Here is a 72,089-nt window from a genome sequence, read left to right as displayed (position 1 = left end):
TTAATAGGTGCTTGTCCTGATTAGAGCTGACAGCTTTGGCGCTGCCCTAATGGAGTCGGTGGGTGAGATGTGAGAATATGGAAAAGCGACCAGCCGTGTCCACTTTCAGTGTGTGGAGACATTATCTAGAAAGTTCTTGTTGAAGAGCCATGCAAGAGGTTTTTGCAAAAAGAAAGGAAGGGAGGGAGGGAGAGTGAAAGGCAGGGAAGAAGGAAAGAAGAGAGGGAGGGAGGGAGGGAGGGAGGGAGGGAGGGAGGAAGGAAGGAAGGAAGGAAGGAAGGAAGGAAGGAAGGAAGGAAGGAAGGAAGGAAGGAGAAATATCTCATAATGTTTAGAGTTTCTTGTTTTGTGTGGAGCCACAGGTTGCATGCATCTGGTAGGACATTATTGAGCAGACTCCTGTAGACTTCATGAGCCCTGTACTCTGGAACTACACTAAACTTAAAATGTATCCCTCTTTCTTCAACGATAAACATTTACTATAACTTCTTTTATTTTACATATGCTAAAATCTTAAAACATTTGTTCTATTCTGTGCTGCCATAGTCCCAAAGCAGCTTCTTTATTAACCAATGGCAATAAAGCATATTCACAGTATACAGAGGGGAATCCCACATCATGGTTCTTGGAATACTAACAGTTAAAACAGACACATTGTACAGGTGCATAAAACGCCTTCATGACATCTATATTCTGTAAACTTTTCTGTTTTCAAATATTATGTATATATTTTTAGTCTTAACCCCCTCCCCAAGTAAAAATGAAGACACAGGTGCTCACACTGTGCCTCGGCCTCACTGGGGTCAGGCTCCCCAGGATCATAGCCTCCCTACTTCCACATCTCATTCTGATGTATGGTCTCAGTGGGGCAGTCCTCTCCCATGAAAATGACCTGGTTTCTGGGTGCCCCTTTTTTGGGGCAGGTGTCCTTCTGTGAGGAAGTGTGTTCCTGATGCTTTGTTGGGACGACTTCCCTTCTGCTCCACAGACTTGTGTTAAGCAATAATGTACCTTGGTCATCCTGTCTCTGAGTGAAGGGGCTTCCAGTGCTGGAGGCCATGTCCTTAGACTTTCGAAGGCACTTGTTGAGGTCTGAGCAGTCCCTGCTAAGTCCCTCCCTGCAGAGTTCCTTGAGGGCTCCTCATCTTTTGTTTCCACTGACTGCTCACTCGGTTATGCATTCACCTGGTGATGAGATTTTTCCCTCTACATCAAAACGGAAATGAGTCCTACAAAGTCTGGGTCCTAGAACTCCTGAAAGCTACCCAATCTGGAGTTCAGAAAGGGATGGGGCTGTGCCCAAGGTAATAGACTATTGATCAGAGCCCAGGGTCCAGGATCCCAAGCCAGTATTTTGACTCGACCAAATAGCAATCTTCCAGCTCTAAACAGGTCCAAGCTGAGAGATGGTAGCACTCTGTTCAAAAGAGAGAGATGGATGGGAGGGACACCCTGGAGAGGTGCAGGGCTAATCGGAGTGGCCGAAACCACCAGAAGGGAGAACAGTGGACTCAGACGCTTTCTCTCATGCCCCAAGTTATCTGCAATCCAGGATCAAGCATTGTGAGAGACCCTTCTCCATCCTACAGATCTCCAGGTGTCATTTCCATACAAAGCCATAGTCCCTGGAAGCCTGGAAGAGATGGGGCCTCTCTGTCCTGAATTTCTAGGTGTTCTTGGAGTGACGCATCCTTCAATCCCACTGTTTGCCTCTCTGCCTGGTGTCATCAAGAACCTCAGACCACTAGGGGAAGAAGCCAAGGATATGAAGTAACGTAAGGTAAAGGGGACAAACAGTGGCTGTCTCTCCATCTCAGGCACACACCGGACCTGTGGAAGCCTGGACATGCGCTTCAGCAGGTGCACCAATTCCGTCTACCAGTTGAGGGCGCCAGTGATCAAGTGGCGCTCAGGGAGAGGAGGAGGATGCTGAGTCAGGCAGGAGGACTCTGGTCCTTGGGAACCACCCTCCAATTCTTTTCCTCCCACTGTCTCTCTGCCCTTCCCATCTTCCCCTTATGTCTCTTCCTCTCTGTTCCCTTCCACATTTTCCCTTCCCTCCCCTTTTCACTCTGCCCCTCCTTTATCATCACACAGCCTGCAGATAGTGGGGGAGGAGGCTTCTCTAGGGTTGTAGGGATGAGCAGCAGGCCCTGCCTCGTGAGGCTTATGTTGCAGAACAGACAACAGATAAAGCCAAATATGAGTGATCTATGATTGCCAGCTATGATAAAGTCAGGGGATGAAAACAATAATTCCATAGAAAGGGATTTCAATAAAAGTCTGGTTTGGAATTGGGGGTGCAGGAGGATCTGGGGGGAGGACATTTAACCTGATGCTTGAAGGATGAATAGTCAAGGAAGAACCAAAGGGGAAGGAGTTAGGGTGAAGAAAATGACAGGTGGAAGGGCTGGCAGTGTGAAGACTATTGTCCCTGGAGAGTTTAAGGATGGAGGGAGGCCAGAGTGACTGTGGTGACTCAGAGGACAGGGGACAGCAGGGGAGCTCAGGAGATTAGAGGGGCAACAGGAGTCAGAATAGCAGGGATTTGGGTTTATCCCAAGTGTGTGCTGGGAAGCCAGGAAGCTGTGGGATGCCTCTTAAGCTGAGGATTGACATGATCCAGTTTTACCTTGTAAAAAGATAAATTTGGCAGCTGTGAGTAAAATGGATTGGAGGGAAGCAGGAGGGGAAGCTTTAGGTATCCCACGGTGGTCGTTCAGCAGGAAAGTGATGGTGGGCGAGCTGAAGGGGTATCCAAGGAGATGGAGAGAGAGCTGGTCCCTTCTCTGTGGTGTGATGAAATCCAGGAAGGTTCCTCCCAATAGACCCCACTGACTGTACCTCTTTACCCCATCCCATGACCTTCTCATTATGGCAGCTGAATTGAGACACCTGCTGCTTTCACAGGCTTGCTGGGGTGGACTACAGGAAATGATATATTCCTGGCCTTTGAGTTGTTCCCAATAATCAATAGACACGGAAGGAGCTGGAATTAGGTGGAAGCAACTGGGTCTCTGGGTGAGCGCACATGAACAGTTGTGTCACACAGGCAGTGATAAGTTTGCAACGCCAGTGAGGGTCTCTGAGCGCTGTGTTTACTCACCCAGCTCCAAGGAGGCAAGAACACAAAGACTCCCTTTCAGGCTAGGGGATCTTAGAACAAAAATATATCTGTTGGTTCCCAGAGCAGATCCAAGAACATAGGCAGAGTCCTAGGACCCCCAGCATTGGGTCTGCATCGGTACCGGATCTCAGGGTCCCACCTCCCCCGTGCCAGACACCACCAATCCTTACAGAAAGATAGTTATGTCCACTAACTACACATGGAGGCTCAGAGATGTCAAATAACTGAGCCGAGTTCATCCCACTATAATCCACAGATCTTGACCTGGGCATGTCTAGGTTTTGTGGGTGCAAATGATCAAAACACAAGAGTGTTCTCCAATATTCCCAAGATTTCTAGTTGAATTCAGACCTTAGTGCTCCCTGGGGGAGCACTGCACCAGGAAGGAGACTCAATTTCAAATCCAGATTCACCCTCCGAGCAAATCTGGGCAAGAAGGCGATTCCACTTCAAATTCAGATTTATACCATGGGCAGCTGAGTCGAGGGAGGGACCCCACCTGACCTCTCTGAACAATGATATGAGCCCTGCCCTGCTTAGGAGGGCAAGGCAGAAAGTCAAAAGTAATAAACAAATGGAAAAACAAGCCTGTAAGTGGCTCTCATCAGGGGTACCCTGGTTCCTCTGTGGAGCACTTTCTCAGGATTGTGTTGTGAAGAGACCTGGAGGACGGCCCTGGGCTGGTGGCAGGATAAGAAGCCAGCCCTGAGTGCATTCCAGTGATGGCTCCTATTATTCCTTTCCTCTCTACCTTGTGCCCATAAGGGTCCCTGCCTCTTCCTGATGTACTCAGCCTCCCAGGGTGCACTTGGGCAGAAAGCAGCCAAACAATGTTACAAATTCTTCTTCCCACCCTGCATCTTTGTTTCCACCTTGTCACCAGGTTCCATGGGTCTGCTGCCTAAAACATGCTTGGGCTGTTCTGTGGTCTTGGCTCCTGTGATCTTAATTAACACTCCCCCTGCTAGGAGAATCTGGCTTTCCTGCAGGATGCTGAACCCTCTCTCACTGGGCCAAAGCACAACTAAGGACCTGCAGGATTCAGAGCACACCTCCTGGCTCACCCATGAAAGAACTCTGCTGCTCTCCTAAGATGTCATGGCTGCTCTGTGCTATCCAGGATTCTGTGGTGTGGGGACGGACATCAAGACTCTCAAGACAAGTGTTAGAGGCACTGTGAAGGTGGAGCAGGGGGGGTCTGGACAGGAGTGATAGATAGGGAGACCCACAGATCCTCCAGCCACTCCTTGGAGTGCTTTCTCCACTCAGTGACACACGCTCATCCCGGGTGTAGCTCACTCACCTTCTGTCTCAGCATATGGGCTAGAATTTGTTAATTTAGTACAGTGAAAATATGTATTTGCTCATGCAATTGCTCACTCATTCATTCGTTGATCATACATATTCCATGTGCCTAACCTATGCCTGGCATCATGTTGTCTACTGGGGACAACAGGAACCTCAGACACCACCCTCGCCTGAAACCTTCCTGGCCAAGCGAGAGAAGCAGTGAGGATGGTTTCATACCTGTATGAAGCATAAACACAGAAGCTGTTTCAAGTTAGGGGCTGGGGAACATCTTTAAAGGAGAGGAGATTTGCCTGTCTGTTGCTGGGCAAATTTCCCTCTGTATTGCAGTCACCTGGTTGGAAGGACCTGTATAAAACTATAGAGTGTTTGCGTGCTCTCTCAATGCCCCCAGCCCTGGCTTTAAGCCTCGACAATTCGAAGAGAAGGATGGAACCAACTTGCCAGATGTGGGAGCTGGATTCTAAAGCGTTCAATAGAAGAAATAAATTGGAAACTACTTTTCCCATTGTCCTCCCGGAGCGACTCGGGAGCAGGCTTTTATTCTTCCTTCTGCTGGCCAAATCAGCTCCTGCTCCCAGTCTGGGCCCTTGGGTACACTGCCTGATGGCAAATATTTCTGCCCTGGAACAGCTCATTGGTGGAAGTCAAGAAGACTAATAACAGTGCCTGACAGCCTTTCATGGTTTTCCCTAAATGTTCCTTCTTGTACACACATACACAAAAGGTTTAATAAAAATATGGATTACGGTGGAGCCCAGGAGCCGGAAATCAATGACAGTTTCACGGCTGTTAGTGTAATACCTTCCTGCCGACCATTTACTTACATGCCAGTAGACACTTGAGTCCTGGAGCCTATGGAGGGAGTAGAGCATCCTGGGAAAGGACAGAGAGGTGAATGTAGACACATCTCAAGGCTGCTGGGGAAGCAGTATGAGCAGGATGAAGGACCTGGGACAGGTCACACTAGGTCCTAGGCCTGTTGGGGAATGGAAGATTTTCATGATTAGTGTTGGTGTTGGCCGGGTCTTTGTTACTTCATTGTCATTAAGTGTAAGTCCAGAGTCCCTTATGGAAAACAGTAATAAACACTGTGGTCATCTATCTCTGAATTATTATAGTCGGTTATCAACATTGGTTTCCAGTGCGTGGAATCATACCAGCGTGGCTGCACAAAGCATGTTGATTATGTGGGATCCCCTCCTCCGCTCATTAAAGCAGTCCCCGATGTTCTTCTCATTAAGTTTATATTACTGCCTTGCTGTCCACTGGTTGCTGAACACCCCTGAAAGCAATACAAGTTGCTGTCTTTAAAAGTTCTCTGTAATTCCCACTTTCTAGATGTCAGACCAGGAACCTTTGCTTCTGCCCTTTCTTTAGTCCAGAGGTAGACCTCCGGAAGGGTTCCTCAACGAGCATGGGCATCTCAGAGATAAAGAGAAGTTTCTCCGGTCTCTCTCCTTGTTGGAAATGCACTTCTTCACATGCAGACTGTAACTAGGGCTCACACAGTCATACCAACAGACACAGAAGGTAGCTGTTGCCTGGGGTGAGATGATAAATATGAATTAAATCTGTATAAACCGCAAGATCAATTATGGGAACATGCTGCCAAATCCGTCTCCAGATGTCGGTGTTGTGTTTCTTCTGCTGGAGTTTCTGAATCCATTTGGATTTTCAGGGCTCGTGTGTGTGTGTGTGTGTGTGTGTGTGTGTGTGTGTGTGGTGGAGTCAAGAACAATTACTACCCCAAAATTAAGAGATGGGAGTTCTAGGCTGGGCTCTACTTTCATCTAGTTTCCTGGTTTTGGAAAAATCATTATTCTCCCTTCAAGCTTCCTTATCTCACCTATGGTGTGAACAGGGTTTGGGGGGAGATTTTTCCCACTGAAGCTCCCTCTGAAAAGCCTGATTCCAAGGCTTTGTGTGGGACTTTGATAAAGGTGCCAGGCAGGCTGCATGGGGACCTCATCCCATCCTGAAGCACTTTCAGCTTCTCACTCCAGCAGGCTGTTTGGTACCCACCTTCCTGAATCTCTCAGACTACTTGGCCTGCATCTCCCCTCCCTCTGCATCTGTTTACCTGGGGACCCTAAATCACTCCATCTTTCAGGAAGATGGCTTAGTTTCCGGTCTGAAGGCTCCCAGATTTTGGTGTGGCATCATATATATGTATGTATTACATCCCAACTCTTTACCACATGGTTGTTTCACACACTGACCCGGCTTCTCTTATGAGACCCAAAGAGGACAATAATATAATATGCTTTGAAAATCTAAAGAGCAGCAAGAAGAAGGCAATGCTATCATGACTCCTAAAAAGCTGGGCAAGGATCCCACCACCAGGCTGAAGACGGGCACGATTGTGCCCTGCTTTCCACACCTGCCTCTCCTCTTCCCTCCCCAATTCTACTGCTCTTCCTCGCTAGTCAGGGTAGTCAGCACTGTGGTAAACACCCAGAGAAACCGAGTAAAGTATCACAGGTTTGGGAAGCTTCTGATTTTGGAGGCGCCGTCCATAGTCAGTTGGTTCTGTTGTCTCTTGGCCTGTAAGGAGGCAGGAGTACACAACAGTGTGATGGGGAAGGCCTGATTATCTCAAGGCAGCAAGGAAGAGGTGGAAAGAGAGAGGAAGGAGGGGGAAGAGAAGGAGAAGATAGTTGGGAGGGGAAGAGGGAGAGGAGAATGCAAGAAGTGGAGAGGAGGAGAGAGGGAGAGGCAGAGGTGGAAGGGAGGGGAGAGAAGAGCAGAGAAGAAAAGAGACAACAGGTGAGGAAGGGCAAGGCATGTATTTTCAGGCACAGCCCCAGTGACTCACTAAACTAGGTAGGCACCATCTCTACTTTCCACAGCCTCTCAAAGGAGTGCTACCAGATGGGGACCAAGCCTGAGTGGGGACAAGTCCTAGCCCCTCTTCTTTACAGAAAGCTCCAGTGGGAGAAAACTTCACAATACAAACAACTGGAGGTTTAGGTATCCGCTCATCATAGGTCTCGCTCTGTCTGATTCACCACTGGGTTCCCCGAGCAGCTGTGGTCGTGTCTATCTTTGGTCCACTTCCTCAGACACTGCCTGCAGCCTCAGGACCTGGCTCCCCTCCTGGAGGCTCATCATCCAACTGGCTTCCTCTTCCTGGCTATCCTACTACATTTCCTAGAAACTCCTGCAACCAGGTAGGGTCATGTGACCGAATTCTGGCAGAGAGCTTTAAGTCACTTTCAGATCTGGCTACAAAACTGCCCCTTATGGCCCTCACTTTTTCTTGCAGTCTGCTGCTGCTGACAGATCCGTTACCATCCTGGATTAATGCCAGATGGAGTTGAGGTACTATGGGGTAATAGCTTCCACTGGATCAAATGGCTGAGGTTTGGGAGTTCATCTTTTAGAGCAGTTGCCTTTGTACTTCAATGTGTAACCCATGTGGAAAGGGCAAGGGGAGAATCTAGAATCCAATTCCAGATTCTTCCTATGGGACACAACCCCAGCAGAGAACTAGGGTCCATATCTGGGTTAGAATATGCCTGGCCCTTCATCTGCTCGCCTTTCCCTCTATCGCTTTCTTCCTTTTCTCTTGCTGTTTTTCCTCATTTGACCCATCATCTGATCAAATAGGTCAAATCTTAGGCAGAGGAGAGGAGCTAGTGCCTATGGTGACACCCCAGAGATCGCCTCTCCGGCCACTGCCAGACCACTGCCCGGCCACTGTGTAGACTCCCCTGCACCTGATTCCACCCTTATGTTAGGATCAGACACCTTCTATGCATGGCCCAAACAGATGCGCCCTGGAAGCAGGGTCAAGCTCATCAGCCTGGGAAGGGAGGAGAAGAGACTGACTGACAGCTCTCCTCCCGCTCTTCTATTCCTGGGGAACCTGAAACAAACAGCCCATCTCCACCGCTACCCACTGTTCAAGCTGCCACCTCCCTGACTCCAGGTGCATACTCGCTGGGCCCCCTGTGGCTATATGGTGTCCCCGTTGTCATGACAACCAGCCAGAGAGATTGATGGCAAGTACAAGTTCACTCCTGCTGTGAGGGCACATAGGGGAGGGGGACATTTAGAAGTGGGGAAATGCAGAGGCAGGAGGAAGGCTGGCATGGGATTTCTGCACCCTGTGCTCATACTCTATGTTCTTTGTATCCCCCTCTGCAAAACTAAGACTCTGGCCTTCCTCTATGAATACTTCAAGGATTTAAGGGTGGGCTCTGGTGGGGGCGGGGAACAGCGCTGAGGGGGAACATAAGGCAGTAGGTGAGCAGTATTCAACAGGTGTTTCCTGAACCCTGGTTTAGCCCTTACTGCTAGGGTGATGGCAGAAGGTCAAAGGGATCCCATGCCCAGGTAGAGGGACCAGAACTTGCAAAGGCACTGACACAGAAGACCCCACGTGATAAGCAATGACAAGTGGGAAGGGGTGAGACAGAGAGAAATCTCTGGGCAGGACGTGTAGTGGCGTAAATGAACAGCAGACGAAAATTATAATAAAATATTCAGCTTTAATTAGGGAAAGACTCACAGAACCGAAGTTCCAGCGGAGAAAAGGAAAGCAGAAGGGAAGGTGGGAGCAATCTTTATAAGTAAAAAATATCCTCGGGAGACCCTGCCCTACAAGCGAGGTGATTGGCTGGGTCTCCCCTACAAGGACGTGAAGATTACAGGGTCTCAGGTTGTCAGTGCCTTTGGGACAACTCCCTCAGAAGGCTATGAATTGTATGTCTGAGATCTCCACGTGGAACTCTGATGGCAGCAAGGTGGGGAAAGGAGGATACAGAAGTGCAAGGGATGGGGTGCTAAGACTGGCACAAGGTGGGGATGCTGAGTCCTGCTCGGAGCTCCAAAGGGGACCCTGCCAGGAGAGAAGAAGGAGAGAAGAGAACTACAGGGAGATGTGGGCTTTATCAACTGGATAAAAGCAGAAAATGGGGAAGGACGGAAGTCTGAGCTGACTTTTCTAGAAGAGAGATGGAAAAGAAAGAGGAAGCCCTTAAAGAAACACTTTCACCAAGCGCATAGGCAAGCTTTCCGCTTGGGCTGTGAGCCTCCCAGGGACAGGACGCTGATTTCTTCTTGCTGTGACTTATTTGTGACTCTGGAAGAGTGCTTGACTTGGCAGCCACACTGGCCCAGGCTCCTCCCTATGCTACCCAGCCTCCTGCGTGGCCTCGGGCAAACGTCTTTGGTTCTTTGGGCCACGTGCTGTTCTCCACCTCCTGGCTGTCATCCAGAGATGTCGGTGCTTGTGTTCAGAGCTCCAGACTCTAGACTTTGTGCCCGGCAGAACCACCGTGACCCTGCCAGTCTGGAGAATTCCAGAATAAGGCAGCCTCACCCTACACTGAGATCACTCTGCCTCTCATCAGTGTCCCTGCTTAGTCTCTTCTGTGTTCTTCCCAGCTAGCTGTGGACCACGTATCCTGGGGGCGGGTGATGATGATTCCAGGGGAGCCTGGAAAAGGGGCCCTCCTTTCATGCCTTGTTGCCATTTTGTTCCCTATACCCTAAGCAGACCTGACCCTTCCAAGCATAGCTTTCCCTGGTGAGGGACTTAATTCCACTCACACAGAGTTTTCACTCCTGTTTTCAAGTATTTTAAATGTCTCAATGGTGAGTTAATTCATTGTCATACTTCCCTCCTTCCTCAGCAAACAGGACAGATACCAAGGTTCCCATTATAAAGATAAGGATGTTCTTTTGGCTTGTTTCTAGTTCTGTGAAGCAAAACAAGGAACCTGAGTGACCACTGTGGGTCTCTCAGCTCTAACGTTCTGTGTCTGTAAGGAACACGCATGCGCACGCACTCACCCACATGGGTACACAGGCACAGCTCATTTTTAAAATCACAGTGGATTTTAAGTAAAATGCAAATGGTTTCCCTAGAAACATCCCTTCATGCCCTACTAGGTATGTTTTAGCCTTCCAGACAAAGTGCAAGGGAGGGGATAATTCTCAAAATCACTGACATTAAGTTCTCTCAATTCTGACATTTTCTCCTTCCTTATCCTGGAGGCCCTGAGATCTTCCATAGCCCAGCATTGGTGCTCATCCAATGCGGAGATTTCAGGATCCACAGCAGTCCAGGTATGCAGGGAGAGATAAGAGGTGTGACGTCTGGGAGCCAGCTGCACAGGAGAAAAGAAAACAGGTAGACATCACACAGGAAACCATGTTTGCTTCATGTTCCTGGATTACCTCTGAAATCCTCTTTGGTCACTAGCCCATTGCATATTCATCCATTGTCCTTGCCTGAGAGACACATCTTAAAGAAACGTTACTCTTCTGTTGAGGACCTTCAAGGTCTGACTGATGAAGACGCGGACAGAATGAATCTGGAGCTGGAACCTCAACCCAGAGAACTGGAGGTAACATGTAAGTCCTCCTGTAGGTCATGGCCACAGAACTCAGGAGGTGAGAGCAGAACAGGGGCTTACAGGGGCTGGATCTTGAGGTACGACTGTAAAAGTGTCTATCAAAATATGACACACACCCCAACTAGCAACAACTCAGATCAATATGCAGTCAGGATAAAATCCCATATGACTAACACCGAAGGCGAAATTCCACTCATAGTCGTTTGTCTTTTCTTGTAGCTTGGAACGGCATCTGTTGAAATACAAGTGGTTCTGGTGGACAACAGGCCGTGGGTCACCACGGTTTCTCCACCTTAACCCCTTAGGGCAACTTCACTAAGTGAGACAACACAGCAGCATCTTCTGATTCTGATTCCAGCCAGGAGCAGGACCAGACTTAGCCTCATGGTCACTAGAACCATAGCAACAAAGATGTTTTTTGTATTTACATAGGACTTTCTAGTGAGTTAAACTGGCGTATACTCAGAATCCCACCTGGTTCTTATAGAAAAGACAAAGTCATGTCTACAGAAGGGCGGGACCTATTCACAGAGCAGGGACATGTGCTCTGTCCAAGGGACTATGGTTAGTTCCAAACACCTGTTGACAGGTTGAACCATAGGAGCCAGTGTGCCTTGGGGCTTTAGGAGAAAGAGTCTGAGAACTTGCGGTAAAGGACAGAACTCTCTAGCTACTTATAAAGGTCTTTCTTTAAACCACCATGACTCTCTCCCTAATTGACCGACCCCATGAGCATCCTTCAAAGACTCGAGGTGTCTCTGGGGACAATGCTGACTACAGAGCGGCATGTCTGCAGTGGCTTGTTTCCTGGGGACCATGTGTGTTTGCTGGGTGGATGGGAATGAGTAGAGTCTATGTTGGCCAGTCTTGTCATTGAACCCCTGGCTGTGTCTATCTGTTCCCCCAAGTTCCAGTGCACCCAGAACTACCTCATCCGCAGGTGAGCTTGGAATTTCAGCTGTGTCCAAGACTAGGGCTGGAAGTTCATCTCTGAGCTTATGCAGACTTTGCTTATGCTCTCTTGAACTCTGTTTCCTTGTCCAGCAAATGAATTGGCCCTAGAGGGAATTGTCTGTTCCACCAGGATGATCTATAGTTATGATGACTCCTAAGAGCATGAACCCCTCTGTTCACACGAAAGGTGGCTCACAACCGCGCCTTCCACATGGATATGGGAGAGGAGGAAGAGAAAAGGAAGGAAACGGGATGAAATGGAGGAGGCAGAAAGAAAAGGAAACAGGAAGGAACTTCCCTGGGGTCTAGCAATTTAGACTAATTGTCTGATGAAGACACTGTGTGTGGGGAGGGGCTTTGAAGTGTGTATGTTACAAACAACAATGGTGGGGGTTCATGGCTGAATGAATACAGATTAGGAAGGAAGTGGGGATCATAAAACAGAAAGCAAATCTCTAGACTCACATCCCCACCTGCTTACCTCCCTCCTACGTTATTCGGGAATTGCTGCTTTCTCTGTTTGGTTTCCAGAAACTGAAGGCGTCTGTGTCTGTAAACGACCTCCCCCTTTAATCCTCTCCCAACGAGTCCCTGAAAATTTAAGTCAGAAAAAAACTGTCTCCTAACTGAATCTGGACCCACACTCTACAAACAAAATAAATCATGTCACTGAGTCATTTCATGCCCCCGTGTTGATGATGAGGGGGAGAAAGGAGAGGAGTATGGGAGAGAGATGAGGAGGTACCCACCCCCTAAATTAAAAACACAACCATCTAAACAGACTCACGGCTGGCTAGAGTGGGGGGGAACACTCAGAGCTCCAAGATCTGGTGCTTGGATCTAAATTTAGAGCCTATTTGTAGACAAGTTGGAGGGAGTTCAGAGAAGAGCCACCAAAACAATTAGAGAAATGCAGCTTAATTGGCCCAGCTTGGCTAGGCAACAGCTGAGCAGGGAGCCTTACAGCCGCTGCAGCCAGTGGGAAGGCAGAAGCCTCAGGGCGAGGTGAAGCAGCTCAGTTTGCAGCAGAAGGGGACAAATCGAGGGTAGAGAAGACAGGACACAACTCAGGCCAAACCTGAGCCCCCACAGCTGTCCCTTGGACTTGTAGGGCTGCATAGTTAGCCGTCTTCATGGGCCATTACTCGTCCAGCTTTACTGATAACAACAGGGCCTTATTTAATGTAATCTTTACAGCTACCCTGCGAGGTGGGTGTGCTCATTCTGGTTTGTTCTGCAGGTAAAGAAATGGTGGCTTGAGGAACCTGTCCACCGTCTCTCTTAGAAAATAAAGATGTTTTTTTAAACCTCAATTGGGTTGGTTGGTTTCAGAGTTTAGTCTCCTCTCTGAGACAGGACAGAGAGAGAGAGAGAGAGAGAGAGAGAGAGAGAGAGAGAGAGAGAGAGAGAAGAGATCTAAGTCTCCTGGGTAATTGCATGAGACTGAAAAGATGTAGAAAGTCAGACCCTCCCTGTGACCTCTGACCCTGTACTATGATGTCTGGAAAAAGCCTGGGCTCCCATCCTCAGCCCTCATCCCCTGGATCCTAAGTCTGGCTGACATCTGCATTTTTTTGCTGGACCCCATGACTTCTAATATCCTACCTGTGGTATAGCTAGAAAAGAATTGACTGCAGGTCAGAAAGAGTTCTGGTTTTTAGTTACCATTTAATTTTCTTATTTATTTATTTATTTATTTATTTATTTATTTATGTGGGGTGTGTGTGTGTGTGTGTGTGTGTGTGTGTGTGTGAGCCTGCAGGAGTTGAGTCTCTCCTGCCACCATGTGGATTTCTTGGATTAAACTTGGTGGCAGATACCTATACCCTCAGAGCCATCTCACTGGTTTTCAATTTTACCTTTTCAAAAGAATGGTGTGGCCTCCAGGGCAAGATGCTTCATTTCTCTAGACCTGATCTTATTATTCGCTTAGACATAATGAAGTCAGTCTTGCAAGGCTGTGGTGGAAATAAGCGGGATGAAAACCAAGCCCAGAGAATTTCGTAAACTGCGGGGTGCTCAGTAGAAGAGAACGGTTAGTGATGGTGCCTTAAATTGCATTTTCACTCAATACAGATGATGCTGGCCATCTCTGGATTGCTGTCACTTTAGGCTTCCCCTTGACTCACCCATTCGCCAGGCCCCTAGTGTGTTGTAGGAGCTGGTCTGAAGTGAGAGCTAACTGTCTGGTGAACACAATGGTGAGGACCAGCCCTCTGTTCGAATCTGGGCACATTCCAGTATCCCATCTGAATGTGGTAGAGAGCCAGCACTGTTCACAGATGGATGGCAAACTCCAGCTCAGAATCCAAAGGCACAGGAACAGATCCTACAAACTGTGTAAGCAAAGGCACCTAAAGTTCAGCAAGATGTCTGGCATCCAAGGTGATGCAGGACTTCCTCATGGGGCGGAGTACAGGGACAGGGCATTCTGTCTTGACTGAATGGAAGCAATAATGGGAATAGAAAATAATAAGCATAGGGCTGGGGGCACATCTGGCTGGGTGCTAGGATGCTTGCCTAATATCCGGGAAGTTCTATATTCAATCCCCAGCTCGGGGTGTGAGGGGGATAGAAACAATAGGTGTCTATAACACCTAGATAGACCTTGAAATCTCCTCATTCTAAGGCATGAGAACAGGCAGGGATAGGGTTGTCTGAGTCCACGGAGGATGGAGCAGTGAGTGACAGAGGAAGCAGGCAATTCTGACAAGAATGGAGATTGCTGACAGACACAGCAGTGACGGTAGAGGGAGAGAGCTTAGACTCCAAAACTTCCTGGGTTTGTTCTGCCAGGCCGTGTTACCCTTTTCCTGTGTGATTTCCAGCCCTATGCACAGAGTAGACAGAAGCCAATACTTACCAAGTGTCTGAATGTGGCCTGTCACTTTACAAGGCCAATCTTCTGCTCCTCAAAGCAACCGAGCTGGAAGACACTACGATCACTGTCACCGTTTCACTACGACTCAGAGGTCAAACTGAGGTGGTGCCCCACCTCTTAGCCAGTGACTTCTGCAACATCTTCATTACTTCCTCAAGTAAAAGTTTCTGAGGCGCTTTACAAAATCACAGAAAACTCATGATGTCCTGGCCCTTGGAGACAACTTAGAAAAACATGCTCGTGCTACCCAGGAAACAGAGAGACAATCAAGTGCCCAGCGGTGAGCAGGCATCCAGCTCTCGAATGCAGTCCTCGCATGATCCAAAGTCATTGAAAAGAGGAAAATTCATTTATCAACCAGCTGTTCACTGACATCACAGCTGTGCGTGCGCACACAATTCCTGCATCTGTAGTGGATGTTTGGATATTACCGAAAGCGTCTCTCCATCCACCTCTCAAGATTTTTGCATATACAGGGCGTGCAATCTAAGCAGCCACGCTTGACTTTTGTGGTTCATAGAGCGATGCCTTCTGGACTCTTTATAAAAGGTACGGTTCTCTTTGCAAATCAAAACAGATGTGCTCTGCAATTAGGGCGGAAGGGGACTGCTAACCCCTGGAGGCTCTTGCATGAATCTCTCAATACACAATGTCTTCTCTTGTCTATGAGGAAGAATAGCATGGGGAAAAGAGACTGGATTCAATTTGCAAGACCCTCTCAGGGACAGGTGGGCACAGTAAAAGCCTCAAAGACTTCACATTGCCTTCTCTGCCTTCATTTTCATCTCGAGCAGTAGAAGACCTTTGACTCTTTAGCTGACCTTCTGTCTCTCAAAGATCCTTTGCAATATTTTCTCTTTCCGTTCTTCCCCCTTCCCTTTACTCCCGCCTATGGCTAGAGTCTCACACTTCCAGTCAAGTCGTATATGTGCCATTCCTACTGGGATGAAAGTTATACGAGGTCAAGATCTCCTGGTCTTATGGGTCCTTCATGCTCAGGCAGCGCATAACACGTATGCAGGGCTCAGGAGGGGTGAGGAGGCTGCCTACTGACTGCTGGAGTGAGGCAATAGAAAACTTAGCACACTCGCTCACCTTACCATCGATCTTGATTTTTCTTCAGCTATAAGGTTGCAGTGGGATAGGAGAACAAACTGGAGTGACCCTTGAGATGGAGACTCTTATGTGAGTGGCTTCTGTGGGGTCTGCTCAAACACAAACCATGGACTAACACGGGGGAGTGGCATACAGCTTAATGAGATGCTTAGCAAAACTAGACTCTAGCCTCAGCCTGATCCTGAAAATCTGAATATGCATAATTAGCACCACAGAGGTTGTCCCACTTTGAAACCAGGAGGCTAGGCTTTTCTGCCCCTATGTCTATAATCTCCATGGCATTGCCTAATGAACTGACTCCTGTGGGGGCTTCAGAGAGCAATTCCTAGGACACAGGCACAATTGTTAAGTGCAGAATCTCAAATTCCCTGGACTCAGGAAGAAGGGTTGGGTGGGATAGAGATTGTCTACTCCAGATGGTGTGTGGCTCACAGTGAGCTCAATCATTGGTGGAGGAGGGTTATCTAGAGCATTGTCCCTGATAGGGGTGAAAGCTAATACTTGCCTGGCCAAAAATCCACCAAGATAAAGGAGTTCTGCCTACTAGAAATGAAGCAGCCCCAGGAGTCTCTGTTGGATAATTCTTTTCCAGGGAAGATGTGAACAAATGTCTGTTCACCCCAGTTAGGGAACTGAGAATAGATCAAAGAAATGACTGCATCCAAGTCTAGCTTGGTGAAGCATTCAGTATACTGGGGATACTTACAGCATGGGAGACTCAAAGGCAGCTCCCATCACTAAAAAGCCCACCTCAGGATGGGTGATGATTTACAAAGTTTGCATCCATGAGCTCCCTGCCAAACCTGCAGGCAGTTCCATTCAAGAGTCTCCCCTTTCCAGAATTACATATACTGCTTATGTAACCTTGGGGAGGAGGCCTTGAGACTATCTTGGCCTTACTTAAACAACAGTGAAGGCCTAGTCCCCCATCCTGTCCTTGTGCCTGTTCCTCATGGTCCTGTCCAGAAAATCCAACCTCCAGACTAAGAGAAGCCCCCGCAGAAGCCATCAGCCCTCCTGGCTCTGGTCCACCTTCCCCTTGACAGTCCCATCTACTTCTAACCCCAGCGGTTAGCTGCCATGTGTACCTGCTGTGGGACTCTATCCCTGGGCACAATCCTTCCAGGATTGCTACCCGTTTGCATGCATCCTGGGTTCTCTGTGCCAGTTTGAATTCTGTAAGGTGAGCTGTCGTGTTTACCATCCTATATTGCAGTCCTAGAAATAGACCTGGTATCGTGTGAGATTCTCAATGAGTATGCAATGAATGTGTGAAAGGGGAACCCCTATGACCCTGACAAAAAGTTCCCTGTTCTCTGTCTTTGTCCCCACAACTGTGCTGCTAGGATGTTGGCATTCCCTGAAAGAAATCTGAGTCCCTAGATCCTGTAACCATGTCTAAGGTAGTCCCAGGACCAGATGAGGATGCTAGAGATAAAGATATCACTAGTAGCCATTTTATTGCTATGTTCCTTTATCAGAGCAATTGCTATGTTCCTTTATCAGAGCAATAGTAAAAGTAGGTCTTCCCTTAGGCCCATGACCTATCGATTAGTCTCAGAATCTTGGCCACTTCAGCAGTGTTGGGTATGGGTTTCATCTGGTGGAATGAACCTTAAATCTGATCAAAAAGTGAAAACTCAGGGCATTTTACAGTTAGTGTCAAGGTCCCCAAGTCTTCATTGTGAGCCCAGGCTGACCTTTGAAGAGAATATAAGTCAGGAGCTAATGCAATGGGTTCGGCTGGGATGTGCTTGCTTGAACGTATGTTCTGTGATGTAAATTGGGAAGGAAACATTGGATTATAAAGGATTAGAGAGGCAATCATCTGAAATTTAGACGAGGTTTAAAAAAATGTAATGATATGCCCGTATGTTCTTAATTCTACCAAGAAGAGAGAGAGAGTAGTTATGGACATGTATGAACCTTTAACGGTTGTCTCAAGTGGAAAGAAACAGGGTGTGTTTCATTCATACCCATTGGCAAACGGCCCTTCTCTGTTCTGGTTGTAATGTGTTCAGTCTTCCCCACACACACACACTGAACCCCTCTCTACCCGCCAGCCTGTACTCATTGCAGCAGCCCCTCCCTGACAATGACTGGTCTAGCAGTGAGCACATGATCCAGCTCTATCCATTAAACACAGGAAGGGCCTATCTGGCATCTTTGAGGGAGAGGATTTTCTTCCTGAGTAAGAAGAAAGCCAGAGTTTGTCCTCTCTTGGTTAAGCTCCCTTTATCCTCAGAACTCTGATTGGCAAGGACATCACTTGCCATAGGGGGCCACCATCTCGGCACACAGAACAAGGCAAAATAACTGGGGATCCTGAGTCCTTGAGGCCATACTGCGCAGCTGGACTGACCTTGTTTTCATTCATATGGATTAAGACATCGTTAGGCTTGTGTCTTAAACCAGTGGTCCACAAGACTGATTTTCTATGAAGGATGAGATAGTGAACGTCTTCAGCTCCATGAGCCCTGTGATCTGTCGCTGTTGTAGCATGCAACCCTTCCACAGACAGTATGCACATGAAGAATTATCTATACCAAGGGCAGCAAGCCATTTTGGACCATGGGCCACAATTTTCTAAAGCCTGGTTAAAGTCATAAAGCATTCATTTTCCAACTGTTTATTAAGAATTTCCTCTATGGCAGCCACAATCTAGGTGAGAGGGAAAGCTGGGATCCAAACAGATCAGATCTGCCTTCTGAAGCTTAGACAGGGCTCAGGGAGGCGTGAAATACACAAATGAATAAATAAAGAAGATAATTACAGATTGTAATAGATGCGGGTGGAGGCAGACTGATGAGATGGAGGCCTCTGAGGCTGCCCGGAGCCGTGGGAAGAGGAATATTGTGTGATTGTGTTAGTGAAAGAAAGCATTGCTAGCAAAATGTCACTGGAGCCTGGGGGATGCAAAGGACACTGTTGCCTAAAGAAACAGGAACACTGGCATCAAGCAAGAGGAAGGGAGAGTACTGAGACACAAGGGCAGGAATCCCTCTTAAGCAAGGGAGAGAGGCATAAACAGGAGACAGGTCACACATGATGGTAGAGCCAATTTTATGTCAGGAGTCATGAAGGGTTTTCCAGAGGAAAGTGGGGACAGTAATGATGTATGCATTAAAATCATCAATTTGGCTCTCTCTCTCATAGACCATGGAGAGGAAGGAATTAAAGATAGGTCACATGACACATGACAAGGTACATGCTATCCTTACAATTCAAGGCTTCACGGAGGAAGGAGCCACTACATCAGCCAGTTGCAACCTTACAAGGGCCATGGTTCAGTCAGATTATGGTTCCAGTGTCCTTGGGAATGGAAGGCACAGACAGAGGGAGGAAATCCTGGGAACAAGAAGATCCAGGAAGAAGATGACAAGGTAAGCTGGCTTTCTTTTAGAGGTTGTCAAAAAGCTACAGTCCAATATGGTCCAGAGACATGTTGCCCGGCACCCTTAACCAAGAGCTAGAATGGGTTCTCTCCATCTTTTGTCTGACACCTATGCTTCCACGGGCTAGTCAAGGGGCTAGGGACCCTGGTAGCAGGCCAGTAGAGGTAAGGGGTTGGGAAGGCATGCACTCACCACCCTGCCACCCTGATCCCTTGTTACTCAAAAGCACCAACAACAATGTTGATGGATGGAGCGGGGAGGGGAATGCTTGGATTGAGTGTATATCGCTCACTTTGTTCCACAAAGGACTTGAGGCAATCTTTACGAAATGTAGGTAATAAAACTGAAAGACATGAATTAAATATAACAAGACTAAGGAACATATAAATCAGATAAAAGATCAAGACCAGAGGGCAGAAGAAGAAAAAATACAGGTGATTGCATCCTTCCTGGTTGTATTACAAAAGAGAAGAGTGAAATTCCCATGTGCTCTCCAATTCTTCTTATCTTATTCATTCCCTCTAACGTTACACAGCTTCCCATTTTTAACCAACTTTGGGCCTTCAGGGCCATCTATGTGGTGACCCCAGCCCTAGCAGAAGTGCCAGCGTCTCCATATGCCTTTCTGGTGAATCAGTACTTGGGTGGGGTGGGGAAAGTGTGGCTGGTCTTCACAACGTCCTACTCGTTGCTATGTTCAAGTCTTAGTTTAACTGAAAGACTTCCCAATCAGATTTGAACTCTTTCAAGCCAGAATGCTAATGAACAAGCTAAGTAGGGCCAAGAACTAAAGAGTCTGGGGAGGCAGCTAAGGTTCTGGGGCCAGACATACTGAGATGGATCAAGACCCTAATGAAACCAAGGGGACATTGTTGAAAACCAGACAGTGGTGACCTGCCTGGCTCTTCCTTCCATCTCAGACTAAATATGCATTAACTCCTAGTGAGAGTCAAAGCTCAGCTCAGGCTCCAGCCATTTTGGTTCCATCATCTCCTTTCTCTGCCCTCAGAATGCAGCTGGCTAGGTGGCAGTATAGAGAGCCCTTGACCGCTGGGCTGGAGGGATATTTAAAACAGAGTCAGAAGTGTCTACGACATCCCTAGCAGATACAAAACTCCTTCCCAAGCTGGCTGGTGGTGGCTCGCACCTTTAATCTCAGCACCTGGGAGGCAGAGGCAGGCACATCTTTGTGAATTCAAGGCCAGCCTGGTCTACAAGAGCTGTCTTGTTCCAGGACAGGCACCAAAGTTACAGCAAAACCCTGTCTCAAAAAGCAAAACAAGCAAACAAACAACAACAACAAAAAAAAAACCCCAACTCCTTCCCATCTGAACTCTCTTATTTGTAGCATGCTGCAGTCACTTCCTCTAACCCTGTCTCCCTCCTTTCTCCATTTTCAGTCATCAGCCCACAACAATCAGCCCTGTCACATCTGTACATACCTGTTGGAAATAAAAGTGTCCCCCAAAGGTTCATGTGTTGGAATCTTGGTCCTCAGCTGACAGAGCCAATCACTGAAAGTTGATTGGATCGTGATGGATCTGCCTTCATCGGTGGATTAACCCGTTGTTAAACTTATGGCCCGACAGCAAAGCATCACTGGGAGGTGGTGGAAGGTGGGGTATGATTAGAGGAAGTAAGTCACTTGAGGTATACCTTTGAAAAACGTCACTTCCCATCTCTGCCCGCTTATCTACATGGGGCAAGCAGCTCTGCAGCACTATGCTCTCCCTATGTGAAATTTAGGCTTACTTCAGGCCATAGCAACAGAGCCCCACCAATTACACTCGACACCCGTGAAACCATGAGCCAAATAAACACTTCCTGTGTTTAAGCTGCCCTCTCAGGTGTTTGTCAGTATAAGAAAGAATCCCTATAACACAATGTCTTCATGGGTCCGTGTTGCCCCCATAGCTACCAAGGCCAGAGGGGCCACTCTGTGTCTACAGGGGCTACCTCCTTTCTATTCACCACTGCACCTGTGCCAAGACCACACCAATATCAACAAGTTGCCAGTCCTTGAAACTCACAGGATTCTGCTGACTTTGGTCAGCTATCAACCTGACTAACTGGTCTAGGTACAACACCTACCGCATCTGCGTCAGATCCTCCCTCCTCCTTCCTTTGAAGGAGTCAAGGCATTTCATAGGACACAGTCTGGAGTTCTAGAGTTAGGGGAGTGAATCTTCCAAGTGTACCTGGAATTACCCCAGTCCTGAAACTACGAAAGTCCTACTTCCTGGAAACCGCTCCAGTCCTTAGTTTGCCCCACAAGAGAATTGGACTTGGAACATAAGAAACATCTTTCTGTCTACGTTCTTCTTGGTACAGACCTTTGACAGCACACAACTGTCCGTAAATTTTGGTTTACTGTCCTATCCCCGACCTGCTTCTCCGGGCTCTTTCTAAGGGTCACATCAGATAATGGATGTGTAAGCACCTAGCAGACACCACAGCACTGGACAGATATAGAGGGGGTTTTATTACTTAGTGTTTATGACCCAGAGTCCACAGTATTAGCAATTTCAATTAATCAAATAAATGGAAAAATAAATTGGTTTTATGGAAACGGATTCCCATACCATCTCAACAGTTCAGGGCTGGGGCAGCGGCCTAGGGAAGGGAATAAACAGTGTCCATAGCTCTGACTGGGCTAAACCCGTGTAGGATCTTGTCTGAGCCCACCCTCTGCTTCAGGAGCCCTGGCCTTGCTTCGCTGCAGCACATACAGCCTCAGTCCATCGCCCTCATTATCCTCTTATTCTTCATGCCCCGAGTCGGGGCTAAGACAAGGCCTGCCCACCGAGCTACATTTGTTCAAGGTTTTCCAAGCTACCTGTGTGACCTCCTAGGGATATCAGTATGTGCAGTGCGAAGGGTTTCCACAACCCCAGATATATTCTAAGTCATCCTAAATGAGGCTCTTTCCTGTGGATTCTACTATAGCCATTGTTCCTGGGCTCTGATGCAAAGTGCTGGCCTTAGCAGGAAACACTTCTTGAGAATGTGAATCAGGACTCTCAGGATACAGACTTGGCTCTCATGAGCCAACTGCCTGGTTGGGATAGAACAGGAACAGATCTGAGTTTTGAGGGCACCTGTGGAAGTTTCCAGAAATGTTAAATAGAAATGCTTTATTACGAAAGAAAAAGACACTTGGAGTGGGCTAGTAGAGCTGGACACAGTGTGTGCTCAAAAGCACTGGGTCAGAAGGCTCCTGACTCTGTAAATTATTTTGCAGCACTCACCTCTCCTGATTTTGTGTCTTTCCGGTTTTCCTTGAGTGCATGCTCTCGCGTCCGGAGCCCAGTCACAGAAAGGTTTCCAGGCTTCTGCCAATTGGCTCCTTTCATGTGTTAATCTTGACGTAGCTCTCATCCTGCTGCCCTGACACAGGGACATAAGTACAGACTCAGTTTGACCTTCGGACACCAGAGAGCCCTCTGAAGGAACCTTTGTGGGTGGGGAGGCAGGTGGAGAAACATCCATGGAGAAACAGTTGTCATATAACGCCTTCCGAGTCAACTGTAAGAAACAGGACCCGTCACGCCAGCGTGGATCTGGGCAGAGTGAGGGCCAAACCGTGAGCCTGGGACCATTTGTGCTGCAGATCATCTTTCCCTGTGTAATTAAGGAAAGACTGTATGCAGTTGTGCTTTATGAGATTGTGGAACGAGGCACTGTGAGGCCAATAAAGACAGATAACAACAGCAACAATAAAATGAAGCGGCAGTTCTCCCCAGCTCAGCTAATCAATGAGAACATCAGAAAAGCAGCTTTGTCTTAGGCCAAGCCTCTGGCGGGATGCGGCTCCAAAGCCAGCCTTTGTGGAAGCCACTATTGTCCCAATATCCTTTCCACCTGGGTGACAGGTGAGAGCCAGCAGGGCTCCATCTCCGTTCCCAGCATTGTTAATGCTATTTGCTCATGAATTTCACTTTGAAAAATCTAGCTGTATAAAGAGCTATGGGAATTTGTTTCCATTAAAAATAATAGAGCCGGCTGCTGTTCAGCAAGGTACAGCCTGAAAGTTAAAAAATATTCCTTAAAAATGTATCTCTTTATTTAAAACTATGTATTTATTTAGGTGTATCAGTATTTTGCCTGGGTGTATATATGTGTGCCACAAGTGTGTCTGGTGCCCACAGAGGTCTGAAGAGGACAGCAGATTCCCTGGAACTGCAGTATAGAGGTTGTGAGTTACCATGTGGTTACTGGGAACTGAACCTGGGACATCTATAAGAACGACACATGCCTTTAACTGTTAAACCATCTCTCCATCCCTGCACCTCTTTAATTTATGGAGGAGAAAAGCAAAGCTTAGAATGAGGGAATGAGCAGAGAGACTGGTCAGGAACACTGTTGAAGAAACATAGGTTAGAAGAAAAACCCTTGGTTCTATCTGTGAAATAATAGCATGTACATTTTTAATGCTTACCTCAGGCAAACCACTGTTCTTAATGCTTGAAAGGCTGTCTTTGCTCCTAGGCTTCCTGCCCATCACTTCACTCCCCTTCTCCAGATCTTCCCCAGGAGAAAGCATACCATCTCTGACCAAGAAACGTTTCTGACTCCCTTGGGGGAACATGGTGACCCTGAATCTGCCCTTGAATCTTAAGCTAAACAGTGCTCATGGCTCATTCCAGAAGACTCAGGCTCCTAACTCAAACATAGCTTGGGTTCCTACCTCATCAGCACCCACAGAAGACATCCCAGGGAATTGTGCAGCAATGGACAGATGGCCTGTTTGCTGTCGCTGTCTAGAGTCCTTCCTTCTGACATGGTTACCCTAGCCAGGGTGGGGATGGAAGAAAAGGCAATAGGGGAAAGGTAAAGAAAGAGGGTCAAGGTCAACTCAGGTCATAGAGCCATGTCTGCCAAGCCTGTGTCAACTCTTATCTCCCGTGGCACTCTGCCAGGCAGTTTCTGTTGCTGCTCCAGGTCTATGGAGAGTGCCTGTGTCTTCCCAGGGATGCTCCTGTTAGAAGTGTTGTGATCCTTGCTCAGTTCTGTTCTACTGAGGACATGGCACCTGCCTTTTCTTCCCATACCTCAGGGACAATGCTCCTGGGCAAGGAGTGCTGTGAATACCCTGCCCCACAATATACTACCAGCACCAGACACCCAACCTCATCTCTCTTCTCACGAGATCCTCACTGAGGGGCAGACCACCCTCAAACAAACGCCCTCACTCCCATTCCCTAGTTGGAGAAGTCAAGGTACCATAAGCCCAAGGAAGTCACCCAAAGTCGCCCAGCTTGTGAGAAGAGGAGCAGCCTCGGAGGCCAGGCAATCTGTCTTTGCAACCTCTGCCAGGCAGGCTTGTTCTGCCCCCCCCCCTTGGTGGTAAATAAAGAAGGGGAGATAAGGTGCAGACTTTATTCAAGCGGGAGAGCAGCACCTGTTGTGTGCTGCCTACTGCAGCTCCATGTGGTTCCCCACAGCTAATACTGCTTCAAGCCCAGCCTGAGACCATATGACCTCAAAGCATCAGAGTCAAGGTTGGGATTGGGTTCCCTCTAAAGCAAGGGGTTCTTAGCCTGTGGGTCGTGACTCCTTTGAGAATAGCATATCCGATATCCTGCGTATCAGATATCAGATATTTACATTACAATTCATAACAGTTGCAAAATTACAGCTATGAAATAGCAATAAAATAATGTTATGGTTGAGGGTCATCACAAGATGAAGAACTGTATTAAAGGGCCGCAGCTTTAGGAAGGCTGAGAATCACTGCTCTGAAGCCTCCACTCTTTCCGTTTGCCAGTAACATGCCCAAGGCCTGTGCCAGGAAGGAGCAGACAGGACCCTGTCATAGCCCTTCATGCATCACAAGGACAGAGCAAGAATCTCGATGGTGAGGGATACAGGGCTCAGGCAAAGTGGCCTAGTTTAGGTGGACTTCTTGGAGGAAGCAAGGAAGGTGAGGTGAATGTGGGAAGGGAGGAGGGGTGTGTGCAATGACTCGGGGCTTTGGTTTTCACTCGGAACTAGTCCAGTTGTTTTAAAGTCCTTGCATTGGATCACTATAAATAAATGATGGGTTCTGCTTCCAAATGAGTGTTTGTTTCCGTGTGTTAACGGCTAATTGTTGGCGCTCTCGGCAGGCGGCCCCACTTTGAGTGTGCAGAGCCATCAGCCATGGTGACTCCAGCTCCCTCGGCATGCATGTTTAAAGAGCCCCTTGGCTCTGTGCCCTCCTCTTTGAAGAGAGCCTGCTCACACACAGACCCCCCACCCCCACCCCGCATCCCGGAGAGTCCACTAAGTTCATAGCAGCTCTGCAATTCTCTACCAAGCCAGAAAGTCAGAGGCAGACACAGGCTCACAGCTCCAGTCAGACCTCGATTCTGGAGAGCACATGGATAGACTCTTTCTCTGCAGAGATTTTTCAGATAGCACTGCCCAGTGACCAAGGACTGCCCGCAGACGAAGGTAAGGGTGCACAGTTTGTTTGGGAGGGAAGCCACGCAGAGGTGAGCTTGGCTATTACATGAAACACAATATCCTGCAAACTAAGAGCAAAGCACAGAACACCTGCCTTTCTATTTCTGCTAAGAAAGACTGCTTTCCAATAACACTTTGCCTGGGTATTTGCCTCCTGAAGGTGGCAAAAGAGTCTCTCTTTTCATCATAGCCTGCATTTCATGGTGTTCCCAATCCAAACTAATCATTCTATTTGTGACCTTATAATGATAGTCTATAGAGTTTTCCATGTGTGAAATACTTTCCATGGATTTTATCTTAATTAAACCTTTCATGAGCCCCTAGGTGGGATGCTCACTCTTGAATCCAGTTTATGGTGACCCATATTGCTCCTGGGCCTCCTTCCCAGTCGTCTCTCTCCTTCAGATACCCACCAGAATGGGCCACACTATCTCTGATATAGAAAAGCTTCTGCCTCTCCTTTGGGGAGCACTATGACCCTTGAACCTGGAACAAAACAGGACTCATGAAAAACAAGGCAGGAGAGAGAGACAGCCAGAGATCAAGTACTTACTTGGTAGTGGCCAAACCCAACACTTGACTCTGCTGGTAGAATTGACTAGAAAACATGAAGCAGTGTGTCCAGCCTCTTTGCCACCATCTGAGAAGCAGAATGCTTGAAGAACAAGGCTTTGTCATATATCCAGATAGGGAGAGAGCTGTGGTCAGACCTGAGCCCTGGTGCTGCATTCTTTCTACTTTACTGAGGCAGCCAGGCAGACCACATGCATCTACTGCCTATTTCTGAATGCCCTTGGATGAATGACCAGCAGCTCTCCCCATCTGTCCAGTGACCTGGAGCAAGGACAGGGAGCGCAACTGTAGTGTCACTGTAGACATAACAAACTATCTTCTTCCTCTACCCAAGTAAAACTACTGAGACACAGGAGAACACAGCTATTGATCCCCCAGGAACATCTTTATAAAGCTGCTTAGAGACATGGCCAGCATGGAAGAACACAGCTGCAATTCCAGCATTTGGGAGGCTGAGGCAGGAGGGTCATGCGTATGCAATCTACATAGCAAGATTCTGATGGGGGTGGGAGAGAGGAATCACAACTCAGTAGGACAGTGAATGGGTGACTTCAGTCCCAGGGGCCATTTAGCAGTTCCTGGAAATGTATTTCTGCCTTGGCACACCCAGGGGGTGGAGGATTTGCTGTAGGCATCTTGGGAGTAGAAAGAGATTCTGCAGTCATGGGACAATGCCCACCCCCATGAGTTCTCCAGTTCAAAGTATCAATAGTGCTTCACTTTAGAAGCCTGGCGGCTATAAATCAATGAGAAAGAGATCAATAATTCAATAGAAGAGTGGACAAAAGATGGAGAAAGATGAGATAAGGAAGTAAAAGCAGAAACCATCCATGAAGATGAAATATGATGCCCCATCTCTCTGGCCATCAGAAGTTATGCAAATTGAAGCAAGATAAAGCATTGTTTCCCACCATCAAACGGACAAGGATTTCTAAGTCTGAATGTGCTGTACCGATTGGGTGGTAAGACAGTGGAAACTTTTGATAACAGATACAGTCCCTTGGAATATCAATTTGGTGATAGTCCATTCAACCAAAGCTGCAGATAGCCAAAAGAAGCAATTTTTACCTGGAATTTTTGCCTCTTTGGCTGCGGAGAGAGACACAAACATATCAAAGGCTGGTTTCTTGTAGGGATGCTTAGAAACAACCTAAAAATCCACCCAAAGGGGAGCAGAGGGCTCAACAATTACATAAGCATCAAGTGTCAACAATACACTGCAAAACTTTGATGTTCAAGTGGAAGTTATAATAAATCCTGCAGGTAGCATGTACACTTATACAGACCAGGGCCAGTCCCTAGCCATCTTCTGTATCTGATAGGCACATGATTTTGAACAGCCTGGAGGTGCCAAGTGGACTGGACTCATCAGGAGGCGCAGGCAGTGTGAGTAGCTGAAGGCAGAGAAGGGCAGGATGCATGAATTTTCCAAAGATAGCAGCTGTGTACTTCCCACCAGACCAGACACAGATATGGAAAAGACCCAGGGCTGGCACCATGGACAGTGCCTGCCCAGGTTGGTGCACTTTCTGTTCCCTCACCCTGGCTCAGCTTTTGGGTGTGGTTGAGTTCAGGAGCTGACTTTAGGTTGGTGCTATAGAAAATTTTCAGGTTCTGAGTGCAGCTCAGAGATGGGGTCATCATGTGGATCTGGAGGCAGAAGTTCATAAACCTCAACTCAGGAACCCATTTCATTAAAACCAGATGTGGGGATGTGTTAAGAACACTCACCTACTTCTCTCAGGGTGGAAACTATGGGTGTGGCTGGGTGTGCCTAACATTCCCCCACTGAGTCAGATCAGTTGCTGCCCTAATATGGTCTGGAATGGTAAACACTGCTCAGGTTATTGCTGCGGATTTCGCTGTTAATTTTCTGGGGTCCTGGCAGCGGGCCTGGAATGTGTAAGCAGGCTCCTCAGAGGCCTCTGCTCCTGGGTGGATATATGTTTGTTCATAAACCTCGGCTCTGTCTATTAGGTTGATTGTGTAGGTCTTCCCGGAAGCCTTATAGGCATCCAGCCAAGAGACACAAGTGGTCCCATACAAGCTCCTGGTGAGGAGGCTGAGTTAAGAAGAAGTGGTGAGGGGCCTCCAGCCTAGAGCTGCTCATATTTATGGTGCTAGTCTTAGCCATGGGCTGAACACCTTGTTCAGTGTGGCCAGAAGGCTGGGATGGCATGCAGCATTGACCACCTGGACTCAGAGAAGGAACTGGGCAAGGCTCCTCCCTGCCAGAAGAAGATCAGAAACCTCTAGCACACTCCTGTAACCAGAAACACTCCCATAACCAGAAACACCGCCCCAGTGCCTCTTGTAACCAGAAGCACCACTCCAATGCCTCACATAATCAGAAACACTACCCCAGTGCCTCCCATAACCAAAAGCAAGACCCCAGTGCCTCCTGTAACCAGAGGCGCCACCTCTGTCCATCTGAACAAAAGCAGGAAGGTCCTGGAAATCTCTCAACGAAAGCTCACCATGAGGATGCAAATCTTACCCTTTTCTAAAATGTCCATCCAGCAAACATAGAAATGACTTGAGTGAATGTATTCTAAGGGATTTGATTGAATTAGACAATGCCCTCTTCTCTTTCCAGATTTCAAGATGTCTTTCCAGATGTTCAAACTTTCTCTTGTCAAAGAAATTATACATTCCTGGGGATGAGAACCCTCTCAGGACACATAAGAAACAATCGTGGAAGCGATAATCAAATGGGCATGAAGAGGTCCTCTGCCACCTTCCTGCTTTTCACACTGTGTGGTAGATGTATGGGTTAGCCTCAGAAAAAGGGTGCTATGAGCCCCATCTCTCAGAAGGAGACTGGAAAGAGACTTGAGGCCTGATCATAGTCTTTGGGAAGATTTTATTCATCCAAAGCCTTTTCTGAATGCCACCTATGTGCCTCTTGGTGTTGATGGTTTGCTAGTGGATAATACAAGGTCCCCTTGTGGAACACGGTGATGGTGGAAGACACCCAATGGGCAGGGAAATAGAATAAGTCACCGGAGGCAGGTTCTAGATATAATCACCAGTATGCAGTAGGAGTCTGAGGCAAGACCGGGGACCTGACTCAGCTGTTGCCCTCACAGAATATGTTCACAGTCTGTGGGGCATATAGGATATAGCCTTGAGGTTTGAGCCTAGGGTGCCTAGTATTGTCTTTAAAATATGAAGTTAAGCTTGTGGGTGAAATCCTCAGGGAAGATCAGTCTGGTGGTGGGAATAAAGTAGAGAGGTGGTTAGACTGAAATTTTGACCCCAGTAGTTCCTCGTTTCATCTTCTCCATCCTTTGAACCCAGACTGACCTTGGGGCTTGCATGGACCTGGTGGAACAAATATGGTCTGCATTCCTTGGCTGAAGTTCTGCGAGACCTCTGGCACCTCTATATTCACACTCCAAGGACCCTGAGATGGCCACACCCTGAAGATGCTTAGCCTGACTTCCTTGAGGTCCAGAGGTCATATATAGAGGGAAGCCAGTCCATCCTGATCACCCTAGGTAAGGCCACAGGCATCTGAGTGAAGTCACTTAGGACCCCTCACCTCTGATGGCAGTCACTTGAATGGGCCTAGAAACTAGCAATAGATCCTGAGGTTAGCTCATGAAACTGTAAGACATAATGATCTTTGACAGGGTGACAACAGGTAGCTCAGACATCTGGCAAGTATTCTGACAGACAAAGGAGCAGCCTGCTTAAATGAGAGCAGTCAGTTTACAGAAAGCACCCATCAGAATTGCCAAGAGAAGATCAAAATCAGTGTGACTTCTAGGAGGCCACCTACACCCTGCCTGCATGTCCTGGGCGGTCTGTAGAGGGAGCTCAGAGCCCCACAAGTGTCGGGACTCACGCGGAGCAGCAAGCACAAACTTGTAGGGCCGGGACTCTCTCCTGACTCCTCTCTCACCCTGGACGACTTTTAGGCTAAGTAAGACAGAGTCAAAGGAAGACAGTTCAGCGAGACTGAAGATAATGAAAAAATGCTCATGAACAGAAGAATTTATTGATGGAAAACTCAACACATGGGTGTATACGTCTGGGGTAATAGGACAGGAGAAGTTCAGAATTCACAGAAAGGATAAATCATCCATGAACAGACTAAGTAACTAGGGCAGGAATAAAAGAGAAAGTCACATGAGGGCTCACGGGCCACAGTGAATGAAAAGTTAGACTGTGCCAGGCAAGAAATAGACATGAATGACGGGGAAAATGCTTAAGAATGGAAGAAAAGGGAAGAGAAAGGCAAAATCTAACTCTCCATGGAGGTATGGAACATCCATTTGGCTAAGGCGGTGTTCATATAGTTGGCTCAGAAATAAAGTTAATCTTGCTACATGCCTTTAATCCCCAGCACTCGGGAGGCAGAGGCAGGTGGATCTCTGTGAGTTCAAGGCCAGCCTGGTCTACCAGAGCTAGTTCCAGGGCAGGCTCCAAAGCTACAGAGAAACCTTGTCTCAAAAAAAAAAAAAAGAAGAAGAAGAAGAAGAAGAAGAAGAAGAAGAAGAAGAAGAAGAAGAAGAAGAAGAAGAAGAAGAAGAAGAAGAAGAAGAAAAATTAATGTTGAAGTTTAAGAGAAGCAAATTTGCTGTTAGCTCATGGCACTCAAGAGTCACTCAGGGATTTTGAATGAGAAAATGATACGTGATTTAAATGGAGAGATAAGGGCCAAGAAGAAGGCTCAGTGGGTTAAGTGTTTGTTGTACAAGCAGGAGCAACTGAGTTCAAATCCCAGAAAATATATAAAAAATGCCATGTTGGGAGACAGGGATGGGAAGATACCAGGGACTCACTAGTCAGCCATTTAGTTAATCTGTGAGCTCCAGGTTTAGAGAGAACCCATGTCTTAAAATATAAGGAAGACAAGCATGAAGGTAGACATCTGGTACTGACCTCCAGTCATGCATGCGTACCCACACCCATACAAGAAAACTTAAAATTAAATATAGATATGGAAGAATGAATTATGTACCCATGGATGAAGGATGGATGGATGAATGGATGAACGGATGGATGAACGGATGGATGGATGAACGGATGGATGGATGAACGGATGGATGGATGAACGGATGGATGGATGAACAGATGGATGGATGAACAGATGGATGGATGGATACATATGTAGTAATGAAGACACACAGATGTGTGCTTTAAAGATAAAGTGAGTGAATGAACAAATGGATGAATGGATGCATCCAAAGACAGACACATGGATGGATGAATACATGACAGAAAGAAGCACTCGGGATGTCCATTAAATCTGCTGGTGAGCATCTCTGACAGTTCCATCCATCATTGCTGCTGCCCCTCTTGACCCACCCTCTGTGGGCTCAGCCCATTAGCCCAGGATTTCAAGCTTATCTGAATGCTTATGAAATGGTACAGAGACTCCACCGTGAAAGTGAAGCAGGCTCTTGATCACAGCCCAGGATGCAACTCTTCCAGGAAATCACAAACATTTACACATTACTGGAAGCCAACCATAGTACCACATGATGAAAGCTGCAAGACACATCTTGCTCCCACACACCTCACAGGCCCATCTCCAGGTTTTTCAAAGAGGACTTTGTCAACTATTTTCACTTATTGTCACACACTGAGCCAGGCTCACAGTAGATACACAATGAAAGTTTGTTGAACTGAACTGAAATTTCCCACAGTCCCCTGCTGTATGTAACTGACCACCTCCCCAGTACCCTATCCCAGTCTATGGAAGTTCTTGTTAAAAAGACTGGGTGAGTTGAATAGTCCACATCGTGACCTTCAAGGGAAGACATAAATCAAACCCCATCAGTTTTCAGGGAAATAAATTTTATGAAATGAGCCTGCCATCTGCCTTTTATGCTATAAATCAAATTCCTATTGGCTCATTTATGCCTACAGGCTGAGATCCATATTCCTTAGCAAAATATGCAGTTCCCCACCATATGACCTCAAGCTAAAAAAAAAAAAAAAGCCATATGGCCCTTCAATCATTGATTGTTAACTGTGTATATGGGAATAAATCAATCAGGTACTGAGATTCTGAGATTCCCTTCAATAAAAATATTATCTATCATGCAGGCAGATGCTTACATGTGCGACATATATTTTATGATTTTCTATTGCCTTGGAAGGCAGCACATCCACCCAGCCTTAAAACACAGGGGCAGAAAAATGAGTGATTAACTCTGCCTAAGGGTCAGGGATAGTCTGATTTCATAAAAGATGATCCTGGAAGATTCAGTTGGAGTTTTCCAAGACTAGGAGCAACAAGGCCACTTTAAGTGAAGGAGGAGTCTTAATTAAGACCCTTGATTGCAAGTTATGGAAGTTGAGAATGGCATTTACTATCCAGAGACCTGCCACATCAATTCACAGACTGGCTGGGCAAGTCCAGTATGAGATCATCAAAAAAAAGTGCTTTGTAAGCTACAAGTACAAGACAAAGGTGAGGGTTTATGATCAAGGGGACTTGGTAGCTGAGTGGTGATTGATTAGCCTATTTGGTACAACCCTGTGGGATCAGACTATAGCATCACCCTAGACTAAGGCATGTGAATGGAACGCCTCCCACAATGACTGCTCAGCCCAGGGTACCCATCTGGGTTTAATAGTGAAAGGGATGATAGAAGAAATGAGCAACAGGGAGGGCAAATTGACCTGTGACTAACGGGCAATGGGCATAACCACTTTAAGAGTCATCAAAAATGAAAGCAGAAAGGCCTGGCTTGAATTAAGAGAGCATCAAAAGGATTGATGTCCAGGTTTCATTTACATTATTTTTTATTGATTTTTATTGAGTTCTACATTTTTCTCTGCTCCCCTCCTTACCTCTCCCCTCCCCTTCAACCCTCCCCCAAGGTCCCCATGCTCCCAATTTACTCAGGAGATCTTGTCTTTTTCTACTTCCCATGTAGATTATATCTATGTGAGTCTCTCTTAGTTGTCTAAGTTCTCTGGGATTGTGGTTTGTAGGCTGGTTTTCTTTGCTTTATGTTTAAAAACCACCTATGAGTGAGTACATGTGATAATTGTCTTTCTGTGTCTGGGTTATCTCACTCAAAATGATGTTTTCTAGTTCCATCCATTTTCCTGCAAAATTCAAGCTGTCGTTATTTTTTTCTGCTGTGTAGTACTCCATTGTGTAAATGTACCATATATTTTTTTTTTATCCATTCTCCAATCAAGGGGCATTTAAGTTGTTTCCAGGTTCTGGCTATGACAAACAAAGCTGCTATGAACATAGTTGAGCTTGTGTCCTTGTGGCACAATTGAGCATCCTTTGGATATATACCCAAAAGTGGTATTATTGGGTCTTGAGGAAGGTTGTTTCCTATTTTTCTGAGAAATTGCTACACTGACGAAGGGGCTGTACCAGCTTACATTCCCACCAGTAATGCAGAAGTGTTCCCTTTTCCCCACAACCTCTCCAGCATAAATTGTCATCAGTGTTTTTGATCTTGGCCATTCTTACAGGTGTAAGATGGAATCTCAGAGTTGTTTTGATTTGCATTTCTCTGATGACTAAGGATGTTGAACATTTCCTTAAGTGTCTTTCAGCCAGTTTAGATTCCTCTGTTGAGAGTTCTCTGTTTAGGTCTGTACTCCATTTTTTTTATTGGATTATGTGATCTTTAGGTGTCTAATTTCTTGAGTTCTTTGTATATTTTGGAGATCAGACCTCTGTCTGATGTGGGGTTATTGAAGATCTTTTCCCATCCTGTAGGCTGTCGTTTTGTCTTGTGACCGTGTCCTTTGCTCTACAGAAGCTTTTCAGTTTCAGTAGATCCCATTTATTAATTGTTTCTCTCAGTGTCTGTGCTGCTGGGGTTATACTTAGGAAGTGGTCTCCTGTGCCAATGCGTTCAAATGTACTTCCCACTTTCTCTTCTATAAGGTTCAGTGTGGCTGGCTTTATGTGAAGTCTTTGATCCATTTGGACTTGAGTTTTGTGCATGGTGATAGATATGGGTCTATTTTCATTCTTCTACATGTTGATATCCAGTTATGCCAGCACCATTTGTTAAATATGCTTTCTTTTTTCCATTTATATTTTTTGCTTCTTTGTCAAAAATCAGGTGTTCGAAGGTGTGTGGATTAATATGCGGGTCCTCGATTCAGTTCCATTGGTCCTCCTGTCTGTTCTTATGCCAATACCTTTCAGTAATATAGCAGGATACAAGATTAACTTAAAAAAATCAATAGCCCTCCTGTACACAGATGATAAAAGGGCTGGGAAAGAAATCAGAGAAAAAACACCCTTCATAATAGCCACAAATAGCATAAAATATCTCAGAGTAACTATAGTCAAACAAGTGGAAGACTTGCATGACAAGAACTTTCAATATTTGAAGAAAGAAATTTAAGAAGACACCAGAAAGTGGAAAGATCTCCCATGCTCTTGAGTAGGCAAATTAACATAGTAAAAATGGCAATCTTACCAAAAATAATCTACAGATTCAATGCAATGCCCATCAAAATCCCAGCAAAATTCTTCACTAATCTGGAAAGAACAGTACTCAACTTCATATGGAAAAGCAAAAAACCCTGATAGTCAAAACAATCCTGTACAATAAAGGAACTTCTGGAGGCATCACGATCCCTGACTTCATTTACATTATTATTCATTTTGGGAGTAATCAACTTCAAAACATTAATCACTGGTAAACTTTGTATCTTCTATTTGTGGTCTCTTGGTAAATAGAAAGGAGACAGGCACAAAAAAAATAATAATAATGCACCAGACCTTCTTCTCAAGGAGACTGAGATCTTGTGGCAGACTTGCCGTATGATTGACGTATGCTATCCCCAAGGACACCCACTCCTCTACTTGCCTCTCTCTTAGTAAATGGTGCCCCCAGCTGCCAAACTGCTCAGGATCCCAGTGTCAACTCCTTTCCTCATCCTCATGGCTATCCTGTCAACAAGTTCAACTGGCACTAGCGATGCCCAATGCTGCTGTACCCCATCCCTTAGCAGAGACTCCTCGGATTAGAATGTTCTTTGCACTCTTGCCTTCCCATGCACAACAGCCAGCTGACATTTTTGAAGATGTCCCCATCCTGCTTTCTTTTGTTCTGAGAACAAACCCAAATTCTTTGTAGCAGCTCACCAAGCCTTTTGGACTCCATCTCATCTCACCCCTTGCTATTGCTATAGCCATTGTCTGACCACCCCTAGGGTCACATCACTGCACCGTAGCCTCAAGTCCTTTCTTCCCCACCACACTTGCTCCCACTGCGGGGCTCTGACTTCACTGTTCCAGCAGACATACTTTCCTCCCAGATTTTACCAAGACACTCACCAGCACATTAATATCTCTGCGGAGAGACACCTTCCTGGATGACACTGAGTCAACCACCACTGCCACCACAACCTTTTTATCCTTCTCCTGAATGGTTTTTTAGTAATATGGTAGGCAGAAGTCCAATTTTAAAATTAATACAGAAACACGAGAAAAAGGATAAGTGTACCCACCTGAAAGAATCGCGGAGCTGCTGGGGTCCTGCTGGGAGGCAGATGTGAGCTCGCTGAGTAGATGAAGATGTAGGACATCCCAAGCAGAAAGTGTAATGTAACCCATGATGGAGAGAAATGAAGGAAGGTGGTATGTTAGGGGGTGGGAGGTGAGCAGTCAGAGGAAGGCAGCGGGAGCAGGGGCAGGCAGATCACAAGGGGCTGAGTATCCAGCTGCAAGGAGAAGTCATTTCCTATTGGAGTGACAAATGGGATCCTGGTGGCAGAGGTCACTGAGCTGAGGATGAAAGTTTTAGGGTGGCTCTGGAAGGTTCACAAATATTTCCTTCTCAGCTATAAGGTAGCCCATGGCCCAGCCTGATGAGCCTGCTGCATCCATTCTGGGTCTGTTTGTGTCTACCTCTCAGCTGGCTGACAATAACTGTTCTGCATCCTTAGTGCAGATTCATCAGGGGGAAAGGGTTTTGTTGTTGTTTGTTTGTTTGTTTGTTTGTTTGTTTTTGTTTTTTTCTGATTCATCTTTTACCTGTCAAGAATAGCCATACCTTACAGATACCTGGCCACACAGATGTCTCTCTCTGGGGCTCTGTTTTTGCCTGGTTCAGTCAGCAGCAGACTAATAAGAAAGAAGCTTCCAGCATGGACTATGGGCAGGGTGGTTCCTTTAAAGGAGGCTGTGGTAGTGAACCTTTTGACATTGCTATGACCAGGTATCTGGCAGAGATAACTTAAGTGGGAGGGGCTTATTTTAGCTCTCAATTTGAGGGTATATGGTCCATTATGGTAGTCCAGTCTGTGGCAACCGGAGTTTGTGTTTTGCATACCTGTTGGCAGGATTAGGAAGCAGAGAGTCCTAGACCAGACCAGAGGTGGGTTGCCTATCAACAACCAGGCCCTACCTCATAAAGGTTTTATAGTATTCTGAGATAGTACCATCAGCGGGGAAACAAATATTCCAATGTATGAGCCCTTGAGAGACATTCATATTCTAAGCATAACAGAGACAGAAGAATCATCTATGTCTAGGGCCAGTAAACCCAGACTATCTATATGACCTCCTCAAGAACCCTAAAATGTAAAACAAAGAAGCCAGTTGTCTCCTTTCTTCCAAGCATTTGCTCTAGGTGGGGCAAAGCCCCCACAGATTCTCCACACCAACCCCCTCTTTTTGTACAATCCTCCTGATGATAGGCAGGAGGGCTGATGACAGACAAGGCACAAGATGCTGAATTCTGAGGAAGGAAGGTCTCCATGTACCCAGAGCATAATCCTGATGGCCTTGGATACTCCAAGCCACAGAGGAAAAAGCCCCATCCCAAGTCTCTCTCACCATGCCTATGTTCACACTCCATAAGTCCAGGGTGAAGTTGGCCCATGGAGTGATAGTCAGAAGTCATAGTCCTTCCTGGCCCAGGCTTTCTTTCTCTCTCAGGACACAAGAACCATCAGTGCTAGTTCCATCCATGCTGGTACCAAGGTATATGCATCAGTCCTATGCATCATACAGAGACAGGCAGACATCCAGGGAAGGAAGAAGAGCTCTCCTCTTGAAAATCTCTCTGAAGAAAGATGTTTCCTAGAAGCTTCCAAGCTCCCCTCTCCTTGGGTCACATGGATCTTCCCACTGTTGAGGAGATGGGATAAACCTTAGACTCATCTAGAGTTGAGGGTTCTCTCTCCCTAAAGTAGAATCTGGATCTCTCATCGGCTCTGGCTTCTCTCTTTGTTTCCTGTGGTGCTGGATATCAAACATAAGGCCTTGTGCACACAAACCAAGAACTCTACAACCCCACTACTTCCCCAGCCTTTGGCATTTTGAGACAGGATCTCACTATGTGGCTCAAATCGACCTTGAACTAGCTGTGTACACTAGACTTCCCTCTGTTTTTGCTCTTTCTGCCTCAGCTTCCTGAGTGATGGGATTATAGGTGTACCATACAGATTCACATTTACCTGGAGAGAAAAATAAGGATTGTGATGCTGGAAAGACAGACCCATAGTGTCCATTGCATCCTGAGGACCATTTCAGAAAATAGCGCAGATCAAGACACAAAGAAAGATGCAGTACAAGAGGACCAGAAAAAGTGTGTGCGGACTGAGGCAAAATTTCTGTTTCTAAGTCTCAGTTCAGCCACAGGTAGCTGTTAGGTCTTCTCAAAATCTTGAGTTGCTTCTGCATAACAGGACTTTGAATCTCTGCTGTCCCTTGTTGTCTCAAAACATAAACAAAGAAATTTGAGAGGAAGAGAGTCTCAGCTCAAGAAGCATGCTGGCTCCTCCAGAGAAGTGGGGATATTAATATTAATCTAGAGAGAGGTTCCGGCACACAATCAGGCTAAAAGCTCAGGATGGCTTGATTGCATCTCGAAATGCAAATGACAGTCATTGCCCTTTGGCACCGTCCCCGTGGGCATACATGTCCTTAGCAACTCTTGGATATTCCTATTTGCCAAAGACCACACAATACAGTTAATTAGCTCAGGAGGCAAAAGCCAAAGTTTTATACTTTGTGCGGCTCTGTAGTGATTTTGGGGTCTGTGCTACGCTGCTACCCAATATCCTAATCTCTAGGATTGAGACTCTGCACCCTGAATTCCTCACCTAGAGCAGCTGGGATATCCAGCTGCCTCACGGTGCACTGCCAGGTGGATTAGTGAGACAGGGCAGGCCTCCCTAACTTGGACATTTGTTTTTTCAGTTCTGAAGCTTTCTTTCGAAATCTTGCTTAATTGGATAGCTGACTCGGAGACAGGAGTGCAGGCTATCAAATGAGAGAAAAAGACAGACAGGGATGTAGCAGCTGCCTGGCTGGCTCAGATTCCATTAGATTCTGCTCAGCTCAGTGTGGCAGAGAGGCACATCTGCCCAGCTGGCTTCAGAAAGAGGCTGGTGCAGCCTTCTCCCAGGTAAGTCTTGACCTGCTGCAGGGATTGAGAGGTTCCAGCATCAGGCGCATATCGTCAGCTGAGACTTTATCTGCTAATCTCTCGGAGGAAATTACAGTGCCAGCGTTGGGGCTCCCCACCAACTCTCGCTTGTGAGACTTGGCTCTCCAAATGGTGACAACAGAACGAAGCTCTGGGTGCCTGCTGGTCAGAGCATCCAAGAGCTAAGACCATTGTCCAGGGATCAGGAGCCTGAGCCCCTGTGCCCTGCCTACGTCCTTTACCCGGCCTCCATCCAATCAGCCAGTCCCTGTGTTACCAACCAGTCTAGCTCTTCCTATCCCCGGCTCCTAGTGTTACCAGCAGAGGCTGTGGGAAAGTCCCCGTATAAGCTTCAAAAGAGGCAGGGGCTATGGACAGGCCAAACTCAGCTTCCTATTAAATATAGAGTATGGGTATCCTGGACAGGTACAGTAAACGGTAAGGGGAACCTCAATTGGCAAAATGCCTCCACTGAATTGACTGTAGGCAAGTCTGGGGGGGCATTTTCTTGCTTGCTAATTTGTAGAGGAGGGCCCAGCCCACTAGGGGCAGTGTGGTTCCTAGGCTGGCAGTCTTAGCTGCTAGAAGAAAGCAGGCTGAACAAATCAGCAAACAGCACTTTCCCAAGCCCTCTGCATCAGTTTCTGCCCCCAGGGGCCTTGCTCTGCTTGAGTCCCTGTCTCGGCTCTTCCCAGTGATAGACAGTGATTGGAAAGTCTAGACCTCCTCAGTTTGACTTTGTTCACGGTCTTTACCACAGCAATAGAAAGCAAATAAAGATAGTGATAAACTAGGGCCTTTCTCTGTCATAACCCTGGTCCTCAATTTCTCCATATTCAAAGTGGTGGGGCTGGGAGAGCATCTCTGAAATGTTTCCAGTTTGTTCCCTGTGGTGGTTTGGCTGATAAATGTCCCCATAGGCTCAGGTCTTTGAACAGTTGCTCCCCAGCTGATGACTGTTTGAGGTCTGGGTAGAACACGCTTGCAGGAGGATGTTGCTGGAGGGAGACTCTGTGGTTATATAAAGTAGCTGCCCTCCTACTTTCCGTTCACTCCCTCTGCATCCTGCATGTGGCTGAGATGTGATCTCCCTCCTCCTGCGGCCAAGTCTCCTGCTGTGCTGGACCCTTCTCCCTCTGGAACCATAAGCCCAAATAAACTCTTCCCCAAGGCACTTTAGGTTATGTATCTAATCACAGCAGCGGAAAAGAAGCTAACATATACAAACCCAGCCTCTAAACTGTGGTCTCACTCACCGGCACAAGGGAGAAGCCTGTCTACATCAGCGGGCTCCTGGACGGGTTGCAGTCAACAGATACGTTAAGTGCTGGTTCAGGACACAAGCTGATGAAATGTCATTTCCTCTCTTCACCCGTGTTAACCGAAGCACCGCTCACAGTCAACTTCTCAGAAGGTTTGATTCTGGGAAGCAGAGAAATCTTATTTTCTTAACAGTCAACCTTTGGAGGGAAGCATGCCACGTTAAAACATCAGCTGTCTTGGCAATGGTTGTTCTGTCTGGATCTAGAAGTACCAATCCTGCAGGCAACCTTGCTGTAAAAGCTCTTCCTGGACCCCCTAACCCAGACCAGTGCATCCTGTGATTTCTTTGTGAAGTGCCTGGCACTGGCTGCTGCATGGGAGTTGGCTCTGTAGAACGGCCTCACAGAGAATGAACAAAGATGGTGCCCAAAATTGGCTTGTCCCCTGACCTTGGTGGAAAATCTACAGGCTATAAAATAAGCCCCCATTTAGTTCTTTATCCCTCCTGATTTCTGCTCCACTTGTAGTAGTTGCTACCTGGTAAAATTCAAGACCCTAGAGACTAAAGCTCCAAGAGTCCCCAACCCCATGAGCATCCCTCAAGTCACAAAGATGCCCCGTCAGTCTGAGAAGCTGTTCTTGCGCAGGTGTTGGTGCCAGGAGTGACCTCCCTCTCAGACAAGATGCCCTCAGACACAGAGTGTGGCTTGCCTCTCCTGGGGGTGGTCCTCCAGTACAGGAGTTTTATGTCCTACAAGAATGTAGCAATGATCCCCAGCAGCCCTATATACAGGGGCCTGGAGGGAACAGAGAATCTCTGCTGTTCTTGTACTTGTTCAGTCATTTAACAAGCTTGACTTAGCTTCCAGCGCTGTCTAGGTCTATGTCAGGCACCAGAAAGTATCATAGATAAACCAGATAAAACTCAGGAGTCCCAGATCTGTAGGAAGGGTAGAATATGAACCCTCAAAATTATGAATGTGGACAAAAAGCAAAGGCTCCTAGAAGAGCTGAGATACAGCTCAGTCAGTAGAGTGCTTGCCTGGCATCCATGAAGCCTTGGGCTCCATCCCCAGGACTATATAAAGTGGTCACAGAGGTGCATGCCTGAAATCCCATCCTGTTGGGATACTGAGGCAAGAAGATCAGAAGTCTAAGGTCAACTGAAGCTGCACAGAGAGTTAAAAGCCACCCTGGATTGTACGAGATCCTGCCTGCCCCCCATACCCACAACACAAAAAGAGCAGGTCAAGGCTGGGAGCACAAAGGATGGATGGGAAGGGTGTCTGGTCCAACTAGATTAGAGGAAGTTTCTTAGAGAAACTTTGAAGGCTTTTGGAGGAGGATTCTGCCTGTCTTGAGGATGATAATGTCCACCGAGTCACTACCCTGAGATAAAACCCAGAGACCAGGAAAGGGCAACATTGGGCTCTTACAATCTTCCTGTCTTTTCCTCTGGGATGGCATCTGAGTCTTTTGGGAGGACATTTCATGTATTTGGGGCTGAGCATACAGTGTCTTTTTCTCCATACTGTGACCATTGTGAGTCTTCGTGTTAACTGTGATCTCCTGAAGAAAGATACTTCTGTGACAGGATTAAGACTTGCACTAACCTACAGTTAAACTCTAAAACAAATAATAAAAAAATAAAAAGACAACCAAACTAACCAACAATAACAATCAAAGAGACTGTGATGGGTTAGAGAGTAAAGAGCAAATTCCCAAGATGAGTCCCAGGATGGTGACTCTCCAAACTTCATCTAATATTTTAAGATCTCACCAGAGGTATACTTATTCACACAGCCCTGGGTAGAGCAATGTCAATAACCGAACCAAGGCATGCAGCTATTTTTAAAATGTTTTGTACTTCTGGGAAGAGCTCCAAAGGGACATTGGTCATTGATTGCTAGGAAACCAGACGTCCCCACTGGGCTTTCTGTTCTCGGCTACATTTGCACATGTTTTCTCCAGGTTCCTGTCTGCTTTCTTCTCTGCACAGACATTCAGACTCACAGTGGTGTGCATCTCAACCCAAGTCCCCCGTGTCTTCCCAAATAACTACATCAGCATGTACAATAAGCGAAGGCACGAGGGCCTGCAGACCGCAGCAGGCCAGACGATGCAGGCAGTGAGAGTCCCTAGACTTCTGCGTTCTGTTCCTGTTACTCTTCCATTGCTGCAACTGACCCTCGCAGCAAATTCTTCATCTTGTTGAGGATCCTCAGTGAATGAGGAGTAGTCTTGCCTTGCCACAGGTGAGAGCAGATTTTATAAACGGTGCATTGTTACAGAAAGGAGCGCAGCTTAGGAAGCATGTTCTAAAGCTAGAAATTCTGTGTCAGAGCAAAGTCCCTCTTTAACTGAGCTTTAAAACTTAAGTGGAAAAGCCGGGCACAGATGAATGGATGTGATGGATGTAGGTTTAGCAAGCCAGGGTAAATACAGAACTGGTCTATTGACTATGACATCTTTGTGCAAATACATGAACTCAAATGATAGTATTCATGGGTGGAGACATAAAAGAACCCTTAACAGCCATGGGTAAGGCCACCATTGCCATTTCAAGGATCCTATGACCCTTCTGTTAGTTGGTGGGAAAGTGTTGAATGTCATATGACTCAGGAAACCTACAGGTCTGACCTGCAGACTTCTTAGAAATTTCTTAGACTTTCTTAGAAATTTCCCCCTCATGTGTATAGAACACCATACCAGGAATGCACTGGGGTGTTTAGGAAGGACTGTGTGTGTGTCACTGAAATTCTTGCTGTGTGTTCCTCATGGGACTCTGGACAGTTGTTTAGCTTAGGAGCCTCGGTTTCATCAGTTCTAAGGTGAGAATAACAGAACTCGGCTTATTGGGTGGCTTCGTCTTCTTCCAGACTCCTCATTCCATCCATTGCTTCATTCGCCTTCAGCATCTTTGCCAGGGCACAAAGGAAACTACTTGCAGGGGAACTATTACCTCATCTGGTTCTTTCTAGAAGAGACATTCTTTCCTCAGAACACTATAGGGTGGGGGAGGATGGTGTGTGTGTGTTGGGGGGGTGCGCACACACCTGTGCAGAAGGTCAAGGTCATGTGACTTTCCCCTCTTACCTCATCTGGTTCTTTGTAGAAGAACCTCATGACATTCATTCTTTTCTCAGAACCTTGTGGGGGGCACTGGGGGGAAGTTGTGCATGTATATGTTCACATATACTGTTTTTTTCTGCTTTTCTGTGCACTTTACTTATGGAGCCAACCCCCAATCCCTTGAACGTTTTTGAAACAGATCGTCACAAAGTCTTCAATAGATTTTTCCCCCTAAAATCCTGTTTTCTCTTACTCAAATACAACAGATGCTAATTTTCTTTATTGGAAATTTCCTGGCAAGTTTATTTAATCAACTCATGAGCACTTCGGGTCCTTCTGTGATTCCAGAGGAACAGTCTCCTTAGTCATTTCCTCTGCCGGCTGGGAACTAGATGGTCTCCAAGGTGACGTTCCTCTCTCGGATCCCGTCAGCATCTCGTGACTGGCATGCCTGCTATTGATCTGTCTTCTCGCAGGGCTTCTGTGACAAACTGGCTAAGGTGTTATTTTTATCAAATTGATGACTCTTCTCCCCGAACACATGTCCATTTGTCTGTCTGTGGCACAGCTGACCCAGGTCCAGGAAAGCTTTCTCTACCTTGCCCCGACAGCTCCATCTTAAGAGCTTCGTGGTGAGCAAATGGTCTAAGATCTTTGGTAATAGGGGGAAAACAAGGTAAGTTAGTGCTATGATTTTCAATTGTGGTATTTTGAGCGGGGAAGCCTTTAAATCATTTGTAGTGAGCATCCTGAGGTGAAATTGTCTTGAATAATTCACTCTTCCCTGGTTTGCCTTATGACACCTTGCCTTTGCTGATGCTGTTTACTTTGTCAAAACTGCCACTCCTCATTCATTTCTTTACCTAGGAATATTTCTCCCATACATACCCGAGGTCAGGCACCCCTCTGTCTATTAGGAACTCACTAACGGACAAAACCAAATAATGCCTCTTAAGTATTGTCTTAAGAGCAGCGGGAGCCCACTAAATCATTTTAGCAGGGCAGTGGCTGTGACCAGATGATCAGAAGGAGAGTGTTCTGGCTGCCAGAAGAGACTTTCAAGGCAGGTGGAAATGTGGAGATTCCTGCTTCTGGCCAAAATACTAGAAAAACTGGCAAGACATTAGCCATTTACTACAGAAAAGAAAAAAGTCAAAACATTGCAGGTGCATAAGCAAAGAAAATGGCAGGGAAGTGGCTGACATAAGATCAGTAAGATCTGGAGAGAGAGAGAGAGAGAGAGAGAGAGAGAGAGAGAGAGAGAGAGAGAGAGAGAGCATTTCATGAAGTAAGGTCTCCTGTGTTGTAGTTCTCCATTTGCTAATCATAATCTGGAGAGAGAGAGACCAAGTACAACCCAACTCTCCCATGGACCCAAAGCAACAGGAATCTGATTTGGGGAATTTCAAAAGTAAATCGTATATGTGAGATAGTCCATTTTGGAAGAGGGAGTTATGACGAAGAAGTCTCCAAATGTCCATGTGGTAGGAGGAATGGGTGGGTGGCTCTCATGGGACAAGAGTACACACAGCTTACCAGACGGGACAACTTTAAGGTGGGAGGTAGACAGAGGTTACTGGAGTTCTCATGCAGCCAGAGTATTTACAGACCTTGCTAACACCTGGCATGCTGTTAAAAACATCAAAAAGGACATGCCTTAAGAGTAAGGAAGGCAGAGACAGGCAGATCTCTGTGAGTCCAAGGCCATCCTGATCTACAGAGCAAGTTCCAAGACAGGCTCCAAAGCTACACAGAGAAACTCTGTCTCAATCCCCTTCCCCAAAAGTAAGGATCTTGTCCTAGAGTAGGAGACAAAAATGTATAGCACTTGGTTCAGCCATTAATGTTGATTAAAAAGAAAATGAAGAATGTTCCTACCCATTCACTAGTGGAGCTGGGTACTTGCAGCTAAAATTATATCCCCCACCAACCTAAAATGTTTACTGCCCTGCCCCATGCAAACACAGATGCAGCAAAGACCTTTTCTCCAAGCCAGGAACGAAAACCCCCTAGTCCCATGCCTTAGCTCTGCCAAGTCTGTGTTTGTTGTGGCCTCGGAATTCTGGGTTATCAGGGTTTAGTCCATGCTGTTTCGTCAAAAACTGAAATTTTCTGAAGCTGCCAGAAGAGGGCTCTGCTTATTTTTCTATTCTTAAGCATGTTTAAACTTTATATCATAACGAGAGACCTGTTGGCATCAAGGTGTCACTCAGTCAAAAGACAGGAAAGAGATTTAGTTCAACATCATCCCAGTCCTCCCATCTTCTAACTGACCGTCAGATTCAGATCTGTGAAGAGGGAGAGGCAGCTTCGGGGCACGCTGGCAGTGCCCTTGGCCTCCCGAAGAACGTTAGCTCATGGTCAAACTTGCTTAAGATACCCCCACCCTAATGGTGTTGAATATCAAAAAATCTAGGATCTGTGGGTATCAGGCAACTACTCTACCTCCAGGCTTTATCACTAGCCTTTTTGTTTGTTTGTTTGTTTGTTTCTATTTTGAGACAGTCACCCAGGCTGGTCTTGACATCAGTATGTCACCAAGATTAGTTTCTTGAGTAGTTGAAATCTCAGGCTTGTGCCAGCAGCATACCTGGCTGAAACTTGTTCTTTCTGTGGTCCTCTCTCCCCACAGTCTCTGTAACTCTGAGGGAGGGTGATGCTCTAAGGGTTGTATCACCAGGATGTACCCTTTAACCTCTGGTTACCAGGATGTGACCTTTACTCTTTGTTATTGAACTTGTCTGCTCCCTAATGGGAGGCCTGGTAAACCAGGGATGGGTTTCTCACATTAGACACAAGCAGCGATCATCCTTCAAGTAGGTGAATAGGTGTTTCGGTTCTATGATCATAGACCTCTCTTGCCAGCCTTTATGATATATCTAGAATCTAAGAGACCTACATGCTTCCCCTAAAAAGGCCAGTTGGAGCCCAGAATCCTCATTATCTCTGTTGACTCTTGACAGCTGACACCCTTCTGGGATTCCTAAATCTTTGACAATACCCACACCCGACGTCTGATTGCTGCCCCATGCTAAGCCCAGCATAAGCCCAGCCCCGACAGTGCTGTTTGGACCAATACTTGCGTGAGTGTTGTAAATATGCTAAGAGTCTACCTAGCTACATCATGTGCATCTTGGTTTTCTATTTCTTTCCCCCGCTGACTCTTGTTTTCCCTCTCTGTTCCCTCTCCACCCGGAGCACAAAGAAACAGTTCACCTGCCTCTCAAAGAACATATGTTCTACTCCTTCCAACCTGGAGAACAAGTTCCACCTCACAAGCCAATCCATCTACTTAAAAACAGACCTGAAAATGAATAGAATCCTCTGAACCTGGGGAGAGTCCTGGGTACAATTTGACCCCTTTCCACTGCTGTTGCCCTGCCTTTCAATCTCAGATCCCTTCAGATGGAGTCCTGATGTCATCTTTACATAGACTCACACTATCTCCAACTCAGCTAAATAACCCTGATCCCACTAAAGCCACTTGGCAGTTCTGAGAACTCTCCAATGTGATTGAAAAGACCGGCAGGCACTTTAGGATTCTTTCCTTCGGTATTATCTCACTGGGTCTCCATGGCCACCTGTGCCATTCTCCCCATTTCTAGAAGACACTTCCTGGCCTTCTAGCTGTTCAAATTGTGCCAGAAAGAGATCTCTATTATAGACAAAAAGATGACTCGCAGCTGCCCCTTTCAGACCGGGGAGGCTTCTTTCTCGGGTCCTCGTGCTCTACAGAGCTTTCCGCCCAGTTCCCAACCTTTTCAAGTATGAAGGAGGGAGAAGAGTAAGCATTTTGCCTCTTAGCTAGAGTTTCTCCATCATCGTAAAAGGAAGGCTGTCAATAATAATCTATCACCTGCTTGTGGTTGTGGGAACTGTCTGGGTCTAAGATGCGTGAAAAGAATACAATGAAGGCTAGCTGGTCTCAAGGGAGCTTCCTCGCTGAGAAATCCCCTCCATAGGGCTACAGAGGGCACGAGCCTGAACCTTGTTTCCTAACAGCCTCTGTCAGGTTTGCATGGGAGGTCAATTTCCACTTGAAATTGTGACAACTGCTGTCTTGGGACCTCTCAAGGCTCTGAGACTTGAGGAGTCGATTGATATTGTGATAGTTATCCTAATATCCAATGAAACTTTTATGGGTTTTATTATAATTAATAAAACTCTATTGATTTATTATTTGTGTGCATGTACATGTTTTTGTGGGTATGCCTCCATGTGAAGGTACATGTGGCCAGAAGTCAACATTGAATGTGTTTCTTCACTAGGCACTGTCAACTTCGTTTTGTTTTGTTTTGAGACAGGATCTCTCACTGGCTAGATGCTCCCTAAGTAGGTGACTCTGGCTTCCCAGTTTGCTGCAGGGATTTGTCTCTCTCTGCTGTCACAATGTTGTGATGGCATGTATGTGAAACGCTGTCTAGCTTCTTCACATTGACTGGAGGAATCCAACTTAAGCCTTCACGCTTGTGGAGCAAGCATTGTACTGACTTAGCTATGTCCCCAGTTCTACTATGCTTTGTTTAGTGCCCTCAACTGTTCAATCACCTCCAGCTTATGTGCTAGCTTCACAACTCTCCCAGCAGCAAGACCACTGTCCTTGGAGATGACTCTTAGTATTTGAGTCCTATGCAATCCTCCTTGGAAGAGTCTAACCCCACCTTGGAGTTGCCAGAGAACCCACAATCCCTTTCTCTTGAACAATCTCAAGTTCCTCTAGATAAGTGGTTTGAATGTTCCTACTGCCCAGGGCCCTTATAGAGACATTGTTCATGGACTGAAGATGCATCTCTGGAAAGGAAAAGAGCCCTACCTCCTGCCCCAGATCTAGGGCATCCTGAGAGAGGCGTCATGCCCTCTTACTAACAGAACACCCCGCTTGAGATGTCAACAGCTCCCCAGCTTCTGCTTTGCCAAGAACTCACTTGGTAATTGTCACCTTTGACAATTCACTACCCTAAAAATTTTACCTGAAGGGAAAAAAATGTGTTATCTCCCACTAGTGGGCCTTCTCCTGAAGATTACTAAAAGGACCAAGAATGGGCAAGAAGGAGATGATGTGGTGAGCCTGCATAGACTCGGTACTTTACACTGGTGTCTGACTCCCATTTGTGACAGCCACCTGGAGAGGGTCTTACTCTTTCTCTTAAAGCACGGAGACCATAGGTCAAATAAGTAAGAAGAGTCTGGGACCGAGACACACGTCCTAGCACCTGAAGCCCTGGTCACCGCTGGTACAGTGTGTTCGTTCTCAGGTCATGCTTTTAGGAAAAACTCAGCGCAGAACTGGGAGTTGGTGAGAGACTCTTTGAGTTACAAAGGGGAGATAGTGTTTCCCTATCCTCAGCAACCTCCCGGTCCATCCTAAGCTTCCCTTTCCAGCAAGCAAGTCCTCCACCCCAGCCTGGCAGGACGCAAATCTTCCCAATACTCTGTAATAATAGGCTTTGGGAACTGGGTTACAGGGAAAACCATCTCTCATTTCCTCTGGTAGGCGAAAAGCTATTCAGCAAAGTCTCTTTCTTTTTCAGGGCCCCTCCAGGTTTGTTAACTCTCTGAAAACACTGCTTATAAAATAGTACTTGAAACAGGCCGTGGAGGTAGCTGGGGAAGCAGTGGAGGATGGGATTTTTAATACGGTCCACGCTGTGAGGCAATCCTGGCAGTCTGGAGTCTTGTTCTAAGGTCCTCAATTATCTGGTCTCTCAATCTTCCTCAATCGACAGCAGCACATCTCATCCCTCAGACTGGCCCCAGGCTCTTCCGTGATAGCCTTCATTTTCCGGGCTCAGCTGGGTGGCAGCAGATGCTGGTGTTAGGAGAGGGTGGGAAAAAGGGGAGCAGTGGCTGTCTGCCCCTGGCTAAAATGAGGGAGACATTGGCTCTGACTTTTCAGATCAACAGCCTGCAAGAGACAGCCTTCTAGGGGGAGGAGAAGGCATCAGGGGGTGGAATCCCACAATCTCATCTTTCCCCAGGAGCAGTACACTTTCAGGGTGGAGGATCATGGGTGTCTATGTATGATTAGGAAGTGATCCTGGGGCCTGGAGAAGGGAATCTTAGCAGCTATTGAGAGATAATTGATTGCACAGTTGACCTCAGGCTTAACTTAGCAAGAGGGCTGCTTTGTCCTCATGGAGCTGTTCTGTCTCTGATGATGTGTGACCCTTCTGTTCCTTTTACCTTCCTCCATGACTCAGCTGCTACTGAGGGCTTCCCAACCTCAGCAGGACCTTTTGGGGACAGTTTCCACCCGCCCTCCTCCCAGTAGCTGCTATGGGATCTTCCTGGAATGCACATTTGACCATGATAGTCTCCTGTTCAAAGACTTCCCTTAGATAGCAGCCCACAGTGTTAGACCAGGGCACACACCTATAATACAGCACCTAATCAAATGTTAGCTGTAATTATTTTTGTGCCTTGGGTTTGTGTGCTATTTTCTTCTCACTCTCTTGGCATTCAAGTTCTCTTCACGGAATTTAAGATGAATATAGTTATTATCACCTAGAAAACAATTGAAAAGCAATCTTCCTGCGCAAAATGAAATCCAAATTCCTTAGCTTTGAATTAAACTCCCATAGGCTTAAAGCTATCTTGCAACTCTTGTTTTACTATAATTTACAACCTAGACTGTATTTGCATACAATGCATTTAATCTGTCCTTTAATTCTCTTGTTTTACAGTAGTTCGTGGGCTAGTCTGTTTGCGGGAGGTACAGAGGCTTCATGTAGTTGTTCCCTGGCTTAAATATGTCCTCTTTCTTACCATCAGCATCATCCTGTGTCCATAACAGCATTATTTGCCTCTCGAACTCCTAGCCAATCACTGAAGCCTGTTTCAAATGGACCTCTTCAAGACACTCCAGTCTCTTTTCTCAACATTCTTTGTGTTCTCCAGCTGGGTACATAGCCCTTGCTTTATCTGTCTCACCAGATTATGAAATGCATTTATCCCTTCTTTAGACAAGTCTGAAACACTCTGTTGTATAGCTAACACATCATCAAGCTTTATAGTCATTGTTGCATGTCTCTGAGTGTAAGTAACTGACCCACTGTGTGTGTTAGCTGGGATGGGTCCTGGATGTCACTGAGGTACCCACTATGCTCAGTGTCATGTGTATTGGCTCTTCTTCCCATGATATCCTATGCCTGTCACTGGTAACCTCACAGGTCCCAGAAGCAACCATAAGGCTGACTGTGGCATTTGATGGGAGCGGAAGCCTGAGCAGGAAATGGTTCAGTACACATTTACTTCAGGACGGTAGTCCTCCATCCTTCCAGGATACGGGCTCCTCCATAAACCACCCCTTCTGTAATACACACATGGAAACAAAGGATGCAGTAATAAGATGGAGCTCAAGCACTGAGTGACTGCAGAACTCTTCCGGGCTGTACTACACCCTAAGAAGGCATCACTGGCATCTGCTGGAATAAGGTGCTGCATAAAGACAGAAAGCTAGTAACAGAGCTCAACGAAGCATCTGGCTCAGTGCTGAGATGCAACTGGCTGTTGGCTCGGGGTTCTCAGTGTCCCAGGAGAGGAAGGTAGTTCACACAGGGCAGGGAGGTGATGTATCCAAGTCACTGAGACACAGTAGGAAACAGCAGCCAGAGGCCATACAGGGGAGAGGCAGAAGCATGGTGGGGGAGGAGGCCCAAATCCTTTGGGAAAGCAGAGTTAGAACCTCCTATGTCATCAGCATCGATGGCATTCCCCAGGAATCCCTATGGGAGGAGCACAGAATGGTAGACTCAGAACCCAGGAAAATGCCGCCACAGTACCAAGTTGTTGGACTCTTCAAACACAGGAGCCCTCGCTCAAAACCTCTCATCCTTCATCCGGGCTTTGCAAAGTCAAAAGAGGGTCTTGGTTTTGCTAAAACCCTGTGAAGCAGTTTGATGGAGCAGTTGGCAAAGGCTCAGGAGAGGAGATCACTCCTTAAAGAGGTGAACCCTTTAGGTGCCCCCATGTGTCCACTGATACACGAAGGCTCTGGAATTGTGGGAACTGTGGGCTTAGGTGGACTCCAGTCCACAAACTCTTCCTGAAAGAGTGGGGGAAGGGAAGTGTGTATCTGCTGAGCACAAGCAGGGAGAACCCACAAAGCGGCCAGACTTCCTCTTCTGCAGCCTCCAGGTCTCTTGTGAGTCTCTGCATGATTAGAAAGTTCTTAAGCACTGGAGCTGCAAGATCCTCAGGGATCCTTCACATTTCATCCATTGAGACGCCAAATATTTGCTGAATGCCTCTGACACCAGGCACTGTTCGAGGAGATGGGGCTGCAGTATCAAGGACTTGTATACAGCTCTAACTTTATGGCATATACTGTGAAGTAAACAGATTCCAGAGAGAATTCCACAGTGCTGCCTCTGAAACTGAAAAAAAAAAATATTGTAACTTAATGAAGAATAAGAATACAACACCAGATTGGGTGGTCAGGCAAGGGATTTGGGAATCATCTGGGCTGAGATGTGAAAAATAAATCCTATATAGAAATTCAGGGGAAAGATTCCAGGTGGAAGAGATAGCACGTGAAAAGATACTGAGGTGGCTTCACTCTTGATTTGTACTGCAACAGGGCCCTGAGCATGAAGGAAACAGAATGAGTGAGAAAGAAAACATCAGAAAGCTAATTCAAGGCACAGATCATGACTATCCAAATAGTGAAGATGTGGCATTTAGGGAATGACAAGGACAGACATGAAAAGCTTTACATGGAAGAGATAGGGTACATTAAGAGCAAAGCAACAGAGGACTGAGCATCACACAGCATATAGACTCCTGGCCCCACTCTCTGTCTCCCACATACGCCTTCAGTCTGCCAGTCCCACCCACTGCTCTCTCCCTTTCACTGTATGCCCAGTGCGGTCCCACCCACCGCTCCCTCCCTTTCACTGTATGCCCAGTGTGGTCCCACCTACCGCTCCCTCCCTTTCACTGTATGCCCAGTGCGGTCCCACCCACCGCTCCCTCCCTTTCACTGCAAACCCTGTATAGAGAAACTTCCCTTGCTTGTTCCTTCTGGCTTCCAGACCAGCTTTCTCGGCTTGCAAAATGAAGAGTTCAATCCTCATTTCTAATTAAATATCTCACTGAACACTCAGAGATATGCTTTGGTGTAGAACAACATTCCCCTGAGCACATCTTTAGCCCTTAAAGGAAAACGAAACATGATAATTAGTAACCAATTAATGTACATTTCAACAAACTATATTTTAATTATTCTGTCATAGGTTGTCTGCCTGTAAAATATTCCATGCTAATTAAATCCTCTTAATAATCCAACGGAAGGGCCTCTTTTCCTTGATGTGGCTGAGAGTGGGACAGCCATGGCGGACTTATTGCTCATGTAATTTGAGTTAATGGCATGGATCCCGCTTTGAGCTTTCAGATGCTTATTGAACCAGCGATCCCCTGATGTTTCCCGGACATCTCTTACATATAATTATCACACAATTGGCCCTGTTATGTCTGAGATATAACATTCTGACAAGATAAAGCCTCGGGAACTTTGCTGGGAGTAATTGACCTGTGTCTTATTCCTGCCTGTGATTGATGATACAGCCCAGAGACATATGTGACCCTTTTCAGCTGTTGGTGACACTTTGAAACTCGTCCTAACCTCTTCTGCATGCCCCAATACTATGGCTTTGGTGTTAGGCCTATGGGGAGGAGAGGGCACAATTGAAGACTATGGATTTGAAACAAGTCAGATCCAGCATCCCATACCCTCACGCAAGGAACCCAGGATTCTCAGACAGGCAAAGCATGGGCAGAAGCTGTCCACGGCAGCAACCAAGAATGGCGAATCAGAGGGGATGAGCTGCCTCAGCCAGGAGGAGGCCACAAACTGCACTACCACATGCAGTGGGTGGAGGCAGCTCCAGAGTACTGCAGGATGGAATGCATCTCTAGGTAGGGAAGGAGAAAGTTTGGATGTCGGAGGTGATGAGGATGCTTTGTCTGTGAGTAGTATGATCCAGCGATTACATACTAGAAGTGCACGAGGGATTCCGAAGCCAGGTCCAGATCAGAGGAAAGCACAGTTTTAAGCAGAAGCCCCAGCCCCATGAGGATGTTGACTGACTTGCTATAATATACAGAGACTCATCAAAATATATTGATTCTCAAGCACAATAGACTTTATGTCTTGATTATTTAATAGGGTCATGTGGGTGTATTTGATTGGCAGGGATGTTCTGCCCTCTATCCATGGTCATTAAGTATCCAGATTGCTTTCATATTGAGGCTCTGTCATCCCATAGGACAGTATTTCCTTCCTAAAGGATGATTCCCCTACCAGCAGAGCTGAAGTCATCCAGGAACTTGGTTAGAAACATACATGCTTCAGGCCCTCTCTAGGACCACAGGGTTGGAAACACTGTGAGCAGAGCCCAACAAATGTGCTTAAAACAAGCTTTCTTGACTTAAACTCTTCTTGCTCAGGAGAAGAACCCCTTAGCCAAGGGCCCTGTTGCCATCTGCATCCAGTCGGCAAAGAAAGAATGCTTGGAGAGGCATTTGCAGATGAAGAAACCAAGCCCTAGTGAAGCACCCACCTCTTCTATATCCAACATTGCCATATTGAGAGCAAGTCACTTGTCCATGGTCAGCTTGCAGAACAGCCGGGAAGGCATCATATGATGATCAGATGCTTTATGCACACACAGTGTGGGGGACTGGGAAAAGTGAACAGTGACTTCCCCAGGATCCTTCTCTTTAGGAAGGCATCCTGTCAGGTACCTGGCAACTTGCATTGGCTTGGGGACTTTTATAAAACACAAATCACCCCTCTTCCCAAAGCTCAGGGATCATTGCAGATGAGGCAGCACAAAGGGTGTAAAAGCCACAGTGGGGGGGGGGGTGTCTGCTGGCCACAGTGTGTGTGGGGGTGTCTGCTGGCCACAGTGTGTGTGGAGGTGCCTGCTGGCCACAGTGTGTGGGGAGGTGCCTGCTGGCCACAGTGTGTGTGGAGGTGTCTGCTGGCCACAGTGTGTGGGGGTGTCTGCTGGCCACAGTGTGTGTGGAGGTGTCTGCTGGCCACAGTGTGTGTGGAGGTGTCTGCTGGCCACAGTGTGTGAGGAGGTGTCTGCTGGCCACAGTGTGTGTGGGGGTGTCTGCTGGCCACAGTGTGTGTGGAGGTGCCTGCTGGCCACAGTGTGTGGGGAGGTGCCTGCTGGCCACAGTGTGTGTGGAGGTGTCTGCTGGCCACAGTGTGTGGGGGTGTCTGCTGGCCACAGTGTGTGTGGGGGTGACTGCTGGCCACAGTGTGTGTGGAGGTGTCTGCTGGCCACAGTGTGTGAGGAGGTGTCTGCTGGCCACAGTGTGTGTGGGGGTGACTGCTGGCCACAGTGTGTGTGGGGGTGTCTGCTGGCCACAGTGGGGGGGAGTATCTGCTGGCCACAGTGTGTGGGGGGGTGTCTGCTGGCCACAGTGTGTGGGGGGGTGTCTGCTGGCCACAGTGTGTGGGGGGGTGTCTGCTGGCCACAGTGTGTGTGGGGGTGTCTGCTGGCCACAGTGTGTGGGGGGGGTGTCTGCTGGCCACAGTGTGTGTGGGGGTGTCTGCTGGCCACAGTGTGTGTGGGGGTGTCTGCTGGCCACAGTGTGTGGGTGGGTGTCTGCTGGCCACAGTGTGTGTGGGGGTGTCTGCTGGCCACAGTGTGTGGGTGGGTGTCTGCTGGCCACAGTGTGTGTGTGGGTGTCTGCTGGCCACAGTGTGTGTGGGGGTGTCTGCTGGCCACAGTGTGTGTGGGGGTGTCTGCTGGCCACAGTGTGTGTGGGGGTGTCTGCTGGCAACAGCAGAACAGCTGCGCACATGAAATCACAATTGGGATGCATGCACAAGACTTGTGCAGCCCGAGCCAGACCACACCCTGCATGGAGCTGGGAGCTGGGCATGAACTCCTACCCCATCCATGGAGCCACTAGGAACTGTTACCTGATGGGAGAGAAGAAGGGTTTTCTATAGGAGTGTAACCCCTCATAGGTCCACAATGCTCCAGTGAGAAAGTGCAGTATCCAATATATGCACAGCACCAATTGGTCTTGAAGGGGAAGAAAAGGACAAACATTTGTTGTGTATGGAGGGAAAGATGGATCTTGGAGGAGATGGGGGCAGTGGAATATGTTTTTAATTACAATTTTTTTTTAAAGAAACACAAATCCGAGGTGTTATGTTATGTGCCCAATGCCGCTGAGCTGAGAGTGACTGAGCCAGCATTTACCTTAGGATTCTTGAGTTCTGGGCCTGTCTCATCATGTACCATGTACCTCTAAAATGCTGACATAAAATGGACAGTTAAAGTTAATTACCAAAATAGGCCTAGGTTTGTTCCATCATGGAATAGTTAGCACTCTAGGCTTTGAAATAGGCCTGGGTTACCCTCCAATCTCCATGTCACAGCAAAAGACAGCCTGGTCAAAGGTACACACAGGCATTGGGAAAGCATGAAGAAGGAAGGAATGTGCTCAGTGAGCACAGAAAAAAATGCCACAGTGGGAGTCGTGATTAAGAAAAAATAGATAGGGGTTGGAGAGATGGCTCAGAGTGCTCAGAGCACTGGCTGCTCTTCCAGAGGTCCTGAGTTCAATTCCCAGCAACCACGTAGCGGCTCACAACCATCTATAATGAGATCTGATGACCTCTTCTGGTATTCAGGGATACATGCAGGTAGAATATTGTATTTGTAATAAATAAATAAATAATAAATCTTTTTAAAATGTAGCATAGACATATGTATCCATGTGGGTGCATATATATAATTATGTACATTATTATAAACTTACACATATATAAACTATATATAAATACAATAATGTACATATCTCTGCTCACAAATGCACCCTTTATCATCTATCTATTATCTATCATCTATCTATCTATCTATCTATCTATCTATCTATCTATCTATCTACCTACCTATCTAGAATGAGCACTAACAGCAGGACCAAAGACAAAGACTTCTGGACACACAAGCAAATTTCCAGAATAGGAAACCCCCCAAGGGGTGCATGTGCACAAAGCCCCCTTGGAGAACATAAGCAATTGGATGCTCCTGTTGGGGGAATAGTGAACAATGACAGTGGGATGATAGACAGGACCCAGAAGACAGAGAATGGATGCCGGGTGAAGGGATGTGCACTTTATTCTTCTGGTAATGGGGATGCAGGAGGAAGGTTTGCGAAGAAGAATGACAGGCTCAGATTTGTGGAATTGAAAGATTCCTCTGAGGGTAATGACTAGGACTGACTAAAGAAGAAATATCCAGAAGGCGAGAGATAACTGGGAAGATATTTGCAATTGCTTCTGAGAGAGAGAATGGGACACTGAATAAGAGCCATAGAAATGTGTAAGAGAGGAAGAAGCATTGGGACTAAAGGTGGCTATGGGAGAAGGAGGTGTCCAAGACCAAGTGTATGCATTTAAGGGCTTTGTCAGTGAATTGGGGACATGAGACAAAAAAGAAAGAAAGAAAAACAGAGCACAGTAGAAACCAGCATTCGGGGGCAATGTGTTGCAGCTCATTGATTCTAAAAGCTACGATCCTTTCGCATTGTAATAGCCCCTTATCAGGTTGTCCCTAGAAGTAATGATCTCTTTCAATCATGGCCACAAGACTCTCAACTCATTATGCACATGCGTGGACCTGGTGCCTCAGTGTTGTGCTGTCCCTGCCTCGTTTGGGTTATATGCATTTCTTACATATAGAACCAACATCTGCTAAAGACAAAACAAGACATATGACACATTTTAAAGTCACAGAAGTGGGTGTGACTGATTTCTCTACTGAGCTGGGCTACCTATAAGGCTTCCAACATCAATTGACAAAACATTCATTCCTGAATTTGAACAGAAGCTCCTTAATTTCTGACATTCATGGTCCACCTAGGTAAACGTGAGTGAAGAGAACCATGGGAGCCTCAGCCTTGAGATTGACTTGAAAGAAAATCCTGGAGACAGCAACAGAACTTATAAAAACAGCGCCTCAAGCGGATGGGGTGGTTCTGTCAGTAAATTTCTTGCTGTGCAAACACAGAGACCTGAGTTTGATCAACTAGACCCAGGTTTAAAATAAAGGGAGATGTGGTGGCTCGTGCTTGCAATTCCAGCGCTGCAGAAGTAAAGACAGGCAGACTGCTAGGACACATTGTATGGGACATGGCCTGAAGCAAGGAGAGACTGTCTTAAAAGAAGGCGGAGAGTAAACCACCTGGGGCTGTCCTCTAGTTACACACACATACACACACACACACACAATGCACACTCACATGCACACTGCTGCCTCCATAGGTTGCTGGAGATGGTGTGTAAAACAAATTGGTACCCTAAATACTCGGAACACACAAGAGATGCTGGGGATGATAAGGTGGATGCTAGGTGGACCCTCACCATTCCTGTTATCTCATCTTGTGTGTATCCAGCAATGATGCACAGGATATTTGAACATGAATTGAATGTTTTTATTCTAAGTGATAGGAAGGCAGAGGGTCACTGTTGGCCAGACATTTTTCTTCCTTAATGGCATATAAAGTAAGTGGTGCATCTTCAAATCGATGGCATCTCAGATTCAGCAGTGTACCGTGTTCATTATTCTCCCCCTCCTCTCTCTAAGCAGCTCAGAATAAGGTAGATGTCAGGCCTAACAGTTTTAAATGTACCCAAAACAAAACAAAAATCATGCAATGTTGATAAGAATTCAAAAAGATGCGGAATGTTTCGCAAATGGGTTTGTTGGGTTCTTTATGATGTTAAACATCCACCTAACCCAAGACTCGGAAGCTCTCAGTCATGGATATGCATTCACCCGAGAGAAATGAAATGCATCCCTGTGCGGAGACCTGTAAGTAAGTGTTTGTGGCCTTGCCTTCCTAATGGCCACAATCAGAAAACACTACAATGTTTGCTATTAACTTGTGGGAGGGGACACCAAGTATGGTACAGTCACAAAGAAAGCCATTCAGCAATGGGTAAGCACTAACAAATGACATAGGTAACAATACGGATGAGCCTTGGGCATTCTGATTAGTGAACTATATATGAGGAGACTCCATCTTTACGGCACTCACTAAGACAATGGTTCTCAACCTGTGGGCTGAGACCCCCATTGCATATCAGAAACCCTACATATCCAAAATTTGCATTGCAACTCATAACAGTTACAGTTATGAAGTGGCAATGAAATAATTTTATGGGTGGGGGTCCCTATAACTGAAGAATTGGGTTAAAGGGTCACAGTGTCAGGAAGGTCGAAAGCCACTGCGCTAAGAGCTAGAGTAATAGAAACTCCCAGGACTGAGGTGGCAGCTGAGAGAAAGACCGACAACCCCAAGGGTCTGAGACATGAGTAGCAACAAGTTCTGCAGCTTGATTGCATGGTGGTTACACATCTATGCACATTTGTCAAAACTCATTGAGCTATTCAGTAAAATAGCATAAACTGAGGGCTGGGGAGGTGGCTGGCTTACCAGGTAAATCCTTGCCACACAAGTATGAGGACCTTAGCTCAAGTTCCAGGAGCCTTGTAAAACAGTTTCTGCATCCTCATCAGAGACAGGAAGATCCTCGCGGCCCTCTGACCAGCCTGTCTAGTCAAATCAGGAAGCCCTGTGAGAGCTAAGAGAGCATGTCACAAAAAATACAGTGGAGAGAAATTGAGGAGGATGCCTGAAGTCAGCCTCTGGCTTCCATATGTGCACATGCACACACACACACACACACACACACACACACATGTGCAGGCACCTCCACATACAAACATGCACACACACATGTGTAGACACCTACACACACACACACACACACACACACATAAAAATTATACCTTGGTAATACTGACTTTTTTTTTTTATTTATTTATTGTGTATACAATATTCTTTCTGTGTGTATGCCTGCAGACCAGAAGGGGGCACCAGACCTCATTACAGATGGTTGTGAGCCACCATGTGGTTGCCGGGAATTGAACTCAGGACCTTTGGAAGAGCAGGCAATGCTCTTAACCACTGAGCCATCTCTCCAGCCCTGTAATACTGACTTTTTAAAAGATGTAGCTCCAAGATGAAAACAGGCCTGGGTTAAAATCCTCGTCCTTCCTCCTAGTAGCTGTGTGATGTGGTACTTGTCTTCAGTGGATAACAAGTCCATGAAATAGGACTCGGCTGAGAAAACCAAGTACAAAAATGTATGCAAAGTACTCAGAGAGCTGGACAAGAAATAAACACCCAATTATAGTTGCCCGCACAATTCCAGGGACTGCAGGGCCTTTCATTACTGAGGAACTAATCAGTTGTTGGGATGACAGAATTGTATAGGCCAATCAATCGTTTGTGGCTGAAACCATCATTCCGATCAAAGCAGTGTTGAAAAGGCTCCCGGGAGATGCAGCCTGGGCCATTTTCAGTCTGTGCAGCCAGTCTTTGCGCTACTGTTCACATAACCCATCTCACAGAAGCTTTCCAGAAGGGGAGAGAAAGCTGGATGGAACGTACTTTGAGCAGGGTCCCTGCGATGCCGAGAAGGCTGCGTATAGTCGCTGACACATAGATGGAATATTGATTTGAGGCGACGTTTGCTTTCCACTCATTTTTAAATCTAGACGCAGGGCAAAAATAAATGGAGGGCTTAGTGCACCTCAGGGAATGGTTAGGTGCTTTATATGAATTGGTCTCACTTAGTCTTTATGAAGAGTCCTCTGAGGTAGAAGCGCTGGTAATTCCCGGGAAGCAGATGAGAAAGTAGGCTTAGAGGGATGAAGGGGCCATTCGAGATTATAGTCAATAAGAAGCAGAGGCTGAATCCAAACTCTCAAAGTCCTGGTGATAGTCTTACTCACACGGCAGATTGCAGGAAGACCCTGGGAGCTGGAGTGAGGGATGTCAGGGGGTATAGAGGCCGTTAGCTGAAGAGGGAGTATTGCGGATACACTGAGCTCAGGGTTGCTTTGAGATGGCAAGCTTGCACTAGAGTCCCTGGGAGCAGGTGAATGGCAGGAGGGTTGCTGGTCTGCATGCTGTGCTCATTCTTTGGAAGAAAAGTTCTGAGCCACACTGACCGGGATGTTCACCTCTTGCTATTATGTTTTTCAGGAAGCCCAAACTCTCCACATCCTAGAGACAGGAAGTCAGGGCACCACTGTCCTTAGCTTCCTGCGGATGACCTTGAGTTTTCCAGAATGGCCTGAGTTTCCAGGAGCGTCTTGCTTCCTGGGCTTGGGCAAACTCCCATGTTCGTTTACACACGGGTAAAATGGGTGCTCAGCTCTGTGTGCATGGCCTTTGTCTACAGTCAGAGATAACAATGTAGCAGTCTGCTCAGTCACAGTCAGTGAACCAGCCTCTCCAACCCACTCCCTCTTCTTTATGAAGTCTCTGAACTGGAGATGGGGCTGCTGGGATGACTCAGTTGACAAAAATGCTCATGAGGCCCTGAGTTCAGATCTCAGTACCCATCTGAATCTGGGCTCGACAGTGTGCATCTGTAACCTCGGAGCTGGCAGAGGGAAGGGGCAGATAGCTGGGTCCCAGGTGTACTGGCCAGTCAGTCCGGTTGAACCACTGGGCACAAAGGTTAGCGGGAGCCCGTCTCAAAAAGGAAGGTGGAAAGTGACAGAGAAAGACATCTGGTTTTGATGTCCCCCTCCACATGTATGCACATACCATATGCACACACATGGCACACAGATACACAAAAGCTGGGGACGGGGGTACAAAAGCCTCTCTTAAAAAATTGTATGGGGAAAATATAAATGAAAGCAAAGGAAGGAGAGAGGGCTTCAGTTGGGCAAACTTTAAGTTCTAGGAGCAGACCATTAAACTTCTAACAAGGTTGAAGTTGCACAGACCTCATTTCAAGTGTTGAAACTTGTCAACTTGTAGATAGCAAAACCAATATGACTACTGCCACATGAAGGATGCACAATTACTTGTCAATTACTCCCCCCGAGATAAGTAACAATCTCCACAGTCAGATCTAGTTCACAAACTAGGTATTAGAAAATACAAGAGTTGAGGAGAAAGCACAATGAAGGGCTCAAGCTTAAAGATGAAATCAACATTTCTTCCATGACATCAAGCCCGGGAATAAAAACATGCAAAAGGGATCATGTGTACCGCAACAATAGCAGGGTTGAAGAGGCGACACTGCAGTCACTGAACTCGGTATGATCCGGGAATAAACGCTTCTTCAGCATGTCCTGTGCCGGAGATGTAAGGGCGGGCGAGCGGTAAGACTTGGTTCCTGGCCTCTGTAAATGTGCTGTACTGTAGGAGTCCACCTCCCCGCAGCCTCACCCCAGGGATATGCCTTTGGAAAACTGAGACTGTGAGGACTTCATGGTGAGGGCCATGAAGATGTTCTCCCCAACCCTTAAATAAATATCAAGGCTTCCCCATGGCTTTAGAGCCTTCTCTGAACAGGTCCCGGCATAGCAGCTAGCCTCCCCTCCCCTTGTGGCCAGCCCCTCCAGCGTCTGAGCCACCGTCAATTCTTAAGCACAACTGTGCTAAGTTGAATTGTGTCCTCTGAAAAGATGCTGAGACTCTGGGCACTGAGAACGATGACAGGCAGCGATCGGTATGCAGAATTTTTGTAAATTTTTCTAAGTGCTGAGCTCTTTTGGTCCTGGGTCTGTGCCTCTGGTCACTCTTCACTGGGCTGGCTCCACCTACATGTGATCACCTCGGAGAAAGTCTCCTCCCTGTGCCACTTCATGAGGGCTGTGTTGTGTAGTGCAATTCCCAGCAACATGCCAGTTTCCCTGGCTGGCCCATGAGATCCAAGGCAGGCCTGGTCCTTGGCACTACGAGGACCCAGAAGATATATCTGCTAGCCCAGGTTGTGCCAGATTCCTGTGAGAATCAAGCAGCAGGGCCATTGTAAATGTGCTTTGAAGGCTGTGAAGCTGCAGGCTTCACAGGACTGGGATGTTAGCCTCTGTTTCTATACTGTACATGTCGCATATGTGGTGATCTGGCACCACATGTTTATGGTGCTGCTGTTTCAAATTCTCCGTGTTTTTCTTGCTGGCTTGCTTGCTTGTTCGTTTGTTTTGAGATAGTCTTACGTAGCCCATGCTAGACTTGAAATGTCTATATTAGTCAGGCTGATCCTCCTGCCTCCATCTCCCCAGTGTTGGGATTGCGAGCATGTGCTACCGTCTCGTCCTATCTGTAATTTTTTGGTAAACAGAAAAGAGTTTTCTCTTGGAGCTGCCTTACAATTGCTCTTAGCTTCACCGGCCTCCACTTTGGAAGCCAGCTCTGAGAGCCCCGAATGGGGCTCAGGAGAAGTGCGCTGCTATCATGGAAGGCACTGGAGCCATGCTAAGGTGAGAGAATGGGGAGCTAATGGGTAGGAGCTGCCTCACCTGGCCCCAGGAGAAGTCCAGAAGGACTCTCCATCTGGCTGTCCACTTTCAAACTTGACCTTTTTGCAAGCAGTGAGCAAGTAGGGCCATTAAAATGCAAGACACCTGCTGGGGCTCAGCAGGAATCTGCTCATCAGAAATTAACTTTTTTTTTTTTTTGGTGGAGGTATAGCAGGCTGCATTGCCAATTGCCAGGGGACTGAAGTATATATGTGTAATAATGACCAAGAGTCACCTCCTCTCAGATCCTCCTGTAAGGCTCCTCAGAGGCAGCAGAAGTTACCCTCTCTCTGAACATCTCAGTCTCTCCATCTACAAGCAGGGACAAGAGTATCTTCGTGTCCACCCATAGCCTGCTTGGTAGATGTGTGGGTGAGTGACGAGAAGGGTCTGGATGTGCTTTGAAAGCCAAAAGGTACTTAATAGATTTTTAAAAAAGTGTCATTTCTGGGGTGGCAAAATGGTCCAGTCAGTACAGTGCTCTCTGTGCAAACATATGGGCCTGAGTTTGGAGCTGGAACACCTAGAGGAAGCTGGGCATGGCAGCGCACACCTGCAAAGCCAGCACTGGGGAGGTGGAGACAGGAGGACCCAGAGCTGGCCAAATCACAGAGCTCCAGATTCAACAAGAAACTATCTCAAGAAATAAAACGGAGAGCAATGGAGGAGACTCCGACATTGACCCCTGATCTCCATACGCACATGCATATAATGTATACATACACACACATACATATACACACTCATACATACCCACACACAGCCACAAAAGAAAGTTTGCCATTCCTTTTCCTACTAACTATTAATTATGAAACATAAATTCATAAATCTACCCACACCTCTAAGTATCTCCCTCATGCCCACTCCTCTTCTAAAGGAACATGTATCTTCCTCCTACAACAATTCTGACCCAGAGTATGATTCTACCTGACGGTCTCGCTTGGGCAGCTACTGTACAGATAGACAAAGGCGTGAGCATGCTATTCTGTGGAGCAGCAGAGGCCCCTTTGGGAAAGAAGCTGCTGCACGTGACATGAGAGGGAGTGGAAGGTGAATGGAGACAGAGCAGATCACGGGAACTGGGTTCCGACCCAAGTACAGGCTGCATGACCTTGATGCGTCAACCCACCTCCCTCCATCTTGCTTTTCCCCTTCCTTCTGTAAGTCCTCCCCGCCTCCAAAACAAGTGTTCTGAGTAACTAGCTAATTGGGAATCCCATTTTGGACAGCATGGCTAATGGGGGCAATCCTTAGTTTCTTTTGAAGAGCACATCTGTGGAGAGGTTTGAATGCCTCCTGGCCTCCTCTCATTATCCAGCCCAGTTCTGCCCATTGGGCCATGTGGCGAGGCCTGCAGACCGCGATCTTTATCACTAACAACCTTTTAGATTCAATACCTGCAGTTTCTCATTCTGAAATCCCACCAAAGGATGTAGAACAATAAAAGAAGTGATCATTTGCAGGCAGCCAGGCTGGAAGGGCAGGGAAATTGGCAGCTGCTCAGCGTTTATCCCACTTTGGCTGGGCGCATGCATTGTGCTGGAAGCTCTGGTACATCTCTCCGTTTGATGCTCACACCAGCTGTAGGAGGGTATCATTAATCCCCATCCCAGAAAAAGAATGCGGAGGTTCAGAGATGTTAAGTAAGTAACTTACCCACAGTCGTGTGGCTGGCCAGGTAGATAGGGATCGGCTCTCTCCCTTTCTCCAATGGTCTAACAAAGGGGCCCCAGGCAAGTCTTAGTCCACTCCTATTCAACACCCAGCCCCTCTTGCTTCGGCCCTCCATTAATGGATAGTCATCTGAATCAGGTTTTCACTTTTCTTCCCAGCAACTCCCTAGAACTGTCTAGAATGTTGTGTTCTGTCCTCTTTCCCTCTCCATTCCTTGGGCATAGTCAGCCCTTCTACTGTTAGCCTGGGCTGCCAGTCCCTGGAAATTCCACCCATATTGTGACCAGCACCTGCTGCCCCAATCTGGCTACCTTGAGGAATGGAAGACTGGGGATTGGATAAGGAAGTGTTTGTCCACCTGTCAGATGTGTGCTGCCGCTGGGGTCAGGCCCTGGTCTGTACACAGAGAGAACGGTCAGCCAAGACATGTGTCCTCTCTCCGTAGGTTTAGTCTAACCAAACCGGCAGGCGCCACTGGCAAACAAGTGATGTCACAAACGTGTGATGTAGCTTCAGGAAGGAGACAGGGCCGGTGGTCCTGTCAGATAGCTTGGGAAGGGTCTCTGTGGAGAGAAGAAAACTTAGCAGAGATGGAGATGGCATGAAACAGAGAACTACATGAAACCTACCCTGAATGGAGGTATCTGACAACACGGAAGCCCTGAAGGAGTACAGAGCCCGCTGTACAGAGCAGAAAACAGGACGGCTACCGAAGATGCAGAGGAGGGGGTGGAGTGATAAGGGTAACCGAACCAGGAAGGGAGGGGAGTCTCACATTATGTGAACTACAGGAAGATGTTTTACTTTTACACTACAGACAAAGGGAAGCTCTGGAGAAACTGGGTGGATGAATGACATGGGCTTACATTTAAAAAAAAAAAACACAGTGATTACTCTATGGGACATTATGAGAGCAGAAACTAACACAAACTAGCTGTATGACTGACTTCGCAGGGTCAGGTGTCTGTGGCTGTGGCTGGGATGTGAATGGCAGCAGCAGCGGGGGTGGTAGTGGCGGGATAGGGAATATATTTATTAAGAGGGAGTGTCAGGCTTATCACACCAGCTATATGGGAATGTATGGCCCCCGGCTTGTTAGTTAGAATGTGCTGGCTTCTGGTGTATAAATACCCCTCCACGCCTGCCTCGGGCTCCCACCATGAAATCAACTGCTACGCGGTATTCCCAACGATTTGCAGAAGGCTCTGAATGGTTGGTATGAGCCGGTTGCAGCACTTGCTAGATTTAGTTTTAAGGCTAACTCTTCAGAAGGTGTTGAAAACTGGGATGTGAGGGACAAAGGAAAGATGAGATCTGGAAGGACAGCCACGCCCACCAGCCATCAAGTACAAGCTAATGCCATTTACTGTGATGGGAAGACTGAAGAAGTTAGCCAGCTCTAGACAGAGTTCAGAAGTATGGATGTTGGGCCAAGCCACTCACCAAGCTTAACAAGGGAGTTTTTTTTTTTGGGGGGGGGTGTTTGCTTGTTTGTTTGTTTGAGGGGGAGTTGGTTCTTTTTGGTTGGGTATTTTTTTTCTGATTTGGGTTTTTTTTTTGGGCGGCGGGGGGCTGGGTTTGTGAGTCTGAAGAGGAATTTCTAAAATCTCCACAAATCCAAATAATCCCAGAGCCAAGAACATGCACATCTGAAAGAAGCCATTGTCTTTTTTATTAGTCAGGGAAATTCTAGCTGCTGTAACAAACAAGTCCTGAGACCTCACTGAGTTTATCTAACTTGAGTTGACATCTGTCCAAAAGTGTCCCGGATGATGTGTGAGGAGTCTAGAGGTGCAACTCTGCCTTGATCGTTTTTCTTATGGCTGTGACAAAATATTCAACAAAAGCAGCGTAAAAAGGAAGAGCTCATTTGGGCTCACAGTTTGAGGATATAGTTGATCCTGGCAGGGAAGGCAGAGCGGCCGGGTGTCACATTATGTCCTCAACAGGAAACAGAAAGATGAGTGCTTGCACTTCCTTCCCTTTCTCCTGTCCCTCCATTCCCAGGGCCTCAGGCCACAGAATGGCTCTTGCCTCTAAAGTTAAACCTATGGGAAAGCCATTACGGACACAACCAGAGGCTTGTCCACTAAGTGATTCTAACTCTCATCAAGATGACAATCATGATCAACCACCACATGCTCTGATCCACACGGTTGTGCAGGGCTCCAGGCTAATGCGTACTCTGTCATCACATGGCTGCTGAAGTCAGTGCAGGGATTAATACCTACTGCCAGGAAGGTCAAGAGAGAGAGGCAGGAAGGTGCACTGGCTTCAGAGTCCCTTCTACTAAGAAGTGACATTTTTGTTCCCACCCTTTCTGTTGATAAGAATTGATCAGAGCCGGGCAGTGGTGGCGCACGCCTTTAATCCCAGCACTCGGGAGGCAGAGGCAGGCGGATCTCTGTGAGTTCGAGACCAGCCTGGTCTACAAGAGCTAGTTCCAGGACAGGCTCCAAAACCACAGAGAAACCCTGTCTCAAAAACAAAACAAAACAAAAAAAAAGAAAGAAAAAAAGAATTGATCAGTATGGCCACTTTGGTGTGGAGAGATCTGAAATCAGCAGTCTGTGTTTCCCAGCAGGAGATTCACTCCTGAAATGGGAATGCCAATTCTTGCTGGACAGCCATTCATCTCTGTCTCTGTCTAGGCCACTGGCTATGCCTTGGGCAAGTGGTTTACAGAGAGTCTCAGTTCCCTCTCCATAAAATGGGAATTATGTTAAAACCTCATGATGTTCCTATTCTCCAAAGGAAAGGAAAGGAAGGGAAGGGGAAGAAAGAGAAGGAAGAAGGGAAGGATGAAGGATGCTTTGAAAGCAGTTGGTTTGGTTTCTACCATGCTTAACACATTTGAAACAGGAGTAGTGTTCTGATTCCCATCCCAACACTCGCCATTTTCCAGACAAGCCTATTTTCTATCAACATTTTGCTCCATTTCTCAACTCTAGGCTTTAGTCTACTATCCACAGAGAATAAGGTCTGATCTCTAAAAGCACTTTGAAATATCTTTATGCCTTGAAGAGGCCCTTTACTTCTCAGCACTGGCTTTGGACCCAAGGGACCACCATTCTAGATCTAGACCATACTAACATGTTAGATCTTTGGGCAAAGCCAATGGAATTCTCCAAGCCTCCCCCACCTTCTCCTTTGTCACAGAGAGATAACAGGGGAGCTTATTGGAGAAAGAGTTAGTTGCCCTGTGTAGAGGTATCTCAACTGTGAGCTTGCCACATGGGAACGTCTGATGCCTTGCCAGCATCTTCAAACGCTCTGAAGCCTGCTCAGGTTGTTCTGAGAGGAGATGCACACCCATCCAATCACCTACAGATTTACCCCCATTGAAAAACAGATCCATTTGGCAATCAGCACACATGCCGCTTGCCTGTGAGCAAGAGAGCTCTTGTCAGCAAGAAGTCAGAGCTGTTCATTTTCTAAGACTTCTCCCGTTTGTCTTGATGCTGCATCCTCAAGGTTGTCCGGGGTCTGGAGCAATCAGAAATGATTTGTGTCAGAGAGCACATTACAAGAATCATTTGTCGCTTCTGGTTCCTGTTTGAATTTGAAGAACGGAGCTGGGGAGTGATCTGAAGGCATGATGTACAGCGCAGCTAGGACCAGAGGCCCATCATTATGTTAACCTTCTGTGGAGTCATGCTTTGCCTTCAATTTTGACAGCGTGTGTTTCAACCCTCACAGTGGTGTGGATGGGGAGCCATAATGAGACTATTTTATATTTGAATGATTATCTTTTTCTTAAAAAAAAAAAAAAACTAAAAGCATTGGCTTTTGTAACACAGAGAAGCATAGAATGGCTCCTTAGGGAGTACCTGCCTAGCCCCTGATTCCACACAGTATAGTATTGAAGTGGATATAAGTTTTGCAACCCAATGACAAAAGAAGCTGATGTTTCCAAGGGATGAGAAGGTTCCTCATCATAAGAAGCTGCCTGGAGGATTAGCCCGGGGATTCTGTGCCCCAGGTTTTAGGCTCAGCTCCTTCTCCATCTGGCTGTGGGACTCCAATAAGACGCATTGTGTCTCTGCCCTTCCCTTCCATCTGCCTCCCTTGAAGAAGGCATCAGCCACTTTTCACAATTGATACAATGCAAATCTTGGGGGTGGCTTTTTTTTCTTTATTTGGCAGTAAGGGACAATGAAATCCAGAGATCTGAGAAACTCCTTGAAGGAGGCTTGAGTGGGAATATGGTGGCATAGGCGGACTTTTGCGTAAGAGAAAGAGGAAGGGCATTCTAAGCAGGAAGAATAGCAGGGCTGATGTCAAGGAAAAAAGCTGGGTTCTTGTCAGGAAGACTTGGCCATGGCTACATGATAGATGGGAGGGAGAAGACAGAGGAAGAGTGCACTGAAAGGCAGCTTGGAATCAGATCAGGAAGAGCATGCAATGCCAAACTCAAGGGCATAGCATCTCTAAACCAGTGGTGATATTGCTTCCCAAGGACATTAGGCAATCTTTGGACCATAGTTTTTTGGCGTTTGTTTCTGAAAAGATTGCTGCTAAACATCCAAACAGCAAAAATCAAAATACCAAGTGATGTAGGTAGAACTATTCACCACTGACCTTGATGGAGGAAGCATGGAGGTGGGTGGAAGCAAAGCTGGAGGCAAAACTTGCTACAGCAATCCAGGGAAAAGGTAGTGAAGGTCAAGGGACCAACTTCAGAGACACGGAGGAGATGGAACTGGCAGCGTGCCTTCCCCATCCGTTCCACTCGCTCCCCACAGTTTCATGCCCTTGTTGTTTTGTTTTTTAGAATAGCGTCAGCTTTCCCTTCTATCTTCTTTGCACTTGCTAAGATGTCCAAAGAGCCAGAGGGTAAGACGAGATCTGGCGCCACATTTCACTTTCAAGGTCCTCCACTGGATTCGTCGCTGATTCACTTCTGATCAGGCCCTATTCCAGAAGGGGAGGGCAGGCCAGGAGCCAGCCCACACAGCACCTCCTTCAATTTGATTTAGTAATTATTGTGTCATTATTAGTTTAATATCTTCTCGTAGAAGATTATAAATTCTACATGCAGTGAGTGTCTGGTTCATATTTTTGTTGCAACACTCAGGGCCGAGAGCAGCGGTGACATATAATAAGGAGATGCTTGAAATGAATGTACTGCATAGAAGCTGGAGGTGGGGCTCAACGGCAAAGCATTTCCCTAGCGTCCATGACGCCTTGGGTTCAAATTATGGTACCACAAAACTTAAATAAACACAGGAAGAGACAGAAGAGAGAAGGAGAGAAAAATAGAAAAAACTTAAAATTTATCATTATTATTGTTGTTGTTGCATATGGTGGCATGTACTTGCAGTCCCAGCATTGTAGAAGTTAAGGTGGGAGGATCAGGAGTTAGAGATCAGCCTGGGATACATATCAGGACTATGTTTTAAAACAGGCAAGCAAGAAGGCCAAGGCATTGTATGGCATTATGCAAGGTTGCTTTTTTTTGTTTTGTTTTGTTTTTTTAAAAAGAAAAATCAGCTCTCAAAGAGCCCTGAGTTTCAGATTAGCCTAGACTACATGGAAAGACCCTAAAATATAATATATAGGGGAGTAAAAGTATTTCATGGGTAGTTGAGCACCATATCTAACCTGGAGAATGTGGAGGTTGCTGCTTGGTATATTCCATCTCATCCCCTGGGCTGGAGGACAGGCTGTGTGCTGGCTGGGGCTGCCTTCACTGTGGCAGACAATAGGCAAAGACCCATTTCTCCCTTAGCAAGAAGAAACAGCAGCAGGAGAAAGACAGCAGCAGCTGATGAGAAATACACCTAAATGTTCCATCTGGTCACATATCTGCGTCTACACGGGCCTCTACTGGACATCCTGTCCATTGCTGCATCTCTCCCACCATGTGACCGTTTCTGTCACCGGAAAAACGGAGGGCCGAGTGAGGAAAGGAGAAAGTGGCTGTACCTTATGCTCCTTTCCATCTGGGGACAGTCAGGAAAAGGGATCCCCACTTTAAGTGCTGGAGCCTTGAGGCAGCTTATCAGCGCTTCAGGTTGAAGGAACAGAAGCTGGAGTTGGGGAGACATCAGCAGTGGGCCAAGCCTTCTGACACCCTGGTCAGTCTAGGAGAAGTGTATATGAGCGCAAACTGCCCTCCGTGCAAAGGGAATGTCTTCCCACTGGCTTCCCTGGGATTTGCACAACTGCTTGTGATTAGTGACTCCAGGAAGAGGGACGCAATAACCCTATGTGTCAGAGCATCTGGCCAAGCCAGTTCTCAGCCACTGAAGGTAAAGCCCAGATGGTAAGAGCTGAGGCCTTTGTAAGGTCAAAAGCCCCTTAGGAAGCAGGAGGAGCCCCAGGTGGTGTGTGCCTTGAATCTCCAGGTGTTTCCAGCCAGGGTTTGTTCAAGATGTTGTGTTGGCATAGAAAAAGGCATCTCAGATTTGAGGGATCCCTGTCACTTGCTCCCCTACCTAGTTAACATACACCAGTACCACCTGAAACACCCCTCCCTTCTCAATGGCACTTCTAGTTCCCAAATGTCCTAGCCCTGTTGTACCAGGTTGATGTGGAACATTTGTCTCAAATGACCAAGATGCCAAGCCACAAACACCTTTCACAGATCAAGACCAGACACCAATAGTCATGGTTTTTGCTGAATTATTCTTGGGGCTGAATTGTTTAACATCTTTGGGTTTCTGTTTGTCACTACAAGTGGGAAGTCAGAACTCATAGAGTTTAGAGTTTGGGGGTAGCTGAGTGGTAGAGCCCCTTGTATGGTACAAGCAAGGCCCCAAGCAGCACCCTAGAACCGCAAGCACAAGCACCAGAAAATTCGGAATGCTCCTACCCAGTCAAATGAAATTGAATAGAATAATGTTTTGTAGATTTAATAAACAGTAGCGATTTGAAAAATATAGCGATTGAGTGACCATGTCCATCAATGGAAAAAACTGACCTCCAGCAAAACCCTGAGAGGCCCTGGTGCCCTGAAGAAGCTGGTTCACCTCTGTTGACTCACCGAGAACCAGGACCTCTTACTCACTGTTAGTTTTTCACCTTATCCCTCTCCCTCACTCCCTTCCACTCCATCTCCTCCCCATCTCTCTCTTCTCTTCCTCACTCTTCCTCCCCACTAGTAAATAAGAGCAGAAACACGGGCATGGGAGCCCTAGTGCCCTCCCCAAGCACCCACTCCTGCTGAAGGTGACCCTTACACTCACCCATGTTCTGACCAATAAAGAAATCTCATTAAAAGGGCTGGCACTGTCTGTGGGCAGGTTCACAGTGACCCACAAATTAAGAGGGCATGGCTGCCATCTGCCCAGTCTCCCTCTCCCCTGCTCCAGGGTCTGACAACAGAAGGGTGTTGACCCTGTTATTACCCTGATCAGAAGATGGTAAGAAAGAAAGAAGCTATAAAGAAAGTCTGGAAACAATATCAAGGTTGGTTTTTAATCTTCCTGGAGGCTCGCAGACTAATTAGGTCAACAAAGCACTTAGCTCTTTATGTGTGGAAATTAGTCGGCCGCTGGAATATTCTGTGATGAGTTAGTTGCTTTCAACTCACAGACGCTAAAAGGAACCTCCTTCTTCTGAGTGGATGAAATGCCCCCAGAGCCGAGAAATAGGAGCCAGGAACCCAAAAGCCCCAGGTGTGTGACCTTCCAGCCTCTGTGTTCACCAGATAAGTGAATTCTTTAGTGTCATCCACTGTTACTTTATACAAATTTCCTGGTCTGGTTTTATGCCTGGTTCAGGAGGTGGAATGAACAAGGACCTAGCAGTGGGGCGGAGAGATACTAAGACAGTATTCTGAGCTGGAAGAACAGCTGAGCAGAGTCAGGAAGTGAAGGCAGGAGTCTCTTTGACAGACCACTAGTGTTGGGGACTTAGACTTAAGAGCTTCTTTGATGGGTCTGATTTCCTCTCCATTGAGAAGGGAAAAAAGCCAGCCTCTCCTGAAACCCTACTGTGTGCTTGGCTTCTCTGATAGGCACCCTACATCCCCTCTGCATGGGGTAAGACTGAGTCTCGAGGAAGCCAAGAACAAACCTAGCAGAGTGACACCTGTCTGTCATCCCAGCCCCTGGGAGGGTGGGGCATAAGGTTGGCCAGGCCAAGCCTGCGCTACATAGTGAGTTTTAGCTAAGCCTGAGCAATGATAACTTGTCTTGAAAATAAATATGTGACAGTGGGG

The sequence above is a fragment of the Chionomys nivalis genome, chromosome 7 (genome assembly GCF_950005125.1).
Source record: "Chionomys nivalis chromosome 7, mChiNiv1.1, whole genome shotgun sequence".
NCBI lineage: Eukaryota > Metazoa > Chordata > Mammalia > Rodentia > Cricetidae > Chionomys > Chionomys nivalis.
Note: the sequence above shows the minus strand (reverse complement) of the source record.